Source organism: Ranitomeya imitator, chromosome 8 (assembly GCF_032444005.1).
Source record: "Ranitomeya imitator isolate aRanImi1 chromosome 8, aRanImi1.pri, whole genome shotgun sequence".
NCBI lineage: Eukaryota > Metazoa > Chordata > Amphibia > Anura > Dendrobatidae > Ranitomeya > Ranitomeya imitator.
Window position 1 is genome coordinate 5,043,104 of NC_091289.1, and position 72,089 is coordinate 5,115,192.

General features: G+C 50.6%; 3 protein-coding genes across 11 annotated transcripts in view; all 3 read left to right on the forward strand.

Annotated features, from left to right (window-relative positions):
* The first annotated feature begins 11,154 nt into the window (after positions 1-11,154).
* On the forward strand, positions 11,155-24,525 carry LOC138647233 (protein ABHD14A-like). 2 transcript variants are annotated; one of them, XR_011314926.1, is made up of 5 exons: positions 11,213-11,594; positions 14,596-14,711; positions 16,994-17,229; positions 20,738-21,982; positions 22,038-24,525. XR_011314926.1 is itself a non-coding variant. In XM_069736117.1 (4 exons), exons 1-4 carry the CDS (start codon positions 11,353-11,355, stop codon positions 20,915-20,917), a joined length of 774 nt encoding a protein of 257 aa, XP_069592218.1. In that variant the 5' UTR covers positions 11,155-11,352; the 3' UTR covers positions 20,918-24,525. The 2 variants fall into 2 exon arrangements, 1 of the variants encoding a protein (XP_069592218.1); XM_069736117.1 differs by having other exon boundaries at positions 11,155-11,594; positions 20,738-24,525.
* Positions 24,526-28,661: 4,136 nt separating this feature from the next.
* Positions 28,662-40,159, forward strand: ACY1 (aminoacylase 1). Of its 8 annotated transcripts, none has more exons than XM_069736098.1 (15): positions 28,662-29,036; positions 29,575-29,665; positions 30,933-30,997; positions 31,148-31,252; positions 31,350-31,444; positions 31,530-31,606; positions 31,735-31,824; positions 32,284-32,340; positions 35,984-36,057; positions 36,151-36,200; positions 36,353-36,497; positions 36,590-36,658; positions 36,737-36,816; positions 36,967-37,027; positions 39,298-40,159. In XM_069736098.1, the coding sequence occupies exons 1-15, from the start codon at positions 28,677-28,679 to the stop codon at positions 39,460-39,462; spliced, it is 1,584 nt and encodes a 527-aa protein (XP_069592199.1). In that variant the 5' UTR covers positions 28,662-28,676; the 3' UTR covers positions 39,463-40,159. The 8 variants fall into 8 exon arrangements, with proteins under 8 accessions (XP_069592199.1, XP_069592200.1, XP_069592201.1 ...); XM_069736099.1 differs by having other exon boundaries at positions 29,578-29,665; XM_069736100.1 differs by having other exon boundaries at positions 28,739-29,254; positions 29,581-29,665.
* A 27,644-nt stretch (positions 40,160-67,803) lies between these two features.
* Positions 67,804-72,089, forward strand: part of BAP1 (BRCA1 associated deubiquitinase 1) — a 25,393-nt gene continuing 21,107 nt past the window's right edge. Inside the window, exon 1 of the mRNA XM_069736096.1 lies at positions 67,804-67,888. Coding sequence (XP_069592197.1) covers positions 67,816-67,888 — 73 coding nt within the window. The 5' untranslated portion in view covers positions 67,804-67,815. The remainder of the gene's footprint in view (positions 67,889-72,089) is intronic.

Below are 72,089 nucleotides of genomic sequence, written 5' to 3' on the forward strand. Positions count from 1 at the left end.
ACAGGGGGAATAACACAGCACTGCCCCCAGAGGACACAGGAGGAATAACAGCACTGCCCCCAGAGGACACAGGGGGAATAACACAGCACTGCCCCCAGAGGACACAGGGGGAATAACAGCACTGCCCCCAGAGGACACAGGGGGAATAACACAGCACTGCCCCCAGAGGACACAGGGGGAATAACAGCACTGCCCCCAGAGGACACAGGGGGAATAACACAGCACAGCCCCAGAGGACACAGGAGGAATCACACAGCACTGCCCCCAGAGGACACAGGGGGAATAACACAGCACTGTCCCCAGAGGACACAGGGGGAATAACACAGCACTGCCCCCAGAGGACACAGGGGGAATAACAGCACTGCCCCCAGAGGACACAGGGGGAATAACGCAGCACTGATGCCCAGAGGACACAGGAGGAATAGCACAACTCTGCCCCCAGAGGACACAGGGGGAATAACACAGCACTGCCCCCAGAGGACACAGGAGGAATAACAGCACTGCCCCAGAGGACACAGGGGGAATAACACAGCACTGCCCCCAGAGGACACAGGGGGAATAACAGCACTGCCCCCAGAGGACACAGGGGGAATAACACAGCACTGCCCCCAGAGGACACAGGGGGAATAACCGCACTGCCCCCAGAGGACACAGGGGGAATAACACAGCACTGCCCCCAGAGGACACAGGAGGAATAACAGCACTGCCCCCAGAGGACACAGGAGGAATCACACTGCACTGCCCCCAGAGGACACAGGGGGAATAACAGCACTGCCCCCAGAGGACACAGGGGGAATAACTGTTATGAAAGGTAATTCAGTACCACAATGGACATAGAGGTCAGAACACATACAGTGACCTGACAATAACCCAAAAACATAGAACGAGCTCTGAGACGTGGGAACTCTGCTGACCGCAATCCCTAATCCTCTCCAACACACTAGAGGCAGCCGTGGATTGCGCCTAACGCTCCCTATGCAACTCGGCACAGTCTGAGAAACTAGCTAACCTGCAGATAGAAAATAAGCCTACCTTGCCTCAGAGAAATACCCCAAAGGAAAAGGCAGCCCCCACATATAATGACTGTGAGTTAAGATGAAAAGACAAACGTAGAGATGAAATAGATTTAGCAAAGTGAGGCCCGACTTTCTGAACAGAGCGAGGATAGGAAAGGTAACTTTGCGGTCAACACAAAACCCTACAAAAACCACGCAAAGGGGGCAAAAAGACCCTCCGTACCGAACTAACGGCACGGAGGTACACCCTCTGCGTCCCAGAGCTTCCAGCAAGCAGGAAAAAACAAATATACAAGCTTGACAGAAAAAACAGCAAACAAAATAGCAAAGCGGAACTTAGCTATGCAGAGCAGCAGGCCACAGGAACGATCCAGGAGGAAACAGGTCCAATACTAGAACATTGACTGGAGGCCAGGATCAAAGCACTAGGTGGAGTTAAATAGAGCAGCACCTAACGACTTCACCACATCACCTGAGGAAGGAAACTCAGAAGCCGCAGTACCACTTTCCTCCACCAACGGAAGCTCACAGAGAGAATCAGCCGAAGTACCACTTGTGACCACAGGAGGGAGCTCTGCCACAGAATTCACAACAAATAACACAGCACTGCCCCCAGAGGACACAGGGGGAATAACAGCACTGCCCCCAGAGGACACATGAGGAATAACAGCACTGCCCCCAGAGGACACAGGAGGAATCACACAGCACTGCCCCCAGAGGACACAGGGGGAATAACACAGCACTGCCCCCAGAGGACACAGGGGGAATAACACAGCACTGCCCCCAGAGGACACAAGGGGAATAACACAGCACTGCCCCCAGAGGACACAGGAGGAATAACACAGCACTGCCCCAGAGGACACAGGGGGAATAACACAGCACTGCCCCCAGAGGACACAGGAGGAATAACAGCACTGCCCCCAGAGGACACAGGAGGAATCACACAGCACTGCCCCCAGAGGACACAGGGGGAATAACACAGCACTGCCCCCAGAGGACACAGGGGGAATAACACAGCACTGCCCCCAGAGGACACAGGAGGAATAACACAGCACTGCCCCCAGAGGACACAGGAGGAATAACAGCACTGCCCCCAAAGGACACAGGAGGAATCACACAGCACTGCCCCAGAGGACACAGGGGGAAATAACACAGCACTGCCCCCAGAGGACACAGGAGGAATAACACAGCTCTGCCCCCAGAGGACACAGGAGGAATCACACAGCACTGCCCCAGAGGACACAGGGGGAATAACACAGCACAGCCCCAGAGGACACAGGGGGAATAACACAGCACTGCCCCCAGAGGACACAGGAGGAATAACAGCACTGCCCCCAGAGGACACAGGGGGAATAACACAGCACTGCCCCCAGAGGACACAGGGGGAATAACAGCACTGCCCCCAGAGGACACAGGGGGAATAACACAGCACAGCCACAGAGGACACAGGAGGAATCACACAGCACTGCCCCCAGAGGACACAGGGGGAATAACACAGCACTGCCCCCAGAGGACACAAGGGGAATAACACAGCACTGCCCCCAGAGGACACAGGAGGAATAACACAGCACTGCCCCAGAGGACACAGGGGGAATAACACAGCACTGCCCCCAGAGGACACAGGGGGAATAACAGCACTGCCCCCAGAGGACACATGAGGAATAACAGCACTGCCCCCAGAGGACACAGGAGGAATCACACAGCACTGCCCCCAGAGGACACAGGGGGAATAACACAGCACTGCCCCCAGAGGACACAGGGGGAATAACACAGCACTGCCCCCAGAGGACACAAGGGGAATAACACAGCACTGCCCCCAGAGGACACAGGAGGAATAACACAGCACTGCCCCCAGAGGACACAAGGGGAATAACACAGCACTGCCCCCAGAGGACACAGGAGGAATAACACAGCACTGCCCCAGAGGACACAGGGGGAATAACACAGCACTGCCCCCAGAGGACACAGGAGGAATAACAGCACTGCCCCCAGAGGACACAGGAGGAATAACACAGCACTGCCCCAGAGGACACAGGGGGAATAACACAGCACTGCCCCCAGAGGACACAGGAGGAATAACAGCACTGCCCCCAGAGGACACAGGAGGAATCACACAGCACTGCCCCCAGAGGACACAGGGGGAATAACACAGCACTGCCCCCAGAGGACACAGGGGGAATAACACAGCACTGCCCCCAGAGGACACAGGAGGAATAACACAGCACTGCCCCCAGAGGACACAGGAGGAATAACAGCACTGCCCCCAAAGGACACAGGAGGAATCACACAGCACTGCCCCAGAGGACACAGGGGGAAATAACACAGCACTGCCCCCAGAGGACACAGGAGGAATAACACAGCTCTGCCCCCAGAGGACACAGGAGGAATCACACAGCACTGCCCCAGAGGACACAGGGGGAATAACACAGCACAGCCCCAGAGGACACAGGGGGAATAACACAGCACTGCCCCCAGAGGACACAGGAGGAATAACAGCACTGCCCCCAGAGGACACAGGGGGAATAACACAGCACTGCCCCCAGAGGACACAGGGGGAATAACAGCACTGCCCCCAGAGGACACAGGGGGAATAACACAGCACAGCCACAGAGGACACAGGAGGAATCACACAGCACTGCCCCCAGAGGACACAGGGTGAATAACAGCACTGCCCCCAGAGGACACAGGGGGAATAACACAGCACAGCCCCAGAGGACACAGGAGGAATCACACAGCACTGCCCCCAGAGGACACAGGGGGAATAACACAGCACTGCCCCCAGAGGACACAGGGGGAATAACACAGCACTGCCCCAGAGGACACAGGAGGAATAACAGCACTGCCCCCAGAGGACACAGGGTGAATAACACAGCTCTGCCCCCAGAGGACACAGGAGGAATAACACAGCACTGCCCCCAGAGGACACAGGGGGAATAACACAGCACTGCCCCCAGAGGACACAAGGGGAATAACACAGCACTGCCCCCAGAGGACACAGGAGGAATAACACAGCACTGCCCCAGAGGACACAGGGGGAATAACACAGCACTGCCCCCAGAGGACACAGGAGGAATAACAGCACTGCCCCCAGAGGACACAGGAGGAATCACACAGCACTGCCCCCAGAGGACACAGGGGGAATAACAGAGCACTGCCCCCAGAGGACACAGGGGGAATAACACAGCACTGCCCCCAGAGGACACAGGAGGAATAACACAGCACTGCCCCCAGAGGACACAGGAGGAATAACAGCACTGCCCCCAAAGGACACAGGAGGAATCACACAGCACTGCCCCAGAGGACACAGGGGGAAATAACACAGCACTGCCCCCAGAGGACACAGGAGGAATAACACAGCTCTGGCCCCAGAGGACACAGGAGGAATCACACAGCACTGCCCCAGAGGACACAGGGGGAATAACACAGCACAGCCCCAGAGGACACAGGGGGAATAACACAGCACTGCCCCCAGAGGACACAGGAGGAATAACAGCACTGCCCCCAGAGGACACAGGGGGAATAACACAGCACTGCCCCCAGAGGACACAGGGGGAATAACAGCACTGCCCCCAGAGGACACAGGGGGAATAACACAGCACAGCCCCAGAGGACACAGGAGGAATCACACAGCACTGCCCCCAGAGGACACAGGGGGAATAACACAGCACTGTCCCCAGAGGACACAGGAGGAATAACACAGCACTGCCCCCAGAGGACACAGGAGGAAAAACACAGCTCTGCCCCCAGAGGACACAGGGGAATAACAGCACAACACTGCCCCAGAGGACACAGGAGGAGTAACACAGCACTGCCCCCAGAGGACACAGGGGGAATAACACAGCACTGCCCCCAGAGGACACAGGAGGAATAACACAGCACTGCCCCCAGAGGACACAGGGGGAATAACACAGCACTGCCCCCAGAGGACACAGGGGGAATAACAGCACTGCCCCCAGAGGACACAGGAGGAATAACGCAGCACTGACGCCCAGAGGACACAGGAGGAATAGCACAACCCTGCCCCCAGAGGACACAGGAGGAATAACGCAGCACTGCCCCCAGAGGACACAGGAGGAATAACACAGCACTACCCCAGAGGACACAGGAGGAATAACACAGCACTGCCCCCAGAGGACACAGGAGGAATAATGCAGCACTGCCCCAAGAGGACACAGGAGGAATAACACAGCACTGCCCCCAGAGGACATTGGGGGAATAACAGCACTGCCCCCAGAGGACACAGGAGGAATAACACAGCACTACCCCAGAGGACACAGGAGGAATAACACAGCACTGCCCCCAGAGGACACAGGAGGAATAACACAGCACTACCCCAGAGGACACAGGAGGAATAACACAGCACTGCCCCCAGAGGACACAGGAGGAATAACGCAGCACAGCCCCAAGAGGAAACAGGAGGAATAAGGCAGCACTGCCCCCAGAGGACACAGGAGGAATAATGCAGCACTGCCCCCAGTGGACACAGAGGGAATAACACAGCACTGCCGGCAGAGGACATTGGGGGAATAACAGCACTGCCCCCAGAGGACATTGGGGAAATAACAGCACTGCCCCCAGAGGACATTGGGGGAATAACGGCACTGCCCCAGAGGACACAGGAGGAATAACAGCACTGCCCCCAGAGGACATTGGGGGAATAACAGCACAGCCCCCAGAGGACATTGGGGGAATAACACAGCTCTGCCCCCAGAGGACACAGGAGGAATAACACAGCACTGCCCCCAGAGGACACAGGGGGAATAACACAGCACTGCCCCCAGAGGACACAAGGGGAATAACACAGCACTGCCCCCAGAGGACACAGGAGGAATAACACAGCACTGCCCCAGAGGACACAGGGGGAATAACACAGCACTGCCCCCAGAGGACACAGGAGGAATAACAGCACTGCCCCCAGAGGACACAGGAGGAATCACACAGCACTGCCCCCAGAGGACACAGGGGGAATAACAGAGCACTGCCCCCAGAGGACACAGGGGGAATAACACAGCACTGCCCCCAGAGGACACAGGAGGAATAACACAGCACTTCCCCCAGAGGACACAGGAGGAATAACAGCACTGCCCCCAAAGGACACAGGAGGAATCACACAGCACTGCCCCAGAGGACACAGGGGGAAATAACACAGCACTGCCCCCAGAGGACACAGGAGGAATAACACAGCTCTGGCCCCAGAGGACACAGGAGGAATCACACAGCACTGCCCCAGAGGACACAGGGGGAATAACACAGCACAGCCCCAGAGGACACAGGGGGAATAACACAGCACTGCCCCCAGAGGACACAGGAGGAATAACAGCACTGCCCCCAGAGGACACAGGGGGAATAACACAGCACTGCCCCCAGAGGACACAGGGGGAATAACAGCACTGCCCCCAGAGGACACAGGGGGAATAACACAGCACAGCCCCAGAGGACACAGGAGGAATCACACAGCACTGCCCCCAGAGGACACAGGGGGAATAACACAGCACTGTCCCCAGAGGACACAGGAGGAATAACACAGCACTGCCCCCAGAGGACACAGGAGGAAAAACACAGCTCTGCCCCCAGAGGACACAGGGGGAATAACAGCACAACACTGCCCCAGAGGACACAGGAGGAGTAACACAGCACTGCCCCCAGAGGACACAGGGGGAATAACACAGCACTGCCCCCAGAGGACACAGGGGGAATAACAGCACTGCCCCCAGAGGACACAGGAGGAATAACGCAGCACTGACGCCCAGAGGACACAGGAGGAATAGCACAACCCTGCCCCCAGAGGACACAGGAGGAATAACGCAGCACTGCCCCCAGAGGACACAGGAGGAATAACACAGCACTACCCCAGAGGACACAGGAGGAATAACACAGCACTGCCCCCAGAGGACACAGGAGGAATAATGCAGCACTGCCCCAAGAGGACACAGGAGGAATAACACAGCACTGCCCCCAGAGGACATTGGGGGAATAACAGCACTGCCCCCAGAGGACACAGGAGGAATAACACAGCACTACCCCAGAGGACACAGGAGGAATAACACAGCACTGCCCCCAGAGGACACAGGAGGAATAACACAGCACTACCCCAGAGGACACAGGAGGAATAACACAGCACTGCCCCCAGAGGACACAGGAGGAATAACGCAGCACAGCCCCAAGAGGAAACAGGAGGAATAAGGCAGCACTGCCCCCAGAGGACACAGGAGGAATAATGCAGCACTGCCCCCAGTGGACACAGAGGGAATAACACAGCACTGCCGGCAGAGGACACAGGAGGAATAACACAGCACTGCCCCCAGAGGACACAGGAGGAATAACACAGCACTACCCCAGAGGACACAGGAGGAATAACACAGCACTACCCCAGAGGACACAGGAGGAATAACACAGCACTGCCCCCAGAGGACACAGGAGGAATAACGCAGCACAGCCCCAAGAGGAAACAGGAGGAATAAGGCAGCACTGCCCCCAGTGGACACAGAGGGAATAACACAGCACTGCCGGCAGAGGACATTGGGGGAATAACAGCACTGCCCCCAGAGGACATTGGGGAAATAACAGCACTGCCCCCAGAGGACATTGGGGGAATAACGGCACTGCCCCAGAGGACACAGGAGGAATAACAGCACTGCCCCCAGAGGACATTGGGGGAATAACGGCACAGCCCCCAGAGGACATTGGGGGAATAACAGCACTGCCCCCAGAGGACATTGGGGGAATAACAGCACAAACTGCCCCCCAGAGGTGAAGAATATGTAAGACCATGGGCTTTACAAGATACAAGGAGGAGTAGGGGTCCTGACCAGGCTTGGACTGGGCCACAGGAGAATCCTCTGGGGAACCATAGATGCCAACTGTCTGTAAAAACCCAAAGCTTTTCTCTGCCTTCCATAGCATCCGCCAGAAATAATAATAATAATTTTATTTATATAGCGCCAACATATTCTGCAGCGCTTTACAAATTATTAGAAAAAAATACAGTCTGTGAATCTTCCCCACCACCACTGAAGTGGTTACTGGTGGCCGCTGGTTACTGGTGGTACTCCCTGGAGTTGCTTACTGGTGGCCCCTGGAGTTGGCTATTGGTGGCCCTGGAGTTGCTTACTGGTGGGCCCTGGTTACTGGTGGCCCCTGGAGTTGGTTACTGGTGGGCCCTGGTTACTGGTGGCCCCTGGAGTTGGTTACTGGTGGGCCCTGGTTACTGGTGGCCCCTGGAGTTGGTTACTGGTGGGCCCTGGTTACTGGTGGCCCCTGGAGTTGGTTACTGGTGGGCCCTGGTTACTGGTGGCCCCTGGAGTTGGTTACTGGTGGGCCCTGGTTACTGGTGGCCCTTGGCTCTGCGGTCCGACACTGGTCCTGACTATAGGAGCTTATGTAACACCCCAGGAAACCAGTTGTCACAGTGGTATTGCCTTCCTCACGGGGAGGGTGATGCCATGCTTGGAAGCAATGAGGATCCCTTTAACAGGTGACACGTCCACACCACACTGAGCCAGAAGGGGGGGCTCTGATCCAGTTTGTGGGTGGCTGGAGGAGGACTAAGGCTATGTGCACACATTGCGGATTAGCCTTAGGAATTTCTGGTGCGAATTCTGCCTCTCCTGGCAGAAAACGCACCTGCGGATTTGTCACGTTTTTTGTGCGGTTCTGCAGCATTTTTGTGCGTTTTTGCTGTGATTTTCTTGCGGATTTGCTGCGGTTTTCTATAATGGAATGGGTACAAAAACGCTGCAGATTCACAAAAAGAAGTGACATGCTACTTCTTTTAAATCACAGCGTTTCTGCAGCGTTTCCGCAAAGTGTGCACAACATTTTTTTTTTCTCATTGATTTACATTGTACTGTAAATCAATTGCAGATCTGCAGCGTTTCTGCACCTCAAAAAACGCTGTGGATCTGCAGAGAATCCGTAACGTGTGCACATAGCCTTAGGCAGTCTTCAGAGGGTTAAATAAAACACAAACACATTATTTAAATTTTTTTTTTTTTTTTTAATGAAATAAAAACAATGGTTATTGGAGTATTTTATTGTACGCCCAATCCAGTCACTGAAGACCCTCGTTCTGTAAGTAAAAAAACATAATAAACCAACAATATACTTACCCTCCGCAGATCTGTAACGTCCAACGATGTAAATCCATCTGAAGGGGTTAAAACATTTTGCAGCAAGGAGCTTTGCTAATGCAGGCTGCTCCTTGCTGCAAAACCCCGGGGAATGAGTCTAAATATAGATCAATGATCTATATTTAGCTTCATTTGCGGTGAGGCGCCCTCTGCTGGCTGTTCATAGATCGTGGGAACTTTCCTAGAAAGCCTGGGAGCTTTAACCCTTCATTACCCCATATCCCACCGCTACACGGGAATGGGAAGAGAGTGGCCAAGTGCCAGAATAGGCGCATCTTCCAGATGTGCCTTTTCTGGGGTGGCTGGGGGCAGATGTTTTTAGCCAGGGGGGGGGCCAATAACCGTGGACCCTCTCCAGGCTATTAATATCTGCCCTCAGTCACTGGCTTTACTACTCTGGCGGAGAAAATTGCGCAGGAGCCCACGCCAATTTTTTCCGCCATTTAACCCTTTATTTTAAGAGCTAGAACGGCCAAATTTTGCACATACACACTACTGACATTAGTAGTGTGGAATCTGCAAAAAAAATGGAGAGAAGACATGGTTTACTGTATGTAACCAGGTCTCATATCATGTCGGGTTTTAGGAAGGAGAAGGAAAAAGCCGGTAATTGAATTACAGGCTTTCAAGCTGTATAGCGCTGGAATAAATATTAATATATATACATATATGTGTCTCACTGACTATATATATATATACCTATTCTATGTGTACACATTTATTCTACCTATTCTACTGTAAGCTGTCAGTGTGATTTTACTGTACACCGCACTGAATTGCCGGCTTTTCTCTCTAACACCGCTGCGTATTTCTCGCAAGTCACACTGCTGGTCCGTGTGTAATCCGTATTTTTCACGCTTCCATAGACTTTCATTGGCGTATTTCTTGCGCAGTACGGTGACAAACGCAGCATGCTGCGATTTTGTACGGCCGTAGAAAGCCGTATAATACTGATCAGTAAAATACGGCAGATAGGAGCAGAGGCATAGAGAATAATTGTGCCGTATTTTTTGCGAGTTTTACGGACGTAGTTTCTGCGCTCTTACGTCCGTAAAACTCGCAAGTGTGAAGCCGGCCTTAGGGTGAGTTCACACAGGGTGTTTTTCCTGCTTTTTTTTCCTGATCTTCTTGGCAGGAAAGAAGCTGCGTCAAAAACGCAGGTTGCTATGTGCACACGTTGTGGATTCTCTGTGGATCCGCAGCGTTTTTTGAGGTGCAGAAACGCTGCAGATCCGCAACTGATTTACAGTACAATGTAAATCAATGAGAAAAAAAAATACTGTGCATACTTTGCGGAAAATCCGCTGCGGTTTAAAAGAAGTAGCATGTCACCTCTTTTTTGTGAATCTGCAACGTTTTTGTACCCATTCTATTATAGAAAACCGCAAGGGTAAAAACCGCAGCAAATCTGCAAGAAAACTGCAGCAAAAACGCACAAAAAACGCAACAAATCCACAGGTGCGTTTTCTGCCAGGAGAGGCAGAATCCGCACCAGAAATTCCGAAGGCTAATCCACAACATGTGCACAGAGCCTAGGTGCGTTTTTTGTTGCGTTTTTGCTGTGTTTGTTTCTCTTTGTCCATGCTAATGTCCTTGAATTTTCAGCAGCAAATACTGATACCTGCATTTTTTCAACACTCATTCAATTCATTGGGTGAAAAACGCTGAAAGAAGTGACATGCCCTATGTCCAAAAAAACGCAGCAAAGCGCAAAATACTGATCACACAAAAAAAACAATGTGTGCAGGAGATTTCTGAAATCTCCCCTGTGGGAAGCCATACCATCCCTGCTGCCATAACATCACCCAGTGGACCCCTTTAAGAAGCGTCGGTCACCCTGACCGAATACCACAGGTGGCGTCACAAACATTCTTTATTAATTAAATTCCTTTAAAGACTTTTCCTTTAACTTGGACGCTCACGGCCACAGACCTGGTCACTGCCACCGTGACCACCCCTTTAATGACCACCGGCCTGAGTACCCCAAGGTCCTAGCGGGCTCCACTCCCAGAGTGACGGGAGGGTGAGACGTGGCCAGAAGCCTCCAGCACGGGCTGATCCTGGTCACATGACTCCGGGGATGAGGGGGGTTGTGCTCCTGTGCACATCCTGGTGGAGGAGGAGTGGGGACACCGCCTGCAGCTGCTGGAAGCACAACTCCCATCCTCCGCTGTCTGTAATGGTTCCTCTGCACATCTGTGGCCATCATGGGTCTGGGCCGCCATAAACTCGTCGTCTTAGTCCTGATCTTGTCCCTGTCCATCCTGATCTACCTGCTTCTCCCCCCCACAAGGCCTGAACCAGAGGAGCCCAGAGCTGAGGTCGCCCGCGCTGAGCCCCAGGACAACATGAACTTCACGGTGCGGACGGCGACCCTCACCGGGGACTGGCCCACCTTCTACCGGGAGGCCGTACCGAGGAGCAGCCTGGAGGGGGCCGCACCGGAGAGGTATCAGCATGGGGGTCGCTTATATCCATGGGACCGGTCAGGGGGCTACACTGTGGCTCTGGCAGATTCACCAGTCATCACCAGTTTTCCCTCTAAGGCGCCGTTCACACGTGTCTGTCCTGTGCGCGATCTGTGGTTGTGCGATCTGTGGTTGTGCGATTTCTGGTTGTGCGATTTCTGGTGTCACCGCTGTGCGATCTCTGGTGTGCGAGCTCTGGTTGTGCGATCTCTGGTTGTGCGATCTCTGGTTGTGCGATCTCTGGTTGTGCGATGTCTGGTGTGCGAGCTCTGGTTGTGCGATGTCTGGTGTGCGAGCTCTGGTTGTGCGATGTCTGGTGTGCGAGCTCTGGTTGTGCGATGTCTGGTTGTGCGAGCTCTGGTGTCACCGCTGTGCGATGTCTGGTTGTGCGATCTCTGGTTGTGCGATCTCTGGTTGTGCGATCTCTGGTTGTGCGATGTCTGGTGTGCGAGCTCTGGTTGTGCGATGTCTGGTGTCACCGCTGTGCGATGTCTGGTTGTGCGATGTCTGGTTGTGCGATGTCTGGTGTGCAAGCTCCGCTGTGTTATCTCTGGTTGTGCGATCTCTGGTGTCACCGCTGTGCGATGTCTGGTTGTGCGATGTCTGGTGTGCAAGCTCCGCTGTGTGATCTCTGGTGTCACCGCTGTGCGATCTCTGGTTGTGCGATCTCTGGTGTGTGAGCTCTGGTTGTGCGATCTCTGGTTGTGCGATCTCTGGTGTCACCGCTGTGCGATCTCTGGTGTGCAAGATCCGTTGTGCGATGTCTGGTTGTGCGATGTCTGGTTGTGCGATGTCTGGTGTCACCGCTGTGCGATCTCTGGTGTTCGATCTCTGGTGTCACCGCTGTGCGATGTCTGGTTGTGCGATGTCTGGTTGTGCGATGTCTGGTTGTGCGATGTCTGGTTGTGCGATGTCTGGTTGTGCGATGTCTGGCTGTGCGATCTCTGGTGTCACCGCTGTGCGATCTCTGGTGTTCGATCTCTGGTGTCACCGCTGTGCGATCTCTGGTGTTCGATCTCTGGTGTCACCGCTGTGCGATGTCTGGTTGTGCGATGTCTGGTGTGCGAGCTCTGGTTGTGCGATCTCTGGTTGTGCGATGTCTGGTGTGCGAGCTCTGGTTGTGCGATGTCTGGTGTCACCGCTGTGCGATGTCTGGTTGTGCGATGTCTGGTTGTGCGATGTCTGGTGTGCAAGCTCCGCTGTGTTATCTCTGGTTGTGCGATCTCTGGTGTCACCGCTGTGCGATGTCTGGTTGTGCGATGTCTGGTGTGCAAGCTCCGCTGTGTGATCTCTGGTGTCACCGCTGTGCGATCTCTGGTTGTGCGATCTCTGGTGTGTGAGCTCTGGTTGTGCGATCTCTGGTTGTGCGATCTCTGGTGTCACCGCTGTGCGATCTCTGGTGTGCAAGATCCGTTGTGCGATGTCTGGTTGTGCGATGTCTGGTTGTGCGATCTCTGGTGTCACCGCTGTGCGATCTCTGGTGTTCGATCTCTGGTGTCACCGCTGTGCGATGTCTGGTTGTGCGATGTCTGGTGTGCAAGCTCCGCTGTGTGATCTCTGGTGTCACCGCTGTGCGATCTCTGGTTGTGCGATCTCTGGTTGTGCGAGCTCTGGTTGTGCGATGTCTGGTTGTGCGATCTCTGGTGTCACCGCTGTGCGATCTCTGGTTGTGCGATCTCTGGTGTGCAAGCTCCGCTGTGTGATCTCTGGTGTCACCGCTGTGCGATCTCTGGTTGTGCGATCTCTGGTGTGTGAGCTCTGGTTGTGCGATCTCTGGTTGTGCGATCTCTGGTGTCACCGCTGTGCGATCTCTGGTGTGCAAGATCCGTTGTGCGATGTCTGGTTGTGCGATCTCTGGTGTCACCGCTGTGCGATCTCTGGTGTCACCGCTGTGCGATGTCTGGTTGTGCGATGTCTGGTTGTGCGATGTCTGGTTGTGCGATGTCTGGTTGTGCGATCTCTGGTGTCACCGTTGTGCGATCTCTGGTGTTCGATCTCTGGTGTCACCGCTGTGTGATCTCTGGTTGTGCGATGTTTGGTTGTGCGATGTCTGGTGTGTGAGCTCTGGTTGTGCGATCTCTGGTTGTGCGATGTCTGGTTGTGCGATGTCTGGTGTCACCGCTGTGCGATGTCTGGTTGTCCGATGTCTGGTTGTGCGATGGCTGGTGTGTGAGCTCTGGTTGTGCGATCTCTGGTTGTGCGATGTCTGGTGTGTGAGCTCTGGTTGTGCGATCTCTGGTTGTGCGATGTCTGGTTGTGCGATGTCTGGTTGTGCGATGTCTGGTTGTGCGATCTCTGGTGTCACCGCTGTGCGATGTCTGGTTGTGCGATGTCTGGTGTGCAAGCTCCGCTGTGTGATGTCTGGTTGTGCGATGTCTGGTTGTGCGATGTCTGGTGTGTGAGCTCTGGTTGTGCGATGTCTGGTGTGTGAGCTCTGGTGTTCGATCTCTGGTGTCACCGCTGTGTGATCTCTGGTTGTGCGATGTCTGGTTGTGCGATGTTTGGTTGTGCGATGTCTGGTGTGTGAGCTCTGGTTGTGCGATCTCTGGTTGTGCGATCTCTGGTTGTGCGATCTCTGGTTGTGCGATCTCTGGTTGTGCGATCTCTGGTGTCACCGCTGTGCGATCTCTGGTGTGCAAGCTCCGTTGTGCGATCTCTGGTTGTGCGATCTCTGGTTGTGCGATCTCTGGTTGTGCGATCTCTGGTTGTGCGATGTCTGGTTGTGCGATGTCTGGTGTGCGATCTCTGGTTGTGCGATCTCTGGTTGTGCGATCTCTGGTTGTGCGATCTCTGGTTGTGCAATTTCCGGTTGTGCAATTTCCATTGTGCAATTTCCGTTGTGCAATTTCCGTTGTGCAATTTCCGTTGTGCGATCTCCGGTGTGTGATCTCTGGTGTGCGCTCTCTGATGTGCGCTCTCTGGTGTGATCTCCGGTGTGCTGCTCGTACATGTCGTGTGTTCTGATCTGTCGCTGATTTCTAGGTTCCCGGTGCTGTTATTGCACGGACGCTCCTTCACATCCAAGACCTGGGAAGAGCTGGGGACGCTGCAGATCCTGTCAGAGCACGGATACCGGGCCGCAGCCATCGACTTACCAGGTAGAATGGAGTCCAGCCGAGTCCCTGCAGGTCCAGGTCCTACATCAGAGTGTCCGCTGTACCGTGTGCAACTACAGAATGTACCGTGTGCGCACTCCGTGAACTGCCTGGTATACAATGTGCGCGCTCCGCGTACTGCAGGATGTACTGTGTGCACCTTCCACGTACTGCAGGATATACCGTGTGCGCTCTGCGTACTGCAGGATATACCGTGTGCGCTCTGCGTACTGCAGGATATACTGTGTGCGCTCGGTGTTCTGCAGGATGTAGGGATGCACGCTCCTTGTGTTGCTGGATGTAGGGATGCACGCTTCTCGTTGCTGGATGTAGGGATGCACGCTTCTCGTTGCTGGATGTAGGGATGCACGCTTCTCGTTGCTGGATGTAGGGATGCACGCTTCTCGTTGCTGGATGTAGGGATGCACGCTCCTCGTGTTGCCGTATGTAAGGATGCATGCTCCTCTTGTTGTAGGGATGCACGCTCCTCATTGCTGGCTGTAGGGATGCACGCTCCTCGTGTTGCCGTATGTAAGGATGCATGCTCCTCTTGTTGTAGGGATGCACGCTCCTCATTGCTGGCTATAGGGATGCATGCTCCTTGTTGCTGGATGTAGGGATGCACGCTCCTTGTGTTGCTGGATGTAGGGATGCATGCTCCTCTTGTTGTAGGGATGCACGCTCCTCATTGCTGGATGTAGGGATGCACTCTCCTTGTGTTGCAGGATGTAGGGATGCACACTCCTTGTGTTGCAGGATGTAGGGATGCACACTCCTTGTGTTGCAGGATGTAGGGATGCACGCTCCTTGTGTTGCTGGATGTAGGGATGCACGCTCCTTGTGTTGCTGGATGTAGGGATGCACGCTCCTTGTGTTGCTGGATGTAGGGATGCACGCTCCTCTTGTTGCAGGATGTAGGGATGCACACTCTTTGTGTTGTAGGGATGCACGCTCCTTGTGTTGCTGGATGTAGGGATGCACGCTCCTGTTGTTAAAGGGATGCACGCTCCTTGTGTTGCAGGATGTAGGGATGCACGCTCCTTGTGTTGCTGGATGTAGGGATGCACGCTCCTCTTGTTAAAGGGATGCACGCTCCTCGTTGCTGGATGTAGGGATGCCCGCTCCTTGTGTTGCAGGATGTAGGGATGCACACTCCTTGTGTTGTAGGGATGCACGCTCCTCGTTGCTGGATGTAGGGATGCCTGCTCCTTGTGTTGCAGGATGTAGGGTTGCACGCTCCTTGTGTTGTAGGGATGCACGCTCCTCGTTGCTGGATGTAGGGATGCCCGCTCCTTGTGTTGCAGGATGTAGGGTTGCACGCTCCTTGTGTTGCTGGATGTAGGGATGCACGCTCCTCATGTTGTAGGGATGCACGCTCCTCATGTTGTAGGGATGCACGCTCCTTGTGTTGCAGGATGTAGGGATGCATGCTCCTCATGTTGTAGGGATGCACGCTCCTTGTGTTGCTGGATGTAGGGATGCACGCTCCTTGTGTTGCAGGATGTAGGGATGCACGCTCCTCATGTTGTAGGGATGCACGCTCCTTGTGTTGCTGGATGTAGGGATGCACACTCCTTGTGTTGCAGGATGTAGGGATGCACGCTCCTTGTGTTGCAGGATGTAGGGATGCACGCTCCTTGTGTTGCTGGATCTAGGGATGCACGCTCCTTGTGTTGCTGGATCTAGGGATGCACGCTCCTTGTGTTGCTGGATCTAGGGATGCACGCTCCTTGTGTTGCTGGATCTAGGGATGCACGCTCCTTGTGTTGCTGGATCTAGGGATGCACGCTCCTTGTGTTGCTGGATCTAGGGATGCACGCTCCTTGTGTTGCTGGATCTAGGGATGCACGCTCCTTGTGTTGCTGGATCTAGGGATGCACGCTCCTTGTGTTGCTGGATCTAGGGATGCACGCTCCTTGTGTTGCTGGATCTAGGGATGCACGCTCCTTGTGTTGCTGGATCTAGGGATGCACGCTCCTTGTGTTGCTGGATCTAGGGATGCACGCTCCTTGTGTTGCTGGATCTAGGGATGCACGCTCCTTGTGTTGCTGGATCTAGGGATGCACGCTCCTTGTGTTGCTGGATCTAGGGATGCACGCTCCTTGTGTTGCTGGATCTAGGGATGCACGCTCCTTGTGTTGCTGGATCTAGGGATGCACGCTCCTTGTGTTGCAGGATGTAGGGATGCACGCTCCTTGTGTTGCTGGATGTAGGGATGCACGCTCGTCGTGTTGTAGGGATGCACGCTATGCACGCTGTTTGAATATCTGTGTCCTGATTTTTAGGATATGGCGAGTCCCTCCAAGCTCAGCCTATGTCTTCGGAGAGGGGCCGCACTGAGTATCTCCTCCGTGTCATGGATGCCCTGGGCACTCGTCAGCCGGTCATCATTAGTCCTTCCATGAGTGGCCTCTTCTCATTACCGCTCCTCCTGCAGCACCCCGACCGGATTAGGGGGTTTGTTCCGGTGGCTCCTGTGGGAACCAAGAGCTTCAAACCGCAGCAGTACCAGCAGATCCAGGTGAATGGCGGCAGCCTCTCGGGCAGCGGTGCAGGTGGAGGACTCCTTTAATTGTACTTTAAGGATTTGTGCAGATGATCAGTACTCTCTGCAGGTCGGACGCTCCGTGTTTGTGCAGCGTCCAGATCTTACAGCACAGTGGATGGATTTCATGTGTCCCATGCCCACTATGCATCCAGAGACGCCCGCAGCTCACTCGTGGAGACGGACTTGTGGTTCTTCTTTACAGACTGCAGCATGTCTATTTCTCTTGTGGAGGCACGAGTCTCCAAAAGATAAATTTCCCCCATACAATGTATCGTATGGGGTGAATCCGCACGGTTCAGTGATCACGGAGGAGTCACCTGCGTCCAATAGACAGCTGCGGACATGTGCTGCGTCCAAAGCACTGCCAGATTGTGTGCATTGGCCTCAGCGACAACCCCCATGATAAAGAGGCGGCTGGTGGTTGTATCCTCAAAATCAAAATGATTCCTTACTGATTCTGTACAGGAAAGATATAGATCTTTGTACCGTGTTAGCCAGTAGATAGAAACATATTTAGATCTGAGAGTCCTCAGTGGTTGGCGTTGGCACTTTTAACGGCGAACTGAAAAGATGGTGACAAGTCGCAGCTTTCGAGGCTCTTCCTGTCTCTTCATCAGGCTGAGAATAACACAAAATCTGGAGAATCACATATTTATACACAACAGGGCACAGGAATAATGCAATGGATAAGACAAGTGATGGAAGCAGAACTATCATTATGGGAGAGTGATAAACAGTTGTTGCCGTAAATATTGGAACAGTTCATGAGGATGGAAGTTTTATTGTCCTCTGATTGGGGTCTGGTCCATGGCTGTGATGCCCCCACACTGTCTGAGGAGCAAATTATTTTGTTGATACAGAAAGACATAAATCCATGCGACACATTCATTCCTGCACTGAGAGTGTCGCAGGTCGTCATCAGTTTATACTCCCAGACTCTTCTGTCTCTCTGAGATTTTAGGTTACCTTTTAATACCAGTAATCTCATTTCCAAGGTGCTGTGATCAGGGAGACAATAGTGTTTGGCCACCGGTAGATCCATGACTTTTTCTTTTATTGTGTGACAATGAGAATTCATCCTTGTTCTAAGTTTTGGTTTCGTCTCCCCCACATATAGATCCCCAGATGGCCATTTGGTACATATAATTAAGTACACGCCATTAGATTATCTTTCTAAATCAACTAAGGACTGTGCTCCTCAGACCGTTTGGGGGCATCAGGACCATGAACCAGACCCCAATCCCAGGACAGTATAACTTTCACAACCCTTATCTTTGTCCTGGCCCCAGTGTTGTTCAACATTTTTATAAATGATCTAGATAAGGGAACTGAAGGAAAACTGATCAAATTTGCAAACGATGCATGTCAGGGATCCCTTCTCCGTGGTGTCACTTATTCGTCACGTGCCTGCTCTCACACGTGACTTGGGGTTGTGCCTGCAAGGGTTAATCTATCTCCCCACTCTCAGTCCCAGCATTCAACCTCTGTCCTATGCTGTAATGGGAGCATAAATCACACACCGACCCAGGCCACACACCAGCTCATACACGCTGCCACCACTCACCGAATACACGGGCGATGAGTCCCGGACTAATAATAATACTAATAAAAATATGTCTATCACTCATAAGGCTCACACACCTCTAGGCTATGGATTCTTTAGAACATTCAAGGTTCAACTTGTTAAAGTTTTATACCTTAATAGCAAAAAGTTCAATGCTTACAATAAGAAAAAGGTATAAAAATCTGATAATAAAAAGACATACAACTTATGCAAAACAGTGTCAAAATAAACAGGAGAAAAACTTACAGAAATCATCTAACTGGTAGTTTGCTTTCCGCTCCCTGAGGGGGGGGGGGAATGGAGTTGGTAAATCACATCAGCTTTTCAGGCTGCCCTCACATGTGAACACAATTCTCTGCCGCCTAAATTTATAACTTTGGTCTGAGGTCAGGTTTCTAGACTGGCCTCCCAGGTTAATATCATAATTGCTGCCTGTTTGATTGAGCCACGGCCGCGCCCCCAATGAATATATTTTCTCTTGTGGAAAGGTTCGCAGGGATAGATTACCTCAGGCCGCAATTTAGCATCTCCCCTCCAAGACCTCAGAGGTGTCAAGTGTTCCTTTGTTCTTGGCCTTAGCCAGACCTCCTGGTGGGATATGGAGACAGAATTTCTACTAGTCCCAAGGAAGTACCTATTAACACCTAGGTGCGACTTGCCTTCAGGACAGATGTTACATTATCACTAGTCACACATATAACCCTAGACATATGTCCCTACACACACACACACACACACACACACACACATATATATATACTAGATTGTGGCCCGATTCTAACGCATCGGGTATTCTAGAATATGCATGTCCCCGTAGTATATGGACAATGATGATTCCAGAATTCGCGGCAGACTGTGCCCGTCGCTGCTTGGTCGAGGCAACCTTTATGACATCATCGTCGCCATGGCAACCATTATGACATTTACGTCGATACTGTGCCCATCGCTGATTGGTCGAAGCGAATTCGCGGCAGACTGTGCCCGTCGCTGATTGGTCAAGGCAACCTTTATGACATCATCGTCGCCATGCTGTGCCCGTAGTATATGGACAATGATGATTCCAGAATTCGCGGCAGACTGTGCCCGTCGTTGATTGGTCGAGGCAACCTTTATGACATCATCATCGCCATGGCAACCATTATGACATCTACGTCGATACTGTGCCCATCGCTGAATCAGAAACGGGAGAATTCCACGTCCTTTATGACATCATCGTCGCTGTGCCTGTCGCTGATTGGTCGAGGCCTGGCGGCCTCGACCAATCAGAGGCGCGGGATTTCTACGTCGATACTGTGCTCGTCACTGATTGGTCGAGGCCTGGCGGCCTCGACCAATCAGAGACGTGGGATTTCCAGGACAGACAGACAGAAAGACAGACTAAAAGACAGACAGACAGAGAGACAGACAGACAGACGGAAAAACCCTTAGGCAATTATATATATAGATATATCACCACAATGCAAAACTAGGAGGGATAGCTAATACTAGAAAAAACAGAGAAACGATTCAGAAAGATCTAGATCAGCTTGAACAGAAAGAAATGAAAGATTCTACATCTGGGCAAGAAAAACAAAAATTACATCTATAAAATGGGAGGAATAGAACTAAGCAACAGCAGGTGTGTAAAAGACTTGTGTATACTAATACATCACAGACTGCACAGGAGTCAACAGTGTGATGCAGCAGCAAAAAAGGCAAACACAGTTCTAGAATGTATAAGAGAAGCACAGAGTCTAGATCACATGAAGTCATTTTCCCCCTCTACTCCTCCTGCATTTAGCCATAATAGTATCAACCACTGAGAACTCTGAGATCGTAATGTTTTTCTAATTGGTTCTGTGTAATCAGTTGACATTTCAGGATGACAGCCCACCCCGATAACCTGCAAAACTAAAACCCTCTCTCAATTTCCCGCAGGTGCCCACCCTCATCGTGTACGGCACCGAGGACACCAATCTGGGCAGCCAGTCCCTGGAGAGCCTGCAGCGCCTGCCCAACCACACGCTCAGCCCCATCAAGGGAGCGGGACACGCGTGTTACATGGACAGACCAGAGGAATTCCACACGGCGCTGCTCATGTTCCTCAGCAAACTATAACCCCAATCAGATGAGAGAAAGCTGAGACTGAAAGATTTCATAAGCCGAGAGGCAGAAGGAGGAGACTGCGCACCGTCCGGGTGTAGACGTGGTAAAGGGCTGGTGGGTGACAGCGACCATGAATATCTCGTTATTGTAGGAGGAGGAGACGTCACCACATGTAGAGGAGAATACGAGGGTGAGACTACGAGGGCGAGAATGTGTCACCCGGAACCGATCACACATCAGCAGCCTCCAGCGATCACCGGCGGCCCCCGAGGGCCATGAATAATCAGACTATCCTGTGTCTCCACACTGCGTCTTCTAGAATAAGGACCTTCTGTGTGATCACCTCATTGTACCATTCCTGCCTACTGATCCGTCCGGCACCCGGGAGGCCAGCATGTTTACTGGTCAACTGTGTCTTCAGTAAAATGGCGCCGGAGATCGCAGTATGCGCACGCACTGACTCCAGCGCCACTTTATTTAAGTAATGTACTACAACATAGCAGTGCGCATGTGCGACCATCGCCTTATCCATATGGGCCGGCGCATGCACATACCACGATATGTGACCTCATTTTGTAGAAGACACTCTAGCTGTGAAATCACATGCACAGAGTCTTCAATACATTGGCGCTGTACTATGGTTAGCGCACGCGCCGATGGAGGCGCCGCTTGTCCCGGCTTCAGCCAGAGGGACCCATCCACCATTATATATAAGATATCATTCACAGCCCCAGACAGAATCTTATCATGTATCTCTGTATACAGGGAGCTCCCCCTAGTGGTGGCTGCAGACAGGATCTTATGTATCTCTGTATACAGGGAGCTCCCCCTAGTGTTGGCTGCAGACAGGATCTTATCATGTATCTCTGTATACAGGGAGCTCCCCCTAGTGGTGACTGCAGACAGGATCTTATCATGTATCTCTGTATACAGGGAGCTCCCCCTAGTGGTGACTGCAGACAGGATCTTATCATGTATCTCTATATACAGGGAGCTCCCCCTAGTGGTGACTGCAGACAGGATCTTATCATGTATCTCTGTATACAGAGAGCTCCCCCTAGTGGTGACCGCAGACAGGTTCTTATCATGTATCTGTATACAGGGAGCTCCCCCTAGTGGTGACCGCAGACAGGATCTAATCATGTATCTCTATATACAGGGAGCTCCCCCTAGTGGTAGCTGCAGACAGGATCTTATCATGTATCTCTATATACAGGGAGCTCCCCCTAGTGGTGGCTGCAGACAGGATCTTATCATGTATCTCTGTATACAGGGAGCTCCCCCTAGTGGTGACCGCAGACAGGTTCTTATCATGTATCTGTATACAGGGAGCTCCCCCTAGTGGTGACTGCAGGCAGGATCTTATCATGTATCTCTGTATAGAGGGAGCTCCCCCTAGTGGTGACTGCAGACAGGATCTTATCATGTATCTCTGTATACAGGGAGCTCCCCCTAGTGGTGGCTGCAGACAGGATCTTATCATGTATCTCTGTATACAGGGAGCTCCCCTGTTGTGAATTCTGTGGCAGAGCTCCCTCCTGTGGTCACAAGTGGTACTTCGGCTGGTTCTCTCTGTGAGCTTCCGTTGGTGGAGGAAAGTGGTACTGCGGCTTCTGAGTTTCCTTCCTCAGGTGATGTGGTGAAGTCGTTAGGTGCTGCTCTATTTAACTCCACCTAGTGCTTTGATCCTGGCCTCCAGTCAATGTTCTAGTATTGGACCTGTTTCCTCCTGGATCGTTCCTGTGGCCTGCTGCTCTGCATAGCTAAGTTCCTCTTTGCTATTTGTTTGCTGTTTTTTTCTGTCCAGCTTGTCTATTTGTTTTTTACTGCTTGCTGGAAGCTCTGGGACGCAGAGGGTGTACCTCCGTGCCGTTAGTTCGGTACGGAGGGTCTTTTTGCCCCCTTTGCGTGGTTTTTGTAGGGTTTTGTGTTGACCGCAAAGTTACCTTTCCTATCCTCGCTCTGTTCAGAAAGTTGGGCCTCACTTTGCTAAATCTATTTCATCTCTACGTTTGTCTTTTCATCTTAACTCACAGTCATTATATGTGGGGGCTGCCTTTTCCTTTGGGGTATTTCTCTGAGGCAAGGTAGGCTTATTTTCTATCTTCAGGCTAGCTAGTTTCTCAGGCCGTGCCGAGTTGCATAGGGAGCGTTAGGCGCAATCCACGGCTGCCTTTAGTGTGTTTGGAGAGGATTAGGGATTGCGGTCAACAGAGTTCCCACGTCTCAGAGCTCGTTCTTGTTTTTTGGGTTATTGCCAGGTCACTGTATGTGCGCTGACCTCTATGTCCATTGTGGTACTGAATTACCTTTCATAACACTCCCCCTAGTGGTGTCTGCAGACAGGATCTTATCATGTATCTCTGTATACAGGGAGCTCCCCCTAGTGGTGACTGCAGACAGGATCTTATCATGTATCTCTGTATACAGGGAGCTCCCCCTAGTGGTGACTGCAGACAGGATCTTATCATGTATCTCTGTATACAGGGAGCTCCCCCTAGTGGTGACTGCAGACAGGATCTTATCATGTATCTCTGTATACAGGGAGCTCCCCCTAGTGGTGGCTGCAGACAGGATCTTATCATGTATCTCTGTATACAGGGAGCTCCCCCTAGTGGTGACTGCAGACAGGATCTTATCATGTATCTCTGTATACAGGGAGCTCCCCCTAGTGGTGGCTGCAGACAGGTTCTTATCATGTATCTCTGTATACAGGGAGCTCCCCCCTAGTGGTGACTGCAGACAGGATCTTATCATGTATCTCTGTATACAGGGAGCTCCCCCTAGTGTTGGCTGCAGACAGGATCTTATCATGTATCTCTGTATACAGGGAGCTCCCCCTAGTGGTGGCTGCAGACAGGATCTTATCATGTATCTCTGTATACAGGGAGCTCCCCCTAGTGGTGACCGCAGACAGGTTCTTATCATGTATCTGTATACAGGGAGCTCCCCCTAGTGGTGACTGCAGGCAGGATCTTATCATGTATCTCTGTATAGAGGGAGCTCCCCCTAGTGGTGACTGCAGACAGGATCTTATCATGTATCTCTGTATACAGGGAGCTCCCCCTAGTGGTGGCTGCAGACAGGATCTTATCATGTATCTCTGTTTACAGGGAGCTCCCCCTAGTGGTGACTGCAGACAGGATCTTTTGTAGCCACAGGCAATTTGAATTTCTATATTGGTAAAATGTTGCTTTTTACCCCTATAAAGTTATATTTTAAAATTATTTATCACAGAATATTCTGCTTATTTAAATAAAATGTAGCAGTTTGTCTTGTCTGGTCGCTGTTGGTAATGATCACTTCTTCCTCCAATGTCACCTTCCACTCTGGATATTTTGCTGGGTTTCCTGTGTTTCTAGTCGGTGGCTGATGATCGGTCCGTGTGGTCACTATTTGTATATAAAAGATAAGGATTCTGGGAATATTGGTCGCAGGATCACACTGAGGTGTCAGTTCTGACTGTCGATCACCTGGATCTATACATGGAGGACGGGGTCCATGTGGTTGAGGCCGTGGGGATTTGACGCACTGGTGACCCGGATGTAGGGCACGCACCATCTAAATTTTCTATGTTGGATATTAAAATCTCTTAATAAAGTTCGGCTGTTTAATGTTAATCCACCATCGTATAAAGATGTTATCGGAGGTTTTACTTTTCTTCATTTTTATCTAGAATCTGAGACGACATCTTTCTGCTCTCACAGCTGAGGGTTTGTTACAGTGTGTCAGCAGAGTAAACTGTGCTAAGCACAGCAGCATCATAAGCCCAGACAGGAGATATGAGGGTCCCTGCCGGGGGGATAACCTGTATTAGGAAGTGACATATTATCCCATTTCCAGCTGCCTGGTCCTGTAATCACCACAGATTTCACATTGATACAAAATAACTTATTTGTAAATAATCACAGATAAACAACAGCTCAGACTTTTTATTATTATTATACATTTTTATAGCGCCATTTATTCCATGGCGTTTTACATGTGAATACGGGGCAAATATAGACAAATACATTAAACATGAGCAGATAACAAGGCACACGAGTACATAAGGAGGGAGGACCCTGCCCGCGAGGGCTCACAGTCTGCAGGGGGTGGGTGAGGATACACTAGGAGAGGGAAGAGCTGGCTGTGCGGCTGTTCAGTAGGTTGAGGATCACTGCAGGCTGTAGGCTTGAGGATCACTGCAGACTTCACTCTTATTCTGGATGGGTTCATCTATACTGACACATTGTAGCACACCCTCAGCTGTGGCTGTTCTCTCACTACTTTGGAAAGAGAACTGAGTGATTTACCGACCCAGAAATTGTCTTAGGCATCTTGGGCCCCTGTGTGCGTTTATAGCAGCCTCGCTCCCTCGTGTGCGTTGTAGGCGCCTCGTGTCCCCCGTATGCGTTGTAGGCGCCTCGCGTTCCCCGTATGCGTTGTAGGCGCTTCGCGTCCCTCGTATGCGTTGTGGGCGCCTCGCGTTCCCCGTATGCGTTGTGGGCGCCTCGCGTCCTCCGTATGCGTTGTAGGCGCCTCACTTCCCTCGTATACATTGTGGGCGCCTCGCATCCTCCGTATGCGTTGTAGGCGCCTCGCGTCCCTCGTATGCGTTGTAGGCGCCTCGCGTTCCCCGTATGCGTTGTAGGAGCCTCGTGTCCCCCGTATGCGTTGCAGTCGCCTCGCGTCCCCTGTATGCGTTGTAGGCCACTCGCGTCCCCGTATGCGTTGTAGGCGTCTCGCGTCCCCCTTATGCGTTGTAGGCGCCTCGCGTTCCCCGTATGCGTTTTAGGAGCCTCGCTTCCCTCGTATGCATTGTAGGCGTCCCTCGTATGCGTTGTAGGAGCCTCGCGTCCCTCGTATGCGTTGTAGGAGCCTCGCTTCCTTCGTATGCGTTGTAGGAGCCTCGCTTCCTTCGTATGCGTTGTAGGAGCCTCGCTTCCCTCGTATGCGTTGTGGGCGCCTCGCGTCCCTCGTTTGTTTTGCAGGTGCCTCGTATTCCCCGTGTGCGTTGTAGGAGCCTCGCTTCCCTTGTATGCGTTCTAGGAGCCTCGCGTCCCTCGTATGCGTTGTGGGCGCATCGCGTCCCTTGTTTGTTTTGCAGGCGCCTCGTATTCCCCGTATGCGTTGTAGGAGCCTCGCTTCCCTCGTATACGTTGTGGGCGCCTCGCGTCCCCCGTATGCGTTGTAGGCGCCTTGCGTCCCTGTATGCGTTGTAGGCGCCTCGCATCCATGTATGCGTTGTTGGAGCCTCGCGTCCCCCGCATGTGTTGTAGGTGCCTCGCGTCCCCCGCATGCGTTGTAGGCGCCTCGCGTCCCTCGTATGTGTTGTAGGCGCCTCACACATGCGTTCTAGGTGCTCTTTGCAGCTTATAATGCCAGGCAAGAATTGTGACCACATTTTGGTATAAGTTTTTGGCACAGGAGGCTGAAATCTCATCTGTTTTAAAAGATTTTCAGGACAATGGTCACGTAGTAAATGATCTAACGGTTAACAGCCCCCGGACTATGGACCTTGTCCAGAGAGAAGTTATTCCAGGTCACGTGGCGGCGGAGGGTGAAGATCAGAACTGGAGATGGATCCAATGTAACAAAGAGGAATCCTGTAATATTACATGATCTAATGATTTCACACCGCTCCTGCTGACATCTCCTCTCCTGCTGACATCTCATCTCCTGCTGACATCACCGCTCCTGCTGACATCACCTCTCCTGCTGACATCTCCTCTCCTGCTCACATCTCCTCTCCTGCTGACATCACCGCTCCTGATGACATCTCTTCTCCTGCTGACATCTCTCCTGCTGACATCTCCTCTCCTGCTGACATCTCTCCTGCTGACATCTCCTCTCCTGCTGACATCTCTCCTGCTGACATCACCGCTCCTGCTGAGATCTCCTCTCCTGCTGACATCACCGCTCCTGCTCACATCTCTCCTCCTGCTGACATCTCTCCTGCTCACATCTCCTCTCCTGCTGACATCACTGCTCCTGCTGACATCACCACTCCTGCTGACATCACCGCTCCTGCTGACATCTCTCCTGCTCACATCTCCCCTCCTGCTCACATCTCCTCTCCTGCTGATATCTCCCCTCCTGCTGACATCTCCTCTCCTGCTGACATCTCCCCTCCTGCTGACATCTCCTCTCCTGCTGACATCTCCCCTCCTGCTGACATCTCCTCTCTTGCTGACATCTCTCTTGCTGACATCTCCGCTCCTGCTGACATCTCTCCTTCTGACATCTCCGCTCCTGCTGACATCTCTCCTTCTGACATCTCCGCTCCTGCTGACATCTCTCCTGCTGACATCTCCGCTCCTGCTGACATCTCTCCTGCTGACATCTCTCCTTCTGACATCTCCGCTCCTGCTGACATCTCCTCTCCTGCTGACATCTCCTCTCTTGCTGACATCTCTCTTGCTGACATCTCCGCTCCTGCTGACATCTCTCCTTCTGACATCTCCGCTCCTGCTGACATCTCTCCTTCTGACATCTCAGCTCCTGCTGACATCTCTCCTGCTGACATCTCCGCTCCTGCTGACATCTCTCCTGCTGACATCTCTCCTTCTGACATCTCCGCTCCTGCTGACATCTCTCCTTCTGACATCTCCGCTCCTGCTAACCATAGCCTTTGTCTGGCCCCTGCATGTATTCCATGGGGTTCCCCTTTCCCAGCATGCACCTCTCCTAACACCCTGATATCCATTTTGTCAGCGGCTTGTAGTAACTAAATGGAAAATCAGCTCACTCCCGAGGCGTAATTCCAGTCCAGGATGGAGCACGGGGATCCTGCACTCGGCAACTGGGAACAGCGTGAAAATGGATCCAGCTCACACACCATGTGACCAGCGTTCAAGAAGTTTATTGTTCGAAACGCGTCTGGTTCTTATACATCGGCCCTATTTTATATTTGCAATGTTGCCTGAGACGTCCTCATTGATGTTGTACCATTGTAAAAAGAATTCTTCCAAATAAAGCCGAATGAAAGATTTTTTATTTGTTATCGACACCCTGGTGTGTGAGCGGGATCCATTCTCACACTGATCAGGTTTGTAGCAGCACATGATCCCGGGTCGCAGAGAATACGCAATATCTGCTGAATATCCCACCTGCTGCTACACGAGGCGCGTACATCGCCGACATTGCCCAAGGTATCAGGCACAATCCAGCGAATGTTGGGAAACTGGATCCGGCGCAGATTGTGAAAAACTGCTGCGATGGATCTGGCTAGCATATCTAGATTATTGGTTACAAAAAAATTTGGAGCATGCTCAGTTTAAAAAAACGGAATCCAGCGCCGGAATCCGTCATTTTCCGTCATTCTAGCAAATATACAAGTCTATGGGGAAAAAAACAGAAACATTCGCCGGATCCGTTTTTTTTTTAAATTTAGCCGGATTGAGCCTGAAAGCGAAAACCTGATGTGTGAAAGTCGCCTAAGGCTGCTTTCACACATCAGTTTTTTGCCGTCAGGCAGGGTCTGGCGAATTTTAGAAAAAACGGATCTGTTGCAAATTGTGAAAAACTGATGCAACGGATCCGTTTTTTTGCTGGATGTTTTTTTTTAATGGATACAGTTTGGACTTCCGTTTTTTTTTAAAACTCGCCGGATTTGCCTGATGGCAAAAACCTGATGTGTGAAAGTAGCCTAACACATTTACTGCACTGCTGCAAAAATAAATGCTGTAAATCTGCAGGAAGTCATTATCTGGTAATAGAGACCCCCATCTCCAGGTCTGGATGGTGGTCTGGTTGGATTGCTCTGTGCTCTGCATTGTTCTGCTCTTGGATGCATTGCTCCTGGCTGGCCTGCAGGCTGTTATATAGGCCTCCCCGGGTCAGCTGCTCTGCAGAGTCTACAGGAGGGCGAAGGGCTCTGCACAGTCTACAGGAGGGCGAAAAGCTCTGCACAGTCTACAGGAGGGCGAAAAGCTCTGCAGAGTCTACAGGAGGGCGAAAAGCTCTGCAGAGTCTACTGGAGGGCAAAGATCTCTGCACAGTCTACTGGAGGGCGAAAAGCTCTGCAGAGTCTACAGGAGGGCGAAGGGCTCTGCAGAGTCTACAGGGGGGCGAAAAGCTCTGCACAGTCTACTGGAGGGCGAAAAGCTCTGCAGAGTCTACAGGAGGGCGAAGGGCTCTGCACAGTCTACAGGGGGGTGAAGAGCTCTGCAGAGTCTACAGGGGGGCGAAAAGCTCTGCAGAGTCTACAGGAGGGTGAAGAGCTCTGCAGAGTCTACAGGAGGGTGAAGGGCTCTGCCCAGTTTGCAGGAGGGCAAAGTGCTCTGCACAGTCTACAGGAGGGCGAAAAGCTCTGCACAGTCTACAGGAGGGCGAAGAGCTGTGCAGAGCAGCACAAAGAGGAGTCAGGTACGGAGCCGGAGGCCATTATGGGATTATTCGCCCCCATTTCTGGTTGTTCTGAATCTGCCGCTGACTCCGCTCAGATGAGACACTGCAAACACTGGATGTTGTCAGTTCAGTGATGGCAGGAAGTGACAGGATACATTGTTGCAAAGCAAAAAATAATCGTTGCAGTGAAGTTAATTACGAGCTGAGGCCTCTGCTGTAGGACTACCACCCTCAGTGGAGCCGCCTGTGGCTACAGAAGTATTTGTCTTTTCCTGGAAGGGGTTAATGCTGAGCTCGGGGCGCTGGAATTGGCGCGGGTTCTACATGTTGTTTTTCTTCAGCAGATGGATTCCGCGGCGGAGAACGCGTCCACCACAAGGTTCCGGGATTATCTGAGGATTCGGAGCGTGCAGCCACAGCCGGACTACGGTAACGGCACAATCCTCTGAGCCCCCGTTACCCCGACTGACCTCGAACAGCCCATTAGACGCTGTTCAGACTGCAGCGGCCCTTTACCTTGCATTGCCCTTTACCTTGCGTTGCCCTTCACCTTGCGTTGCCCTTTACCTTGCGTTGCCCTTTACCTTGCGTTGCCCTTTACCTTGCGTTGCCCTTTACCTTGCGTTGCCCTTTACCTTGCGTTGCCCTTTACCTTGCGTTGCCCTTTACCTTGCGTTGCCCTTTACCTTGCGTTGCCCTTTACCTTGCGTTGCCCTTCACCTTGCGTTGCCCTGTACAATGTCCGCCGCAGGTCACTTATCTGTCGCTGCAGGTCCAGTCCTGTACGATATACTCACTGGTCCGGCTTTACTCCATTGCTGCAGAGGTGCCAGTGCCGTCCGTAAGGTAACACTGAGGGCCAGTCCATCAGGTCACAGGTATTGTCTTCCACCTGTTGCTGTTACCTGTCGGCCATGTTGATGTGACTCGTTGGTGGGTGTCCGTGGACGCTCCGTCCCCTCGTATCACCAGTTCTGTCTCCTCATCTGAGCACATCCCGAAGCTGCTAAGGCTGGGTTTACATGGCCAATCTCAGGATGTATAGACTGCGGCAATTCTAGGGAAATAAATCTCTGCTGTTCCCTAAAATGGGGGGTAGTGGTGTAAGTAAAGCTTCTGCACCCCAATATCTATGTCCCTTGTCTGTAATGAGGCTGTTTGGGACAAGTTGCAGCTCCAGCACGGATGAGCCACTCGCCTACGTAATCAGTGAAGAGGGTGCGACACTCACATTGTAACGATCAATGGGGTCCCACAGGTCAAATAATGGACTGCTCCAAAACCCCTTTAAATGTCTGGTAGTAGCTGAGGGGCTCCCTGTACAGGTTTTTGTTCTGCGCCTCTGGGGGCGCCTTATGATTATTTGCACTAGTAGCAATGTCGGCAACATCTCTATGATCGATTGATCAAGGATCTCGGATATAACCCAGCCTTAGAAAGCGGATCCCATGTCACGATCCTTTCACTGTGTGAATGAATCCGTTTAGAACTGTCACATATAGACATAATGAGAGGATACAAAGTAACGCCTTCATAACACCCACGTAAACTTTTTCCATTGTAAAACTTAAGACTGATCTGTAACGTTGATGTTTCTGTCACCAACTTATCTAATGTGTGTTTCCATCATTTACAGACAAATGCATGATGTCTAAAAATTCACATGCCACTTTCATGTCCTTCATGTGTATTGCAGATGAAATTGTGCGCTTTCTTTTCAAGATGGCGGATGAGATTGGGCTGGAGAAGAAGACATTGGAGGTAATCTGTTCAAAAGAGCAAGGAGTAATGCCTTCTAGTAAAAAGGGTACCGTGATGGGGTCAGACAAAATGCCTGAATTTTCTTCTTGTTTATGATCTTACCATATCAGGTTAACATTGCCCACACACTACTTTGTCCTCCATTCCTAGTTTTCTCCTGGTCGACCAATAGTCATTCTGACATGGAGAGGGACGCAGCCAGAGCTGAAATCCATCATACTGAACTCCCATACTGATGTGGTTCCTGTGTTTGAGGTGCGGAATATCACGGCAGCTGCAGTACATCAGGAAGGAGAGAAGGGTTTCTCTCCGTAATGGGGTATTTAACTAGATAAGTCTTGTTCCTTTCTAGGAATTCTGGACTTATCCACCATTTGCAGCCCATAAAGACAAGAATGGAAATATCTATGCAAGAGGAACGCAGGACATGAAATCAGTCACCATCCAGTAAGTCGGTGTGAGATCTGCTGTGACGTTTTATGAGTAGCCTGAGCCGTGGGGTTGATACTATGGCTTTTGTGATGGTTTGCAGGTATCTGGAAGCCATACGACAGCTGAAATCAGAGGGGCGACAATTCCTACGCACCATACACCTCACCATGGTACCAGGTAAGACGTGACTCGGATGCAAGGTTGTTTTGCATCTTGAGAGCCAACAGTAAAGCAGCAGAGCTGTAAGTATAGATGAAGATGTGTCAGCAATCTGTCATCAGTTTATTGGTTTACTTTTGTGACAGATGAAGAAATTGGGGGTCACATAGGGATGGAGATCTTCGTGGACCAGCCTGAATTCCGTGCACTAAATCCGGGAATTACACTTGATGAAGGTCAGTGTGGATGTCTGCCTTCCCTCTTCTTCCCCCCAGCCGTCCCTCTTCTCTGCCCCCAGCCGTCCCTCTTCTCTGCCCCCTGCCGTCCCTCTTCTCTGCCCCCTGCCGTCCCTCTTCTTTCCCCCCAGCCGTCCCTCTTCTCTGCCCCCAGCCGTCCCTCTTCTCTGCCCCCTGCTGTCCCTCTTCTCTGCCCCCTGCCGTCCCTCTTCTCTGCCCCCAGCCGTCCCTCTTCTCTGCCCCCAGCCGTCCCTCTTCTCTGCCCCCTGCTGTCCCTCTTCTCTGCCCCCTGCCGTCCCTCTTCTCTGCCCCCTGCCGTCCCTCTTCTTTCCCCCCTGCCGTCCCTCTTCTTTCCCCCCAGCCGTCCCTCTTGTCTGCCCCCAGCCGTCCCTCTTCTTTCCCCCCAGCCGTCCCTCTTCTTTCCCCTGCCGTCTCTGACCCGGTCACTCTAATTTTCAGGTCTTGCGAATCCCACAGATGATTTCAGTGTTTTCTATGGAGAGAAATGCGTTTGGTGTAAGTTTTTGCGCAGCTGATCCTTAAATGGATGTTTTAAAGGGGTTGTCCAACATCAGGGCCAGTGAGTGGCTGCAGCGGTCACCTCTCTATACAACTAGTATAAGATCTGGTTCTGTGAATTGCTGAAGCCAATTATTGGCTGCAACAATGAAGTGCTGTTGATTTTACCAACTAATTAGCTGCAGCGTCGCATGTTTTACCCGCACAATTTCTTGGAAAGCCGAGTGACAACCAGCATGGCTATCGCCACAGCTTCCACAGAGGTTGTCGGCAGTTTGTAGACCCACAACACATTCTGAATTATTAGGGGGGATCATTCTAATAGATAAGATGGTGGATATACACAGGGCATAAAAGTCTTCAGATCTCATAACATGTTCCACATTTTTCACATTACGGCCACAAACGTAAATGTATTTTATTGGGCTTTTCTGTGACACAAACAGACTGTAGCAAGAATTTGTGACGTGTAAAGGAAACGATACGAGGTTTGATTATTGTGACCTGTTTGTATTCAGCCCCTGAGTCAGTACCTTATAGGACCACCTTTCTCTGCAGTCTTTTGGGGTCTGTCTCTCCACCTTTCGCTGCAGTCTTTTGGGGTCTGTCTCTCCCTCCTTTCTCTGCAGTCTTTTGGGGTCTGTCCTCCTTTCTCTGCAGTCTTTTGGGGTATGTCTCTCCTCCTTTCTCTGCAGTCTTTTGGGGTCTCTCTCCCTCCTTTCTCTGCAGTCTTTTGGGGTCTGTCTCTCCACCTTTCTCTGCAGTCTTTTGGGGTCTGTCTCTCCACCTTTCTCTGCAGTCTTTTGGGGTCTGTGTCTCCCACCTTTCTCTGCAGTCTTTTGGGGTCTGTCTCCCTCCTTTCTCTGCAGTCTTTTGGGGTCTGTCTCTCCAGCTTTCTCTGCAGTCTTTTGGGGTCTGTCTCTGCTCCTTTCTCTGCAGTCTTTTGGGGTCTGTCTCTCCACCTTTCTCTGCAGTCTTTTGGGGTCTGTCTCTCCAGCTTCTCTGCAGTCTTTTGGGGTCTGTCTCTCCCACCTTTCTCTGCAGTCTTTTGGGGTCTGTCTCTCCCTCCTTTCGCTGCAGTATTTCAGGTTCTCTCTCCACCTTTCTCTGCAGTCTTTTGGGGTCTATCTCTCCCACCTTTCTCTGCAGTCTTTCGGGGTCTGTCTCTCCCTCCTTTCTCTGCAGTCTTTTGGGGTCTGTCTCTCCTCCTTTCTCTGCAGTCTTTTGGGGTCTGTCTCTCCCACCTTTATCTGCAGTCTTTTAAGGTCTGTCTCTCCAGCTTCTCTGCAGTCTTTTGGGGTCTGTCTCTCCAGCTTCTCTGCAGTCTTTTGGGGTCTGTCTCTCCCACCTTTCTCTGCAGTCTTTTGGGGTCTGTCTCTCCTCCTTTCTCTGCAGTCTTTTAGGGTCTGTCTCTCCACCTTTCTCTGCAGTCTTTTGGGGTCTGTCTCTCCCTCCTTTCTCTGCAGTCTTTTGGGGTCTGTCTCTCCCACCTTTCTCTGCAGTCTTTTAAGGTCTGTCTCTCCAGCTTCTCTGCAGTCTTTTGGGGTCTGTCTCTCCCACCTTTCTCTGCAGTCTTTTAAGGTCTGTCTCTCCAGCTTCTCTGCAGTCTTTTGGGGTCTGTCTCTCCAGCTTCTCTGCAGTCTTTTGGGGTCTGTCTCTCCCACCTTTCTCTGCAGTCTTTTGGGGTCTGTCTCTGCTCCTTTCTCTGCAGTCTTTTGGGGTCTGTCTCTCCTCCTTTCTCTGCAGTCTTTTAGGGTCTGTCTCTCCACCTTTCTCTGCAGTCTTTTGGGGTCTGTCTCTCCCACCTTTCTCTGCAGTCTTTTAAGGTCTGTCTCTCCAGCTTCTCTGCAGTCTTTTGGGGTCTGTCTCTCCTTTCTCTGCAGTCTTTTGGGGTCTGTCTCTCCCACCTTTCTCTGCAGTCTTTCGGGGTCTGTCTCTCCCTCCTTTCGCTGCAGTCTTTTGGGGTCTGTCTCTCCCACCTTTTTCTGCAGTCTTTTGGGGTCTGTCTCTCCACCTTTCTCTGCAGTCTTTTGGGGTCTGTCTCTCCTCCTTTCTCTGCAGTCTTTTGGGGTCTATCTCTCCCACCTTTCTCTGCAGTCTTTTAAGGTCTGTCTCTCCAGCTTCTCTGCAGTCTTTTGGGGTCTGTCTCTCCAGCTTCTCTGCAGTCTTTTGGGGTCTGTCTCTCCCACCTTTCTCTGCAGTCTTTTGGGGTCTGTCTCTCCCCCTTTCTCTGCAGTCTTTTGGGGTCTGTCTCTCCACCTTTCTCTGCAGTCTTTGGGTCTGTCTCTTCAGCTTCTCTGCAGTCTTTTGGGGTCTGTCTTTCCAGCTTTGAACATCTACAGGTGACATTTTGCCCCTTCTTCTTTTCCTCTCGATCAGCGACGTTGGATGGAGACGTCTGTGATCAGTAATTTTCACGTCGCAGATTCTCTGGGATTCGGGTCTGGACGGTGACACTGCCGTTCACACACAGGAATATGATCTGATCTAAACCCTCCATTGTAGTTCTGGCAGGATGTTGAGGGTCGTTGTCCTGCTGGAAGATGAACCTATGCCCCAGTCTCAAGTCTTCTGCAGCCTCTAACCGGGTTTCCTCCAGGATTGTCCGGTATTTAGCTCCATCCATCTTCCCATCACCTCTAACTAGCTTCCCTGCCCCTGCTGAAGAAAAGTATCTCCACAGCAGGAAGCTACCACCATGTCTGAGTGTGGGGAGAATAATTTAAAGGTGATATGCAGTGTTAGTTTTCCACCTTACAGTGTTTTGCATTTAGCTCAAAAAGTTCTAGTTTGGCGTCATCTGACCAGAGCCCCTTCTTCCACATGCTCGCGGTGTCCCCTATATTAGACTTATTATAGCATTCAAAAATGTCTTTCTTGTTGCCAATTTTCCACAGAGGCCAGATTTGTGGATTATGCAACTAATAGTTATCCTGTGGCCAGATCCTCCCATCTGAGCTGTGGATCTCTGCCGCTCCTCCAGTTATCTCCGCAGTGACCATGGGCCTCTCGGCTGCTTCTCTACTCGGTGCTCTGCTTGCTTGGGATGTCAGCTTAGGTGGACGGCCATGTCTTGGTGGGTTTGCACTTGTGCCAGCCTCCTTCAGTTTTTTTGGATGATAGATTGCACAGTGCTCCATGCGATATTCACAGCTTGGGATAATATATATATTTTTTTTAGAACCTAACCCTGATTTACTCTTCTCAACAACTTTATCCTTGACCTGTCTGGTGGGCTCCTTAGTTTTCATGATGCTGCCACTGGGTTGATTTTTTTTTTTTTTTTTTCACTCAGGATTTTATTTAGGGGCATCGGTCTGCTGGGGCTGAATACAAATGCACCTCACAATTATCAGATTTATATTTTTTAAATAATTTTAAAACCTTGTATCATTTCCTTTACACTTCATAAACCGTTGTTACTTTGTGTTTGGTGTCACAGAAAATCCCAACAAGATACATTTTACGTTTGAGGGTGTAATGTGAAAAGATGTGGAAAAGTTCAGAGGATATGGAGACTTTTTCAAGTCACTGTGTACATCTATATTGTGTAGGGCTGTGGGAGCGCTGGGGCTGGGCCCCCGGGGTCTGATATTGGTTGGGGTGGTGCATACATGACCTCTGACCTTGTGTCCTGCAGGGATCACCGTTTACTGTCGGGGGGACCCTGGACACGGCTCCCGCTTCATAGAGAATACAGCGGCTGCTAAGTTGGTGAGTGTCCCCTCCCCCCATCCTCGTACGACTTATCGGTAAAAGTTCTCCAACATTTTACCCAAATTGTTGATGTGAATTTATTATCCACAGAACTCAGTGATCTCGAGTTTCCTGGGCTTTAGAGAAAAGGAGAAGAAAAGGTAAAGACACTTTTCTGCATCTAAAGATGGCTGTCAGTGTATTTCCTTGACCTTCCTCGTCGCTGACCTCAGAGCTGCTCATCCTCCGGTTGTGAGGGAGCTTTGTGCAGCAGGAGCCATCTCTTCCATCATTCTTCTCTGCCTTGTTTCAGACTTGAGGACAACCCCGGCCTGACGCTTGGAGATGTCACCACGATAAACCTAACCAAGGTGAGCGGGGGCGTTTCCTGCAATGTCATCCCAACAGAGATGTCTGCAACCTTTGACCTCCGGATACCCCCCACCGTGGACCTGAAGGTAAAGCCACATCCAATCTCAGAGGGTCTACTCAGTGTTTTGCCTCGTTGCCACCTCGTTCCCACCAACCTTGGGTTCCTCTGTCTCTGCAGGAGTTTGAGTCGCGGATAGAAGGCTGGTGCCGGGCGGCCGGAGACCAGATTAGCTTTGAGTATCATCAGGTAAGAAGCCCCCGATGACAGATGTGACCTCACAATGAGGAGCAAGTCGGCGGCTTCATATCTCTCCATATCTTCTAGAAATGTATGAACCAAAGAATGACGACCCCCGAAGACTCCAACCCCTGGTGGAAAGCGTTCAGTGACCCCTGCAAAAAGCTGTGAGTGGGGGAGGGCAGACAGTCCCTCGAATGATCCGGATACTAAATGTACTGGCCGTAGTCCTGTAGATTGTGACCACAAGTGTCAGTAAGATCTGTGACCGGAGCAAAAGCCCAGGAAAACATGGAGGTTTCTACTTTTTCTTTCAGGGGTTTAAAGTTGAAGCCTGAAATCTTCCCTGCTGCCACTGACAGCCGCTACATCCGAACCGTGAGTTATGTCAACACCTCCGGGTGATGTCACCGCTGATCTCTGGTGATGGATAGGAGGCATTCTCAGTGATGTCACCACTGATCTCCGGTGATGGATAGGAGGCATTCTCAGTGATGTCACCGCTGATCTCTGGTGATGGATAGGAGGCATTCTCAGTGAGGTCACCGCTGATCTCTGGTGATGGATAGGAGACATTCTCAGTGATGTCACCGCTGATCTCTGGTGATGGATAGGAGACATTCTCAGTGATGTCACCTCTGATCTCTGGTGATGGACAGGAGACATTCTCAGTGATGTCACCGCTGATCTCTGGTGATGGATAGGAGGCATTCTCAGTGATGTCACCTCTGATCTTTGGTGATGGATAGGAGGCATTCTCAGTGATGTCACCGCTGATCTCTGGTGATGGATAGGAGACATTCTCAGTGATGTCACCGCTGATCTCTGGTGATGGATAGGAGACATTCTCAGTGATGTCACCTCTGATCTTTGGTGATGGATAGGAGACATTCTCAGTGATGTCACCGCTGATCTCTGGTGATGGATAGGAGACATTCTCAGTGATGTCACCTCTGATCTTTGGTGATGGATAGGAGACATTCTCAGTGATGTCACCGCTGATCTCTGGTGATGGATAGGAGACATTCTCAGTGATGTCACCGATGATCTCTAGTGATGGATAGGAGACATTCTCAGTGAGGTCACCTCTGATCTCTGGTGATGGATAGGAGACATTCTCAGTGATGTCACCGCTGATCTCTAGTGATGGATAGGAGACATTCTCAGTGAGGTCACCTCTGATCTCTGGTGATGGATAGGAGGCATTCTCAGTGATGTCACCGCTGATCTCTGGTGATGGATAGGAGGCATTCTCAGTGATGTCACCGCTGATCTCTGGTGATGGATAGGAGACATTCTCAGTGATGTCACCGCTGATCTCTAGTGATGGATAGGAGACATTCTCAGTGAGGTCACCTCTGATCTCTGGTGATGGATAGGAGGCATTCTCAGTGATGTCACCGCTGATCTCTGGTGATGGATAGGAGACATTCTCAGTGATGTCACCTCTGATCTCTGGTGATGGATAGGAGGCATTCTCAGTGTTGTCACCGCTGATCTCTGGTGATGGATAGGAGGCATTCTCAGTGATGTCACCGCTGATCTCTGGTGATGGATAGGAGGCATTCTCAGTGAGGTCACCTCTGATCTCTAGTGATGGATAGGAGACATTCTCAGTGATGTCACCGCTGATCTCTGGTGATGGATAGGAGGCATTCTCAGTGATGTAACCTCTGATCTCTGGTGATGGATAGGAGACATTCTCAGTGAGGTCACCGCTGATCTCTAGTGATGGATAGGAGACATTCTCAGTGAGGTCACCTCTGATCTCTGGTGATGGATAGGAGGCATTCTCAGTGATGTCACCGCTGATCTCTGGTGATGGATAGGAGGCATTCTCAGTGATGTCACCTCTGATCTCTGGTGATGGATAGGAGACATTCTCAGTGATGTCACCGCTGATCTCTGGTGATGGATAGGAGGCATTCTCAGTGATGTCACCGCTGATCTCTGGTGATGGATAGGAGGCATTCTCAGTGAGGTCACCTCTGATCTCTAGTGATGGATAGGAGACATTCTCAGTGATGTCACCGCTGATCTCTGGTGATGGATAGGAGACATTCTCAGTGATGTCACCGCTGATCTCTGGTGATGGATAGGAGGCATTCTCAGTGATGTCACCTCTGATCTCTGGTGATGGATAGGAGGCCTTCTCAGTGAGGTCACCGCTGATCTCTGGTGATGGATAGGAGACATTCTCAGTGATGTCACCTCTGATCTCTGGTGATGGATAGGAGACATTCTCAGTGATGTCACCGCTGATCTCTGGTGATGGATAGGAGGCATTCTCAGTGAGGTCACCGCTGATCTCTGGTGATGGGTAGGAGGCATTCTCAATGATGTCACCGCTGATCTCCGGTGATGGATAGGAGACATTCTCAGTGATGTCACCTCTGATCTCTGGTGATGGATAGGAGACATTCTCAGTGAGATCACCTCTGATCTCTGGTGATGGATAGGAGACATTCTCAGTGATGTCACCTCTGATCTCTGGTGATGGGTAGGAGGCATTCTCAGTGAGGTCACCGCTGATCTCTGGTGATGGATAGGAGGCATTCTCAGTGAGGTCACCGCTGATCTCTGGTGATGGGTATGCTGCGTTCTTGTAGTAACAGATGTAAACTCATGGATGTTTCTTCCCTCCACAGGCCGGGTTTGATGCTTTGGGCTTCTCCCCCATGAACAACACCCCAATTTTGCTCCATGATCACAACGAGTACTTAAATGAAGGCATTTTCCTCCACGGGATCCAGATTTACACTCTGATCATCGAATCTCTGGCCAGCGTCCCCCCGATCCCTGGAGAACAATGATGCTAGAGCTGCTCCTGTGTGTCCAGCAGAATGACTTCTGTGCTCAAGGACTGACCTCTAAGACTAAGCTTTAAAGGGAACCTGTCACCTGAATTTGGCGGGACTGGTTTTGGGTCATATGGGCGGAGTTTTCGGGTGTTTGATTCACCCTTTCCTTACCTGATGGCTGCATGCTGGCTGAAATATTGGATTGAAGTTCATTCTCTGTCCTCCGTAGTACACGCCTGCACAAGGCAAGATTGCCTTGCGCAGGCGTGTACTACGGAGGACAGAGAATGAACTTCAATCCAATATTGCGGCCATCATGCAGCCAGCGGATAAGGAAAGGGTGAATCAAACACCCAAAAACTCCGCCCATATGACCCAAAACCAGTCCCGCCAAATTCAGGTGACAGGTTCCCTTCAACCTCTAGGCCAGGGCCTGCTTCCTTCAGTACTGCAGCTGTAGTGAAACTACAACTCCCAGCAGGTGGCTGTTAGCGCAAAGTGGGAGCATCTGCATTGCTGAAGACAGCGGGTCTCTGCTCTAAGGAATCCTCAGGGAGTTACAAAATCTGAAGAGATCTGACAACCTCCTCACACCGATCATATCACTGACCATTCTCCATGTATTCACTGCCATCCCCAGTGTCAAAATAAAGAAGAAAGTGGAACCAAGATGCCAAATGCACATCTAATAAACGCTGCACAATAATTACATTGTTTAATCTCGTAATTCATGTAAATGGGCAGAAAAGTGGCAGATTGTACATATTTAGTCTATCAGCAGAATAGTGAGTGCAGCTCTGGGGTATAATTACAGTAATGTAATGTATGTACACAGTGACTGCACCAGCAGAATAGTGAGTGCAGCTCTGGGGTATAATACAGGAGGTAACTCCGAATCAGTAATGTAATGTATGTACACAGTGACTGCACCAGCAGAATAGTGAGTGCAGCTCTGCAGGATAATACAGGATGTAACTCCGAATCAGTAATGTAATGTATGTACACAGTGACTGTACCAGCAGAATAGTGAGTGCAGCTCTGGAGTATAATGCAGGATGTAACTCAGGATCAGTAATGTATGTACACAGTGACTGCACCAGCAGAATAGTGAGTGCAGCTCTGGGGTATAATACAGGATGTAACTCAGGATCAGTATTGTAATGTATGTACACAGTGACTGCACCAGCAGAATAGTGAGTGCAGCTCTGGGGTATAATACAGGATGTAACTCAGGATCAGTAATGTATGTACACAGTGATTGCACCAGCAGAATAGTGAGTGCAGCTCTGGAGTATAATACAGGATGTAACTCAGGATCAGTAATGTAATGTATGTACACAGTGACTGCACCAGCAGAATAGTGAGTGCAGCTCTGGGGTATAATACAGGAGGTAACTCAGGATCAGTAATGTATGTACACAGTGACTGCACCAGCAGAATAGTGAGTGCAGCTGTGGAGTATAATACAGGATGTAACTCAGGATCAGTAATGTAATGTATGTACACAGTGACTGCACCAGCAGAATAGTGAGTGCAGCTGTGGAGTATAATGCAGGATGTAACTCAGGATCAGTAATGTAATGTTTGTACACAGTGACTGCACCAGCAGAATAGTGAGTGCAGCTCTGGAGAATAATACAGGATGTAAGTCAGGATCAGTAATGTAATGTATGTACACAGTGACTGCACCAGCAGGATAGTGAGTGCAGCTCTGGAGTATAATGCAGGATGTAACTCAGGATCAGTAATGTATGTACACAGTGACTGCACCAGCAGAATAGTGAGTGCAGCTCTGGGGTATAATACAGGAGGTAACTCAGGATCAGTAATGTAATGTATGTACACAGTGACTGACTACACCAGCAGAATAGTGAGTGCAGCTCTGGGGTATAATACAGGAGGTAACTCAGGATCAGTAATGTAATGTATGTACACAGTGACTGACTACACCAGCAGAATAGTGAGTGCAGCTCTGGGGTATAATACAAAAATTTCACATGTAACATTCATTAATCAGAGATGAACTTTCCTTCTGAAAAATTATTTTCTCTTAGTAACTCATCCTCTTACCTGGTGGCGTTCTGCTGAGCGAGCTCAGTTAATGGTTGACTGTCGGAGATGATGAATGACCCTGTAACCGGTATCAGTAATTTGCTAACTTGTGTTCATTAGACAGCCCCATGATCGTCTGTGCCCAGAACAGCTGCTGACTTGTTGTAGTGATGCGGTTTTTAGTTTATATATATTCAGGGTTGTATTGTGGTCCCGTGTTAGCCAGAATAATCGATGTGAATACTTTTCTGCTCAATGATGACAGAAGTATTCTAGGAGTGATACCTTTATTGGCGAAGCAGAAAACATTATGTTTGCAGCTTTCAGAGCTCATAAACACCTATAAACAAAGGCACCACACATTGGTACTATAAAAGATCACTTTATTAATAGAAAAAAGACCACAGCCTGATCTATATTAAAAAAGCCATAACAGGCATACTGGTAAGACATAACAAACACAGAACGGGTAGACACAACCTGGTAGATAACAACAAATCATTATATATATGCACTAAGTGTGACAATAAAGACTCTCATTACATAACATACATGCTATAAATAGCAATAGGGCAATTATGGAGTCACTTTATTAACTCCAGGACAGTGCTATAGTCACTGTCCACCAAGTACAGGTGTACATATCTAATGGTGCTGGAGTAAACAAAGTGAGTCCACATATATTACATCTGACTCATTGGAACAAATCAACATACGTTGTAACGTGAGATTAGCTAGGCCAAAGACACCTAATATGCACAATATCAGAAAAATACCAGAACATATGCCCTACTACAAAGTATATACATAGAACATGTGTTACCCGTGTACAGGAGAGAGAGGAACCAGGAGTCTACCACACCCGACGCGCGTTTCGCAGTGAAATGCTTCGTCCAGGGACACCTGGACGAAGCATTTCACTGCGAAACGCGCGTCGGGTGTGGTAGACTCCTGGTTCCTCTCTCTCCTGTACACGGGTAACACATGTTCTATGTATATACTTTGTAGCAGGGCATATGTTCTGGTATTTTTCTGATATTGTGCATATTAGGTGTCTTTGGCCTAGCTAATCTCACGTTACAACGTATGTTGATTTGTTCCAATGAGTCAGATGTAATATATGTGGACTCACTTTGTTTACTCCAGCACCATTAGATATGTACACCTGTACTTGGTGGACAGTGACTATAGCACTGTCCTGGAGTTAATAAAGTGACTCCATAATTGCCCTATTGCTATTTATAGCATGTATGTTATGTAATGAGAGTCTTTATTGTCACACTTAGTGCATATATATAATGATTTGTTGTTATCTACCAGGTTGTGTCTACCCGTTCTGTGTTTGTTATGTCTTACCAGTATGCCTGTTATGGCTTTTTTAATATAGATCAGGCTGTGGTCTTTTTTCTATTAATAAAGTGATCTTTTATAGTACCAATGTGTGGTGCCTTTGTTTATAGGTGTTTATTTGTAGTTTGGTAATCCACATAAGGATATATTATAGGTGTTATATAGCTTTCAGAGCTCAGCGGCTTCTTCGGGCAGATTACAAATAGATTAACCCCTTCCCGACCTTTGACGCCACGTAGGCATCATGAAAGTCGGTGCCATTCCGACCCATGACGCCTATGCGGCGTCATGGAAAGATCGCGTCCCTGCAGATCGGGTGAAAGGGTTAACTCCCATTTCACCCGATCTGCAGGGACAGGGGGAGTGGTAGTTTAGCCCAGGGGGGGTGGCTTCACCCCCTCGTGGCTACGATCGCTCTGATTGGCTGTTGAAAGTGAAACTGCCAATCAGAGCGATTTGTAATATTTCACCCATTATAACGGGTGAAATATTACAGTCCAGCCATGGCCGATGCTGAAATATCATCGGCCATGGCTGGAAATACTAGTGTGCCCCCACCCCTCCGATCGCCCCCCCAGCCCTCCGATCTGGCCGGTACACTGCTCCGGCTCCCCTCCGTCCAGTGCTCCGCTCCCCCCCGTGCTCTTGTCCGCTCCCCCCGTGCTCCAATCACCCCCCCTGCACTCCGATCCACCCCCCCCCCGGTGCTCCGTTCCACCCCCCCGTGCTCCATTCCAGCCCCCCCGTGCTCCTTTCCACGCCCCCCGTGCTCCGTTCCACCCCTCCCGCACTCCGATTCCCGCCCCCGTGCTCCGATCCCCCCCCCCCCGTGGTCCCCCACCACCCCATCATACTTACCGATCCAGCCGGGGTCCCATCCGTCTTCTCCCTGGGCGCCGCCATCTTCCAAAATGGCGGGCGCATGCACAGTGCGCCCGCCGAATCTGCCGGCCGGCAGATTCGTTCCAAAGTGCATTTTGATCACTGAGATAGATTATATCTCAGTGATCAAAATAAAAAAAATAATAAATGACCCCCCCCCTTTGTCACCCCCATAGGTAGGGACAATAAAAAAATAAAGAAATTTTTTTTTTTCCACTAATGTTAGAATAGGGTTAGGGGTAGGGTTAGGGGTAGGGTTAGGGCTAGGGTTAGGGCTAGGGGTAGGGTTAGGGCTAGGGGTAGGGTTAGGGCTAGGGTTAGGGCTAGGGTTAGGGTTTCGGTATGTGCACACGTATTCTGGTCCTCTGCGGATTTTTCCGCTGCGGATTTGATAAATCCGCAGTGCTAAACCGCTGCGGATTTATGGCAGATTTACCGCGGTTTTTCTGCGCATTTCACTGCGGTTTTACAACTGCGATTTTCTATTTGAGCAGTTGTAAAACCGCTGCGGAATCCGCACAAAGAAGTGACATGCTGCGGAATGTAAACCGCTGCGTTTCCGTGCAGTTTTCCCGCAGCATGGGCACAGCGATTTTTGTTTCCGTAGGTTTACATTGAACTGTAAACTCATGGGAAACTGCTGCGGATCCGCAGCGTTTTCCGCAGCGTGTGCACATACCTTTAGAATTAGGCTATGTGCACACGGTGCGGATTTGGCTGCGGATTCGCAGCAGTGTTCCATCAGGTGTACAGTACCATGTAAACATATGGAAACCAAATCCGCTGTGCCCATGGTGCAGAAAATACCACGCGGAAACGCTGCGTTGTATTTTCCGCAGCATGTCAATTCTTTGTGCGGATTCCGCAGCGTTTTACACCTGTTCCTCAATAGGAATCCGCAGGTGAAATCCGCACAAAAAACACTGGAAATCCGCGGAAAATCCGCAGGTAAAACGCAGTGCCTTTTACCCGCGGATTTTTCAAAAATGGTGCGAAAATATCTCACACGAATCCGCAACGTGGGCACATAGCCTTAGGGTTAGGGTTGGAATTAGGGTTGTGGTTATGGTTAGGGGTGTGTTGGGGTTAGGGTTGTGGTTAGGGGTGTGTTGCGGTTAGGGTTGTGTTTAGGGTTATGGCTACAGTTGGGATTAGGGTTAGGGGTGTGTTGGGGTTAGTGTTGGAGGTAGAATTGAGGGGTTACCACTGTTTAGGCACATCAGGGGTCTCCAAACGCAACATGGCGCCACCATTGATTCCAGCCAATCTCGTATTCAAAAAGTCAAATGGTGCTCCCTCACTTCCGAGCCCTGACGTGTGCCCAAACAGTGGTTTACCCCCACATATGGGGTACCAGCATACTCAGGACAAACTGCGCAACAATTACTGGGGTCCAATTTCTCCTGTTACCCTTGTGAATCTAAAAAAATGCTTGCTAAAACATAATTTTTGAGGAAAGAAAAATGATTTTTTATTTTCACGGCTCTGCGTTGTAAACGTCTGTGAAGCACTTGGGGGTTCAAAGTGCTCACCACATATCTAGATAAGTTCCTTGGGGGTCTAATTTCTAAAATGGGGTCACTTGTGGGGGTTTCTACTGTTTAGGCACACCAGGGGCTCTGCAAACGCAACGTGACACCCGCAGACCATTCCATCAAAGTCTGCATTTCAAAAGTCACTACTTCCCTTCTGAGCCCCGACGTGTGCCCAAACAGTGGTTTACCCCCACTCATGGGGTATCAGCGTACTCAGGAGAAACTGGACAACAACTTTTGGGGTCCAATTTCTCCTGTAACCCTTGGGAAAATAAAAAATTCTGGGCTAAATAATTATTTTTGAGGAAAGAAAACGTATTTATTATTTTCACGGCTCTGCATTATAAACTTCTATGAAGCACTTGGGGGTTCAAAGTGCTCACCACACATCTAGATAAGTTCCTTTCGGGGTCTAGTTTCCAAAATGGGGTCACTTGTGGGGGGTTTCTACTGTTTAGGCACATCAGGGGCTCTGCAAACGCAACGTGACGCCCGCAGAGCATTCCATCAAAGTCTGCATTTTAAAACGTCACTACTTCAATTCCAAGCCCCGGCATGTGCCCAAACAGTAGTTTACCCCCACATATGGGGTATCACCATACTCGGGAGAAACTGGACAACAAATATTGGGGTCAAATTTCTCCTGTTACCCTTGGCAAAATTAAAAAATTCTGGGCTAAATAATTATTTTTGAGGAAAGAAAACGTATTTATTATTTTCACGGCTCTGCATTATAAACTTCTATGAAGCGCTTGGGGGTTCAAAGTGCTCACCACACATCTAGATAAGTTCCTTTCGGGGTCTAGTTTCCAAAATGGGGTCACTTGTGGGGGGTTTCTACTGGTAAGCCACATCAGGGGCTCTGCAAACGCAACGTGACGCCCACAGAGCATTCCATCAAAGTCTGCATTTCAAAACGTCACTACTTCACTTCCGAGCCTCGGCATGTGCCCAAACAGTGGTTTACCCCCACTCATGGGGTATCAGCGTACTCAGGAGAAACTGGACAACAACTTTTGGGGTCCAATTTCTCCTGTAACCCTTGGGAAAATAAAAAATTCTGGGCTAAATAATCATTTTTGAGGAAAGAAAACGTATTTATTATTTTCACGGCTCTGCATTATAAACTTCTATGAAGCACTTGGGGGTTCAAAGTGCTCACCACACATCTAGATAAGTTCCTTTGGGGGTCTAGTTTCCAAAATGGGGTCACTTGTGGGGGGTTTCTACTGTTAAGCCACATCAGGGGCTCTGCAAACGCAACGTGACGCCCACAGAGCATTCCATCAAAGTCTGCATTTCAAAACGTCACTACTTCACTTCCGAGCCCCGGCATGTGCCCAAACAGTGATTTACCCCCACATATGGGGTATCAGCGTACTCAGGAGAAACTGGACAACAACTTTTGGGGTCAAATTTCTCCTGTTACCCTTGGGAAAATAAAAAATTGCAGGCTAAAAGATCATTTTTGAGAAAATAATTTTTTTTTTTTTCATGGCTCTGCGTTATAAACTTCTGTGAAGCACTTGGGGGTTCAAAGTCCTCACCACACATCTAGATTAGTTCCTTTGGGGGTCTAGTTTCCAAAATGGTGTCATTTCTGGGGGATCTCCAATGTTTAGGCACACAGGGGCTCTCCAAACGTGACATGGTGTCCGCTAATGATTGGAGCTAATTTTCCATTTAAAAAGCCAAATGGCGTGCCATCCCTTCCGAGCCCTGCCGTGCGCCCAAACAGTGGTTTACCCCCACATATGGGTATCTGCGTACTCAGGACAAACAGGACAACAATATTTGGGGTCCAATTTCTCCTTTTATCCTTGGCAAAATAGGAAATTCCAGGCTAAAAAATCATTTTTGAGGAAAGAAAAATTATTTTTTATTTTCATGGCTCTGCGTTATAAACTTCTGTGAAGCACCTGGGGGTTTAAAGTGCTCAATATGCATCTAGATAAGTTCCTTGGGGGGTCTAGTTTCCAAAATGGGGTCACTTGTGGGGGAGCTCCAATGTTTAGGCACACAGGGGCTCTCCAAACGCGACATGGTGTCCGCTAACAATTGGAGCTAATTTTCCATTCAAAAAGTCAAATGGCGCGCCTTCCCTTCCGAGCCCTGCCGAGTGCCCAAACAGTGGTTTACCCCCACATATGAGGTATCGACGTTCTCGGGAGAAATTGCCCAACAAATATTATGATCCATTTTACCCTACTGCCCATGTGAAAATGAAAAAATTGAGGCGAAAAGAATTTTTTTGTGAAAAAAAAGTACTTTTTCATTTTTACAGATCAATTTGTGAAGCACCTGAGGGTTTAAAATGCTCACTAGGCATCTAAATAAGTTCCTTGGGGGGTCTAGTTTCCAAAATGGGGTCACTTGTGGGGGAGCGCCAATGTTTAGGCACACAGGAGCTCTCCAAACGCGACATGGTGTCCGCTAACGATGGAAATAATTTTTCATTCAAAAAGTCAAATGGCGCTCCTTCCCTTCCGAGCCTTACCATGTGCCCAAACAGTGGTTTACCCCCACATGTGAGGTATTGGTGTACTCAGGAGAAATTGCCCAACACATTTTAGGATCCATTTTATCCTGTTGCCCATGTGAAAATGAAAAAATTGAGGCTAAAAGAATTTTTTTGTGAAAAAAAAGTACTTTTTCATTTTTACGGATTAATTTGTGAAGCACCTGGGGGTTCAAAGTGCTCACTATGCATCTAGATAAGTTCCTTGGGGCGTCTAGTTTCCAAAATGGGGTCACTTGTGGGGGAGCTCCAATCTATAAGGCACACGGGGGCTCTCCAAACGTGACATGGTGTCCGCTAAAGAGTGGAGCCAATTTTTGATTCAAAAAGTCAAATGGCGCTCCTTCCCTTCCAAGCCCTGCCGTGCGCCCAAACAGTGGTTTACCCCCACATATGAGGTATCAGCGTACTCAGGACAAATTGGACAACAACTTTCGTGGTTCAGTTTCTCCTTTTACCATTGGGAAAATAAAAAAATTGTTGCTAAAAGATAATTTTTGTGACTAAAAAGTTAAATGTTCATTTTTTCCTTCCATATTGCTTCTGCTGCTGTGAAGCACCTGAAGGGTTAATAAACTTCTTGAATGTGGTTTTGAGTACCTTGAGGGGTGCAGTTTTTAGAATGGTGTCACTTTTGGGTATTTTCAGCCATATAGACCCCTCAAACTGACTTCAAATGTGAGGTGGTCCCTAAAAAAAATGGTTTTGTAAATTTCGTTGTAAAAATGACAAATCGCTGGTCAAATTTTAACCCTTATAACTTCCTAACAAAAAAAAATTTTGTTTCCAAAATTGTGCTGATGTAAAGTAAACATGTGGGAAATGTTATTTATTAACTATTTTGTGTCACATATCTCTCTGGTTTAACAGAATAAAAATTCAAAATGTGAAAATTGCGAAATTTTCAAAATTTTCGCCAAATTTCCGTTTTTATCACAAATAAACGCAGAATTTATTGACCTAAATTTACCACTAACATGAAGCCCAATATGTCACGAAAAAACAATCTCAGAACCGCTAGGATCCGTTGAAGCGTTCCTGAGTTATTACCTCATAAAGGGACACTGGTCAGAATTGCAAAAAACGGCAAGGTCTTTAAGGTCAAAATAGGCTGGGTCATGAAGGGGTTAATAAGAAACAAGCACAACATTTAGAGAATACTACAGAATACTACAGGAGGACATTTGTTCATGGTGGTGGGAAAGTGTGGTGCCTTCTAAAGATAAGCCAAGGTAATCAAATTAGGCATTTTCTTACAAATGGAGAGGAGGTGGGAACAATGTTCTTAGTTATCTGGAGCCCGTCTCATAAATCCAGGTGTTGAGTCCTAGTGTCAACGAATTAAACATCTTCATTAGTTTGTATTCCCAAATGTTTCTTTCCCTGTGGTCCTGAAAATGACCTTTTAGTACTAAGACTTTTCAACCTGTCATACTGTGTCCAGGTCCAGAGAAATGTTTTCCCACCGGTGCGTCCACTACATTCCTGATTGTGTCTGTGTAGATTCATCCTAGTTTGTAGTCTCTGCATGGTTTCCCCAATATAAATACTTCCAGGGCACCTCGTACATTGTATCATGTCACTGTGACGCCCAAGAGACCGGGGTACCCAGCACCGGACCAATGGGGTCTGTCTCTTGAGGGGGGTGTCACGGGTGGCTTGACCCGGTGCTGTGGCCTCAGGCAATGCACAGTGTAAAGGGTATCGTGAGGGAACAGGCACTTACTTGATCAGCAGCAGGTTCTCCCAGCGGTGACGATCTCGATCCTGGATAGATGGCTATTGTCCAAATGAAAGACTGAGGCACTGAAACGTTTAACCAGTTTACTTTAACAAAAAAGGATTTACAACCAGTCCTGTCACCGGAGTCTGTATGGGAACTCTGAGTTACTTTGACCCTGCCGGGGTCTTCGCCTCTTATTGTACGCAATATCTGTGTGGCCCTGCTGCTGTATGTGAACTGGCTGCCGGCCCAATCTGTCCCCTCCGGGTCCTGGTTCGACGGGCAACCCGAGTCCTTTTATCGGCTTACCCCCTCCAGGAGTACCGCTGAACTCTGTGTCTGTTGCTGCGTCCGACCCTAGTGAAGCTGATATCACCTCACGTTTTTCCGGTTGCTGTATTATATGTAATGAATACAGCCACAGATCCGGTATCCGTCTTTGCGCCTGTTCTGGGTAGTGATTAATGCTACCCGGTTCTCACAATGTCCTTTTTCTCTATCCCTCTTCTCCTCAGGCCGGTGATTTAGGCCTGGTAACAGTCACAGGGCTGTTAGAGATTCAACTGTATGACCTCTCACTTTCAGCTCCTTAGCCCAACTGCCAGTTCTTCTCTCAGACCAGAATGGATCAAGGGGAGTCTCTGGAGCTCCCCCTTCTGGCCGGAGGTGGTAGTGCAGTCTTGCTATTTTAGTATTTGCATTTACTGTTAGTAACTATTTTTGTGGCAAATACCCCTAGGGGTGCCACATTCCCCCTTAGTTAAGAACAGTACTCCGGGACTGTGGGACAATAACATTTTGAAATAACAATTAATATGTACAGAGTCTTAAAAATGAAAAGTTACAAAAACCACTCGAGGAAACAAAAATATAGTTCTGTACAAAGTCACTTCAAATAGCGTCCATTAATACAGTTCTATCCTTGAAGGTATTAGGAAAGGCACTGTACTTAGTGTCCAGGAATTTAGTTCCATTTTTCCAACGGAGTTATCAATATAAAGTCTAAAGAAAGTTCAAAAAGAGCAAAAAGCAAAGTTCAAAAAGCAGTCTTTCCGGAGCTTTGATTTAGTGCCTCCGGGCTGATAAAAAGTTCAAGAATATGCAATAAGTTCATACAGACAAGTCTCTGTAGGCACTGGGCTTAAACGTTGCAGACTGATAACAATGACTATACTACATTTTCTGTTTAACTATATACGGCATAACATATATACAATTCACATTATGAGCTTTATAGTTGGTAATCTGCATACCTGGCCGGTAATTGACCCTGGGTACTACGCTGTGATCTACGTAACAGCGGTGTCTCTTCATGTGGTGTACTACTGTCTACTGCGGATGTAGTATCTGCCCGCTCTGCTAAAGATAATTCCATGACTATGGAGTTGGCAAGTCCACCGTGAATGGGATTACTCTGACCAGGAATCTGTTCTTCCTGGCCTGGAACCTCCTGTAGTACGGGATCAGCCTCTTCCTGTCTTGGGACTTCTGGTATTGGGTTTGGTGTTGGGTAAAAGGCCACCATGGGAACCACTACTGCACCATGGTATGTTAGTAGGGTTTTGGGAAAGTCTCCTATACAGGTGTGATACACTTCCTCTTCTTTTTCCTTTACTGGTTGAACCTGTATGGGTTGAATAACTTCTGGTTCTGGCTGGACAACGTCTGGCTCTTTCAATGCTTCCGGACATAATTTAAGATTGTCTCTTGACACTAGTACAGATGTTAAGCCTCCGTTTTTGCTAATGAGACACATTTTAGGATTATCCACTCTTGTTGGTAAAACTGTGTAGGGTACGGCTTCCCACTGATTGTCCAGTTTATTGGTTCGACGATTTCTCTTGAGCACTTGGTCACCTGGTCTTAATGGGGTCGCTAGAGCATTCTGGTTGAAAGTTCGCTCTTGTCTTTCTCTAGTTTGCTGAAGGCTTCTTTCCACACTCTCTTGCACTTGGCGATACTGCTTTTGCCGTATGATATCCCAATTGGAGTCTTGGACTTCTGCGTCTGGTTTCAGAATTCCCATTTCTAGATCGATTGGTAATTGGCCGGGTCTTGCACGCATAAGGTAAGCTGGGGTGCAATTGGTGGAACTCACCGGGACATGATTATACAGATCCACCAAGTCAGGCAATTTCTCTGGCCATTGATTCCTTTCTGCCTCAGGTAAAGTCTTTAGTAGTTCTATTACAATATGGTTCATCTTCTCGCATAAGCCGTTTGTTTGTGGATGATAGGCCGTCGTCCGGATCTTTTTGCAACCATACATATTACAGAATTCTCTGAAGATCTCTGATTCAAAGGCTGTACCTTGGTCGGTGAGAACCTGTTCCGGATATCCATGGGGTCTACAAAAGTACGTTTGGAACGCTTTGGCTGCTGTTTTTGCTGTCAGATCTTTTACGGGTACTACTACCAAGAAGCGTGAATAATGGTCCACGATGGTCAAGGCATAGACATAGCCAGACCGGCTTGGTGTCAACTTCACGTGGTCCATGGCTACAAGTTCAAGTGGTTGTTTGGTGATTATGGGCTGCAGTGGTGCTCTTTGGTTCTTTTGATCGTTTCTTCTGAGGTTGCACGGGCCACAATTTCTGCACCACTGTTCGATTGATTTTCTCATCCCGACCCAATAAAATCTTTCTCTTAGAAGTACTTCTAACTTTTTCCAACCGAAGTGACCAGCACCATTATGGTAAGCTTCGAGGACCATCTTGACATCTTGTTTAGGCACGATAATCTGCCAAACCAATTCATGTGTTTTCGGATTGGTGTACCTTCTACAGAGCTTCCCTTGATACAGGAACATTTTGCCTCTCTCTTTCCAGAGTTGATGCGTCTCTTCTGGGGCATCCTCATCGGGATATGCACTTTGCTCAGTCAACAGTTCCTTCACCAACTTCACAGCCGGATTGCTGTCTTGGGTGTCAGCCCATCTATGGTGTGCTAACGGATTTAAATTCACCTCTTGTTGTTTCTGATAGGTACTTGACTGATGATGTTTTGCCTTGGGATGATGGAAGGCTGGTAGTTCAATTTCTTCAAGCTCCCCCATTTCTTCTTCTACATCTCTCAAGTGTGGCATCCGGGATAGGGCATCGGCATTTCCATTCTTGCGACCTGCTCGATACTTGATTATGAAGTTGTAATTAGATAACCGGGCTATCCATCGCTGTTCTAACGCACCTAATTTGGCTGTGTCCAGGTGGGTCAACGGATTGTTGTCAGTATAGACAATAAATTCTGCAGCGGCCAGATAGTGTTTGAAACGTTCAGTCACAGCCCAAACTACTGCCAGTAGTTCCAATTTGAAGGAGCTGTAATTTTCTGAATTTCTTTCAGTAGGCCGGAGCTTTCTACTTGCAAAGGCGATGACTTTCTCCCGACCTTCTTGCTTTTGTGACAGCACCGCTCCTAGTCCCACATTACTGGCATCGGTGTAGAGGATGAAAGGTTGATGGTAATCTGGGTATGCCAGAACCTCTTCTCCGGTTAGTGCCTTCTTTAGTTGTTCAAAGGAGTCTTCCCTTTCGTCGTTCCACTGAAAAGGAGGGTTTCGGTTTGAAGGTTTCTTCGTCTGCCCTACCAAGGTGTCTTGCAAGGGTGCTGCCAACTTGGTAAATCCTTTTATAAATCTGCGATAGTAACCCACCAATCCCAGGAATTGTCTCACTTCTTTTGCGCTGGTAGGTCTTGGCCAATCCCTTATGGCGCTTATTTTCTCGGGATCTGGTGCTACTCCCTCCGAACTCACGATGTGTCCCAGGTACTGTACCTTTGGCTTGAGAAGGTGACATTTGGATGGCTTGACTTTCATGCCATACCTGGATAAGGCTTCGAACACTTCTGCCAGGTCTATTAAGTGTTGTTCGTAAGTCTTTGAGTAGACGATCACATCATCTAGGTACAGGAGGACGGTCTCGAAGTTCTTGTGTCCGAGGCAGCATTCCATCAGCCGCTGGAAGGTACCGGATGCGTTGCAGAGTCCGAACGGCATGCGATTAAATTCACATAGACCCATTGGTGTGGTGAATGCCGTCTTTTCCTTATCTCGCTCAGCCACAGGGACTTGCCAATACCCGCTTGTTAAGTCTAAGGTGGAAAAATAATTAGCAGATTTCAAAGCAGTTAAGGACTCTTCTATCCTAGGCAAGGGGTAGGCGTCTTTATGGGTGATGTTATTAATCTTCCGGTAGTCTACACACATTCTCATGGTTCCGTCCTTTTTTTTGACAATCACTAGAGGGGCCGCCCAGGGGCTACAGCTGTCTCTTATTACCCCGGCCTGTTTCATCTCCCTCAGCATATCTTTTGCACATTGATAGTGAGCGGGCGGTATGGGTCTATATCTTTCTTTTATTGGGGGATGGTCACTGGTGGGGATTGTGTGTTCTACCCCTTCTATCCGTCCGAAGTCCAATGGGTGTTTACTGAAGACTTGTTCATATTCCGTCACTAGCCTATACACCCCTTGTTTTTGATGGGTAGGTGTTGAATTTATGCCCACGTGTAGCTGTTGGCACCAATCCTCCATTTCTCCATCTGAGCCATTGCCTTCCACCTGACAGGTTGGTTCTAAGGGCTCAATGGTTGTGATGGCATTGTTGTCAACAGTATATAGCTTTGCCATTGTAGCATACCTTGGCAAAGTGACCTCTTCCTCTCCACAGTTCAAAAGTCGTACCGGCACTCGTCCCCGGTGTACCTCGACTATCCCTCGTGCTGTGAGTATAGTGGGCCTGCTGTCGGTGTACACTGGTTCTATTAAGGCTTGATAATCTCGTCCCTTAGTACCAATGGCTGCTCTACACCATACCAGCATTTCTGTTTTTGGTGGGATTACAATAGATGTCGGATCACTTACCCTCACACTGCCGATTTCTCCACCTGCAACTTCTACCTGTTGCCTTAACATCAATACTTTTATTTCCCTCCGGAGAACTCTCTGCTGGCAGGATTGGGCAGTTTCAGCAATTTGCTGTAAGACAGAAATGACTTCGGAAAAGCAGTTCTCTAACACATTCATTCCTATCAATACAGTTGGTTCACAGTTCCGCCGGTCAACATCAACAACAATTATACCCTGTTTCTTCAATTCTACTTTACCAATCTTTATGGTCATCTCCCTGAATCCTAGTTTCGGTACCAACTTACCATTACTGGCCCATATATCTAGTTCAACATCAGAGGGCCCTTTATCAATATCTGCATCAGCCCAGTACCTCTTATAAAGGATATACGGTATAGATGAAATCTGGGAACCTGTGTCCAGCAAAGCGTTGAGGGGCATTCCGTCCAGCACGATAGGGATAATGGGTCGTCCTCCGATGTACCTGTCGTGCCAGGGTGTTGGGCCTTGAAAGTTCATTCCTGCGAAGCGGCCCGCATTCCCAGGGGATTCCCGTTTAAATCACAATCTCGTGCAAAGTGACCTGGCTGCTGGCAACGGCGGCAAATGGGCTGTCCATCCGGTTGGTAGCGGTCGCGGGGTCGTCCTCTCCATGTCGGGTATCTCCGGGGTCTCATCCATGGAACATCCTCTCTACAGTTTGCCAACTCCATCTTGTGTCCTCTCATCTCCTGCATGGTTTTAGCCATTGAAGCAACAACATCAGCTAAAGAGTCAAGCTTTTGTTGAAGAGCCTCATTAGTACTGGGCCCCAGGGGCTTAGCAATGGCCCCAGACATAGCTGATGTCACTGGCACTCCCTGTTGTTGAGGTGCCTCTGCCATGAGTTGCGCAGGCTCCTGATCCCGAGGTGCCTCTGCCAGCTGGAGACGTATAGCGCTCTCCTTTAATTGGGCAAATGTCAATTCAGGGTTCTTAAAAACAAGCATGCTCACCTGCCCCCGGTGAGAAGGGGTGTAGAGTCCCTCAATAAATTGATCTCTTAGCAGTTTATCCGCTCCGGTGTTAAAAATAGGTTCAGCCAGTGTAAGTGATTTAAGGGCTTCCTGCAGGTTTAAGGCAAAGTCTCTCACGCCCTCATTAACTTTTTGTTTGCAATTAAAGAATCGTACTTTAGCTTTGCTGCTGGCCGTGGTTTCAAATGTAGCTTTTAATCCAGCAAATATGCGTTCAACAGTGCCTTTTAGATCAGCTGCCCATGCTGTGACTTCTCGCTTAGCATGGCCACTTAACTGCATCATCAGGAGACTAACACGCTGAACTTCACCCACGGGGAACATGTCAAAATGGGCCAGCATCTTTTCTCTGAAATCGTCAAGGGTATTAGGCTCACCTTCATACATTGGAAGCCATGGGCCACCCGGGGTATATGGCATCAGCACCGGCATGATGGGCGCCACTCCTTGCACCGCTGCGCTACCGGACTCTCTATCGACACTCTGTCTTTCAGCTGCATTAGCGTCGCCGGGTGCTGCGGCGTCTCCGTGCTGCGACATACTGTGCCCCCTTAGTTAATCCGGACCCTTCCGGTCCTCCGCTTCCGTCGGGATAGTGTAGATTCGTTCCGCTGTGCAGCAGGATCGATTTTCCCCTTGCTCTGATGTCAGGGCGCTCAGCTTGGTGCCGCCCACAATGACACGCCCCCTGCTGCTCCCACCCACCGCGCTCTGTAATGGCGGATTCTGAAGTTTTTCAGTTAGACTGGGGCTCAGGTGATGGCGTAGCTCAATTAACAGTCTCGTGCCTAACGGTTATGAGGTGATTACCTCAGGGGATGGCGGCCATCTTTACTCCATTATAACCAATGGGGAAAAGTCACTTTCAATAGTTTTCAATGGAGAATGGATTTTTCTTTAATAAAGTCAATTTTCAAGATTTTTCATCCAAGTTTTCACAGTTTTGGGCTCCAATCACGGCACACAATACCCGGTATACGGGCTGGCTAGATCCTGTTCGTGACGCCAATTGTGACGCCCAAGAGACCGGGATACCCAGCACCGGACCAATGGAGTCTGTCTCTTGAGGGGGGTGTCACGGGTGGCTTGACCCGGTGCTGTGGCCTCAGGCAATGCACAGTGTAAAGGGTATCGTGAGGGAACAGGCACTTACTTGATCAGCAGCAGGTTCTCCCAGCGGTGATGATCCCAATCCTGGATAGATGGCTATTGTCCAAATGAAAGACTGAGGCACTGAAACGTTTAACCAGTTTACTTTAACAAAAAAGGATTTACAACTAGTCCTGTCACCGGAGTCTGTATGGGAACTCTGAGTTACTTTGACCCTGCCGGGGTCTTCGCCTCTTATTGTACGCAATTTCTGTGTGGCCCTGCTGCTGTATGTGAACTGGCTGCCGGCCCAATCTGTCCCCTCCGGGTCCTGGTTCGACGGGCAACCCGAGTCCTTTTATCGGCTTACCCCCTCCAGGAGTACCGCTGAACTCTGTGTCTGTTGCTGCGTCCGACCCTAGTGAAGCTGATATCACCTCACGTTTTTCCGGTTGCTGTATTATATGTAATGAATACAGCCACGGATCCGGTATCCGTCTTTGCGCCTGTTCTGGGTAGTGATTAATGCTACCCGGTTCTCACAATGTCCTTTTTCTCTATCCCTCTTCTCCTCAGGCCGGTGATTTAGGCCTGGTAACAGTCACAGGGCTGTTAGAGATTCAACTGTATGACCTCTCACTTTCAGCTCCTTAGCCCAACTGCCATTTCTTCTCTCAGACCAGAATGGATCAAGGGGAGTCTCTGGAGCTCCCCCTTCTGGCCGGAGGTGGTAGTGCAGTCTTGCTATTTTAGTATTTGCATTTACTGTCAGTAACTATTTTTGTGGCAAATACCCCTAGGGGTGCCACATCACCATGTTGGAGGATGTATATGAGTAGGAGCCCGTGACCTTATAGTCCTGATTTGTGTTTGGTACACGGACTATATCTGTCGGTAATATGTGGGGACACGTTTTGCGTTTTTTTTATTGTTACAGGGGAATGTGCCGGTCACTGATGGTGATGAGGACACTTCTGACAAGCAGATTCCTTACGTTAGGGGGCTGTTTATAGGAGAGAAGTGGTGGTTCTGGGATCTCTATGGAATATGGGTTGGAGATCAGCACCGATTTTCCTAAGGATGCTGATGTGGGGGTTGTATGTGGGGGTTCCCTATTGTTATCCTCTCTCGGTCTGTAATCCAGGAGGCTGTTTCTTGGGATCCTTGTAGCCCTGTGGATCTGCTCATCTATTACCAGTGGATGGGATCCTTGTTGTAGGAATCTATTCCTCAGTGATCGCAGCTGTAGATCTGTCTTTGCTGTCTGAACAGATCCGAATATATCTCAGAGCCTGACTGTAGATGATGGATTTTTTTGTGTGTCTTGGATGAAAGCTGTTCCATCTGAGATAAGCCGGACGTCCGGTGGGCTTGTGGTAAATGGATGTCTGTATGGCGTTGTCCTTGATGTATATGGTCATGTCCAGAAAATGTATTTGGGTCTTTGAAAAGTTGAGGGAGAGTTTGATGGTTGGGTGGAACTTGTTGAAGTTATCGTGGAAGGTGAGTGGATCATCTTTTGAGCCTGTCCAGATTATTAGCAGATCATCAATATAGCGGAAGTAAGAGGTTTAACAGAACAAGATGACAAAAATTCTTCCTCCAGTTTCGCCATAAATAAGTTAGCATATTGTGGGGACATTTTGCTTCCCATGGCGCTGCCCATACACTGTTGGCATAAATTGTTCCCAAAAGAAAAATAGTTGGGATGGAGCACACACCTGATAAATTGCAGTGTTGGTTCTGTGGCTAGATTGTTCTTTTTAAGGAAATATTTACATGCTGCAATTCCATCATCATGAGGAATGTTGGAATAGAGAGACTCTACATCCATGGTGGATGGTAGCGTGTCCTCTGGAAGTGGGCCCAGCGCTGACAATCTGCAAAGAATATCCGTGGTGTCCTGGATATAGCTGGGTGTGCGGCTCACCAAGGGTTTCAGAATGTTCTCCACCCAGCCTGAGATATTCTCACTTAGAGCCCCAATACCAGAGATGATCGGCCTCCCTTTCTGGTTAGCCAATAAAGGTATCAATCCTACAATACTTTTGTCATCATAGGGCAGAAAAGTATTCACATCAACGTTATCAGTTGATTTAGAAGGTTTGTCCACCCTGCTGAGAGCGGCCGAGGCTTTTATTATATAGAAGAGGAAGTCTGACATCACGACCAAAAGAAGACGTAGCAAAATAAAAAGAAGGTCATCACTCCGCAATCATTCCCGCCCATGTGACTGCTCACTCCCCAATCATTCCCGCCCATGTGACGGCTCACTCCGCAATCATTCCCGCCCATGTGACGGCTCACTCCACAATCATTCCTGCTCATGTGACAGCTCACTCCCCAATCATTCCCGCCCATGTGACAGCTCACTCCACAATCATTCCCGCCCATGTGACGGCTCCCTCCCCAATCATTCCCGCCCATGTGACGGCTCACTCCGCAATCATTCCTGCCCATATGACGGCTCACTCCCCAATCATTCCCGCCCATGTGACAGCTCACTCCACAATCATTCCCGCCCATGTGACGGCTCCCTCCCCAATCATTCCCGCCCATGTGATGGCTCACTCCGCAATCATTCCCGCCCATGTGACAGCTCACTCCACAATCATTCCCGCCCATGTGACGGCTCACTCCGCAATCATTCCCGCCCATATGACGGCTCACTCCGCAATCATTCCCGCCCATGTGACTGCTCACTCCGCAATCATTCCCACCCATGTGACAGCTCACTCCACAATCATTCCTGCTCATGTGACGGCTCACTCCGCAATCATTCCCGACCATGTGACTGCTCACTCCCCAATCATTCCCACCATGTGACAGCTCACTCCCCAATCATTCCCGCCCATGTGACAGCTCACTCCCCAATCATTCCCGCCCATGTGACGGCTCACTCCGCAATCATTCCCGCCCATGTGATGGCTCACTCCCCAATCATTCCCGCCCATGTGACGGCTCACTCCCCAATCATTCCCACCCATGTGACGGCTCACTCCGCAATCATTCCCACCATGTGATGGCTCACTCCGCAATCATTCCCACCATGTGACGGCTCACTCCGCAATCATTCCCGCCCATGTGACTGCTCACTCCGCAATCATTCCCACCATGTGACGGCTCACTCCGCAATCATTCCTGCCCATGTGACGGCTCACTCCGCAATCATTCCCGCCCATGTGATGGCTCACTCCGCAATCATTCCCACCATGTGACGGCTCACTCCGCAATCATTCCCGCCCATGTGACTGCTCACTCCGCAATCATTCCCGCCCATATGACGGCTCACTCCACAATCATTCCTGCTCATGTGACGGCTCACTCCCCAATCATTCCCACCATGTGACAGCTCACTCCCCAATCATTCCCGCCCATGTGACAGCTCACTCCCCAATCATTCCCACCCATGTGACGGCTCACTCCGCAATCATTCCCGCCCATATGACGGCTCACTCCACAATCATTCCCGCCCATATGACGGCTCACTCCGCAATCATTCCCGCCCATATGACGGCTCACTCCGCAATCATTCCCGCCCATGTGACGGCTCACTCCACAATCATTCCCGCCCATGTGACGGCTCACTCCACAATCATTCCCGCCCATGTGACGGCTCACTCCGCAATCATTCCCGCCCATGTGTCGGCTCACTCCCCAATCATTCCCGCCCATGTGACGGCTCACTCCGCAATCATTCCCGCCCATGTGACGGCTCACTCCGCAATCATTCCTGCTCATGTGACGGCTCACTCCCCAATCATTCCCGCCCATGTGACAGCTCACTCCCCAATCATTCCCGCCCATATGACAGCTCACTCCACAATCATTCCCGCCCATATGACGGCTCACTCCCCAATCATTCCCACCATGTGACAGCTCACTCCACAATCATTCCCGCCCATATGACGGCTCACTCCACAATCATTCCCGCCCATATGACGGCTCACTCCACAATCATTCCTGCTCATGTGACGGCTCACTCCCCAATCATTCCCACCATGTGACAGCTCACTCCACAATCATTCCCGCCCATATGACGGCTCACTCCGCAATCATTCCCGCCCATGTGACGGCTCACTCCCCAATCATTCCCGCCCATGTGACGGCTCACTCCGCAATCATTCCCGACCATGTGACGGCTCACTCCACAATCATTCCCGCCCATGCGACGGCTCACTCCACAATCATTCCCGACCATGTGACGGCTCACTCCACAATCATTCCCGCCCATATGACGGCTCACTCCGCAATCATTCTCGCCCATGTGACGGCTCACTCCCCAATCATTCCCGCCCATGTGACGGCTCACTCCACAATCATTCCCGCCCATATGACGGCTCACTCCGCAATCATTCCTGCCCATGTGACGGCTCACTCCACAATCATTCCTGCCCATGTGACGGCTCACTCCGCAATCATTCCTGCCCATGTGACGGCTCACTCCGCAATCATTCCTGCCCATGTGACGGCTCACTCCACAATCATTCCTGCCCATGTGACGGCTCACTCCGCAATCATTCCCGCCCATGTGACTGCTCACTCCACATTCATTCCCGCCCATGTGACGGCTCACTCCACAATCATTCCCGCCCATATGACGGCTCACTCCGCAATCATTCTCGCCCATGTGACGGCTCACTCCCCAATCATTCCCGCCCATGTGACGGCTCACTCCCCAATCATTCCCGCCCATGTGACGGCTCACTCCACAATCATTCCCGCCCATATGACGGCTCACTCCGCAATCATTCCCGCCCATGTGACGGCTCACTCCACAATCATTCCTGCCCATGTGACGGCTCACTCCGCAATCATTCCTGCCCATGTGACGGCTCACTCCACATTCATTCCCGCCCATGTGACGGCTCACTCCACAATCATTCCCGCCCATATGACGGCTCACTCCGCAATCATTCTCGCCCATGTGACGGCTCACTCCCCAATCATTCCCGCCCATGTGACGGCTCACTCCCCAATCATTCCCGCCCATGTGACGGCTCACTCCACATTCATTCCCGCCCATATGACAGCTCACTCCGCAATCATTCCCGCCCATGTGACGGCTCACTCCCCAATCATTCCCGCCCATGTGACGGCTCACTCCCCAATCATTCCCGCCCATGTGACGGCTCACTCCACAATCATTCCCGCCCATATGACGGCTCACTCCGCAATCATTCCTGCCCATGTGACGGCTCACTCCGCAATCATTCCCGCCCATGTGACGGCTCACTCCACAATCATTCCCGCCCATATGACGGCTCACTCCACAATCATTCCCGCCCATGTGACGGCTCACTCCGCAATCATTCCCGCCCATGTGACGGCTCACTCCGCAATCATTCCCGCCCATATGACGGCTCACTCCGCAATCATTCCCGCCCATATGACGGCTCACTCCACAATCATTCCCGCCCATGTGACTGCTCACTCCACAATCATTCCCGCCCATGTGACTGGTCACTCCGCAATCATTCCCGCCCATGTGACGGCTCACTCCGCAATCATTCCTGCCCATATGACGGCACACTCCGCAATCATTCCCGCCCATGTGACGGCTCACTCCGCAATCATTCCCGCCCATGTGACGGCTCACTCCGCAATCATTCCCGCCCATGTGACGGCTCACTCCGCAATCATTCCCGCCCATGTGACGGCTCACTCCACAATCATTCCTGCTCATGTGACGGCTCACTCCACAATCATTCCTGCTCATGTGACGGCTCACTCCGCAATCATTCCTGCCCATGCGACGGCTCACTCCGCAATCATTCCCACCCATGTGACGGCTCACTCCACATTCATTCACGCCCATGTGACGGCTCACTCCACATTCATTCCCGCCCATGTGACTGCTCACTCCGCAATCATTCCCACCCATGTGACGGCTCACTCCCCAATCATTCACGCTCATGTGACGGCTCACTCCACATTCATTCCCGCCCATATGACGGCTCACTCCGAAATCATTCCCACCCATGTGACTGCTCACTCCGCAATCATTCCCGCCCATGTGACGGCTCACTCCCCAATCATTCCCGCCCATGTGACGGCTCACTCCCCAATCATTCCCACCCATGTGACGGCTCACTCCACATTCATTCCCGCCCATATGACAGCTCACTCCGCAATCATTCCCACCCATGTGACGGCTCACTCCCCAATCATTCCCGCCCATGTGACGGCTCACTCCACAATCATTCCCGCCCATGTGACTGCTCACTCCACAATCATTCCCACCCATATGACGGCTCACTCCGCAATCATTCCCGCCCATATGACGGCTCACTCCGCAATCATTCCTGCCCATGCGACGGCTCACTCCCCAATCATTCCCGCCCATGTGACGGCTCACTCCGCAATCATTCCCGCCCATGCGACGGCTCACTCCCCAATCATTCCCGCCCATGTGACGGCTCACTCCGCAATCATTCCCGCCCATGTGACAGCTCACTCCACAATCATTCCCGCCCATGTGACGGCTCACTCCCCAATCATTCCCGCCCATGTGACGGCTCACTCCGCAATCATTCCCACCATGTGATGGCTCACTCCACAATCATTCCTGCTCATGTGACGGCTCACTCCACAATCATTCCCGCCCATGTGACGGCTCACTCCGCAATCATTCCTGCCCATGCGACGGCTCACTCCGCAATCATTCCCACCCATGTGACAGCTCACTCCACAATCATTCCCGCCCATATGACGGCTCACTCCGCAATCATTCCCGCCCATGTGACGGCTCACTCCACAATCATTCCTGCTCATGTGACGGCTCACTCCGCAAACATTCCCGCCCATGTGACATCTCACTCCACAATCATTCCCGCCCATATGACGGCTCACTCCCCAATCATTCCCACCCATGTGACGGCTCACTCCACAATCATTCCCACCCATGTGACGGCTCACTCCACAATCATTCCTGCTCATGTGACGGCTCACTCCACAATCATTCCCGCCCATGTGACGGCTCACTCCACATTCATTCCCGCCCATATGACGGCTCACTCCACATTCATTCCCGCCCATATGACGGCTCACTCCGCAATCATTCCCGCCCATGTGACGGCTCACTCCCCAATCATTCCCGCCCATGTGACGGCTCACTCCGCAATCATTCCCGCCCATGTGACGGCTCACTCCCCAATCATTCCCGCCCATGTGACGGCTCACTCCGCAATCATTCCCGCCCATGTGACGGCTCACTCCCCAATCATTCCCGCCCATGTGACGGCTCACTCCCCAATCATTCCCGCCCATGTGACGGCTCACTCTGCAATCATTCCCGCCCATGTGACGGCTCACTCCACATTCATTCCCGCCCATATGACGGCTCACTCCGCAATCATTCCCGCTCATGTGATGGCTCACTCCGCAATCATTCCCACCTTGTGACTGCTCACTCCACAATCATTTCCGCCCATTTGACGGCTCACTCCGCAATCATTCCCGCCCATGTGAAGGCTCACTCCGCAATCATTCCCGCCCATGTGACAGCTCACTCCACAATCATTCCCGCCCATGTGACGGCTCACTCCACAATCATTCCCGCCCATGTGACGGCTCACTCCACAATCATTCCCGCCCATGTGACGGCTCACTCCCCAATCATTCCCGCCCATGTGACGGCTCACTCCGCAATCATTCCCGCCCATGTGACTGCTCACTCCGCAATCATTCCCGCCCATGTGACGGCTCACTCCCCAATCATTCCCGCCCATGTGACGGCTCACTCCCCAATCATTCCCGCCCATGTGACGGCTCACTCCACAATCATTCCCGCCCATGTGACTGCTCACTCCGCAATCATTCCCGCCTATGTGACGGCTCACTCCGCAATCATTCCTGCCCATGTGACGGCTCACTCCCCAATCATTCCCGCCCATGTGACGGCTCACTCCGCAATCATTCCCGCCCATGTGACAGCTCACTCCACAATCATTCCCGCCCATGTGACTGCTCACTCCGCAATCATTCCCGCCTATGTGACAGCTCACTCCACAATCATTCCCGCCCATATGACGGCTCACTCCGCAATCATTCCTGCCCATGTGACGGCTCACTCCCCAATCATTCCCGCCCATGTGACGGCTCACTCCGCAATCATTCCCGCCCATGTGACGGCTCACTCCGCAATCATTCCCGCCCATATGACGGCTCACTCCGCAATCATTCCTGCCCATGTGACGGCTCACTCCGCAATCATTCCCACCCATGTGACGGCTCACTCCGCAATCATTCCCGCCCATATGACGGCTCACTCCGCAATCATTCCCGCCCATATGACGGCTCACTCCGCAATCATTCCCACCATGTGACGGCTCACTCCGCAATCATTCCCACCCATGTGACGGCTCACTCCGCAATCATTCCCGCCCATGTGACGGCTCACTCCGCAATCATTCCCACCCATGTGACGGCTCACTCCGCAATCATTCCCGCCCATGTGACGGCTCACTCCGCAATCATTCCCGCTCATGTGATGGCTCACTCTGCAATCATTCCCACCTTGTGACTGCTCACTCCACAATCATTCCCGCCCATTTGACGGCTCACTCCGCAATCATTCCCGCCCATATGACTGCTCACTCCACAATCATTCCCACCCATGTGAAGGCTCACTCCGCAATCATTCCCGCCCATGTGACGGCTCACTCCCCAATCATTCCCGCCCATATGACGGCTCACTCCCCAATCATTCCCGCCCATATGACGGCTCACTCCGCAATCATTCCCGCCCATGTGACGGCTCACTCCCCAATCATTCCCGCCCATATGACGGCTCACTCCGCAATCATTCCTGCCCATGTGACGGCTCACTCCACAATCATTCCCGCCCATATGACGGCTCACTCCCCAATCATTCCTGCCCATGTGACGGCTCACTCCCCAATCATTCCCGCCCATGTGACGGCTCACTCCGCAATCATTCCCGCCCATGTGACGGCTCACTCCACAATCATTCCCGCCCATATGACGGCTCACTCCGCAATCATTCCCGCCTATGTGACGGCTCACTCCGCAATCATTCCCGCCCATATGACGGCTCACTCCGCAATCATTCCCGCCTATGTGACGGCTCACTCCCCAATCATTCCCGCCCATATGACGGCTCACTCCGCAATCATTCCTGCCCATGTGACGGCTCACTCCCCAATCATTCCCGCCCATGTGACGGCTCACTCCGCAATCATTCCCGCCCATATGACGGCTCACTCCGCAATCATTCCCACCATGTGACAGCTCACTCCACAATCATTCCCGCCCATATGACGGCTCACTCCGCAATCATTCCCGCCCATGTGACGGCTCACTCCCCAATCATTCCCACCCATATGACGGCTCACTCCCCAATCATTCCCACCCATATGACGGCTCACTCCGCAATCATTCCCGCCCATGTGACGGCTCACTCCACAATCATTCCTGGTCATGTGACGGCTCACTCCGCAATCATTCCCGCCCATGTGACGGCTCACTCCGCAATCATTCCCGCTCATGTGATGGCTCACTCCGCAATCATTCCCACCTTGTGACTGCTCACTCCACAATCATTCCCGCCCATTTGACAGCTCACTCCGCAATCATTCCCGCCCATGTGACGGCTCACTCCGCAATCATTCCCGCCCATGTGACAGCTCACTCCACAATCATTCCCGCCCATATGACGGCTCACTCCCCAATCATTCCCGCCCATGTGACTGCTCACTCCGCAATCATTCCCGCCCATGTGACTGCTCACTCCGCAATCATTCCCGCCCATGTGACTGCTCACTCCGCAATCATTCCCGCCCATGTGACAGCTCACTCCACAATCATTCCCGCCCATATGACGGCTCACTCCCCAATCATTCCCGCCCATGTGACTGCTCACTCCGCAATCATTCCCGCCCATGTGACTGCTCACTCCCCAATCATTCCCGCCCATGTGACTGCTCACTCCCCAATCATTTCCGCCTATGTGACGGCTCAGGTTATTAGCAGCCAATATTCTTTCTGACTACTTGGATTTCACAGACTTCTGAAATCTAATGAAAAGGTTTCTATCTGATGAACGTCTTGTCATATGACGCGGCGATTCTTATTGTTAAAAGCAGAACTGATGACAGAAACCGCGATATTACCCCAGATACATAGATAAAAAGGGTTCATACGATGATCAAAGAAAGTGAGGGGCGGTGGGGGTGCAGGGCTCCCTGCGAGGAGTGGAGGGTCCCGTGTGAGGGGCGGTGGGGGTGCAGGGCTCCCTGTGAGGAGTGGAGGGCCCCCTGTGAGGGGCGGTGGGGTGCAGGGCTCCCTGCGAGGAGTGGAGGGTCCCGTGTGAGGGGCGGTGGGGGTGCAGGGCTCCCTGCGAGGAGTGGAGGGTCCCGTGTGAGGGGCGGTGGGGGTGCAGGGCTCCCTGTGAGGAGTGGAGGGCCCCCTGTGAGGGGTGGTGGGGGTGCAGGGCTCCCTGTGAGGAGTGGAGGGTCCCCTGTGAGGGGCGGTGGGGGTGCAGGGCTCCCTGTGAGGAGTGGAGGGTCCCGTGTGAGGGGTGGTGGGGGTGCAGGGTTTCCTGTGAGGAGTGGAGGGTCCCCTGTGAGGGGCGGTGGGGGTGCAGGGCTCCCTGTGAGGAGTGGAGGGCCCCCTGTGAGGGGTGGTGGGGGTGCAGGGCTCCCTGTGAGGAGTGGAGGGTCCCCTGTGAGGGGCGGTGGGGGTGCAGGGCTCCCTGTGAGGAGTGGAGGGTCCCGTGTGAGGGGTGGTGGGGGTGCAGGGTTTCCTGTGAGGAGTGGAGGGTCCCCTGTGAGGGGCGGTGGGGGTGCAGGGCACCCTGCGAGGAGTGGAGGGTCCCGTGTGAGGAGCAGTCGGGGTGCAGGGTTTCCTGTCAGGAGTGGAGAGCTCCTTGTGAGGGGCAGTGGGGGTGAGGGTCCCCTCTATGGAATGGAGATCCCCGACCCGGGTGAGGGGCGGTGGGGATGCAGGGCCCCTGTGAGGCATGGAGGAAAATGTATCATCAATTACAAAGAAAAAACCTCAAAATCTCAGTGAAAAACTTCTCTGCCCTTAACAAACATGGTCGCAGCTGGACTTTCGGTGGTCACATGACCTACAGAGCAGCCGCTAGAGCGATGGTCTTTCGTTTGACGTTAATTTTACAAAGTGTCCGCAGAGCGACCCCGGGCGGCCATGTTGTTGAAGTCCTGAGTACCTTCCGCATAAATAGAACTGACCGCGCGGACACGGAAGCCGCAGAGGATGATGGGAGGCAGCCGCTGTAGGAGCTGCAGCGGGGCGGGGCGGGGCGGGGCGGGTGCGACGTGACGTCACTACTATGCGTTTACTTCTCTGCACTTCCGGCGCACGGCATGACGTCACAGCCTCCGAGGCATGGAGGAGACAACATGAATAAAGGCTGGTTAGAGCTGGAGAGCGACCCAGGTACCGGGGCCCCCGTGTGAGAGGACGGACACTGCATGACGTAGATCACCTATTACCGACGCCTCAGCACCTTAGGAATCCTGTAGTGATGCATGGGACCGGGTGTGACACTTTACTGACACTAGGGGACCCATATAACCCTTTACTGACTCCTCGGACCGAGTGTGACACTTTACTGACACTAGGGGACCCATATAACCCTTTACTGACACTAGGGGACCCATATAACCCTTTACTGACACTAGGGGACCCATATAACCCTTTACTGACGCCTCGGACTGAGTGTGACACTTTACTGACACTAGGGGACCCATATAAACCTTTACTGACACCTCGGACCGGGTGTGACACTTTACTGACACTAGATGGACCCATATAACCCTTTACTGACGCCTCTGACTGAGTGTGACACTTTACTGACACTAGGGGACCCATATAACCCTTTACTGACACCTCGGACCGAGTGTGACACTTTACTGACACTAGGGGACCCATATAACCCTTTACTGACACTAGGGGACCCATATAACCCTTTACTGACACTAGGGGACCCATATAACCCTTTACTGACACTAGGGGACCCATATAACCCTTTACTGATGCCTCGGACTGAGTGTGACACTTTACTGACACTAGGGGACCCATATAACCCTTTACTGACGCCCCGGACTGAGTGTGACACTTTACTGACACTAGGGGACCCATATAAACCTTTACTGACACCTCGGACCGGGTGTGACACTTTACTGACACTAGGGGACCCATATAAACCTTTACTGACACCTCAGACCGGGTGTGACACTTTACTGACACTAGGGGACCCATATAACCCTTTACTGACACTAGGGGGACCCATATAACCCTTTACTGACGCCTCGGACTGAGTGTGACACTTTACTGACACTAGGGGACCCATATAACCCTTTACTGACGCCTCGGACTGAGTGTGACACTTTACTGACACTAGGGGACCCATATAAACCTTTACTGACAACTCAGACCGGGTGTGACACTTTACTGACACTAGGGGACCCATATAACCCTCTACTGACGCCTCGGACTGAGTGTGACACTTTACTGACACTAGGGGACCCATATAACCCTTTACTGACACCTCGGACCGATTGTGACACTTTACTGACACTAGGGGACCCATATTACCCTTTACTGACGCCTCGGACCGATTGTGACACTGTACTGACACTAGGGGACCCATATAAACCTGTACTGACAACTCAGACTGGGTGTGACACTTTACTGATACTAGGGGACCCATATAAACCTTTACTGAGACCTCGGACCGGGTGTGACACTTTACTGACACTAGGGGACCCATATAACCCTTTACTGACACCTCGGACTGAGTGTGACACTTTACTGACACTAGGGGACCCATATAAACCTTTACTGACACCTCGGACCGAGTGTGACACTTTACTGACACTAGGGGACCCATATAACCCTTTACTGACACTAGGGGACCCATATAAACCTTTACTGACACCTCGGACCGGGTGTGACACTTTACTGACACTAGGGGACCCATATAACACTTTACTGACACCTCGGACCGAGTGTGACACTTTACTGACACTAGGGGACCCATCTAACCCTTTACTGACACTAGGGGACCCATATAACCCTTTACTGACACTAGGGGACCCATATAACCCTTTACTGACACTAGGGGACCCATATAACCCTTTACTGAGGCCTCGGACTGAGTGTGACACTTTACTGACACTAAGGGACCCATATAAACCTTTACTGACACCTCGGACCGAGTGTGACACTTTACTGACACTAGGGGACCCATATAACCCTTTACTGACACTAGGGGACCCATATAACCCTTTACTGAGGCCTCGGACTGAGTGTGACACTTTACTGACACTAGGGGACCCATATAAACCTTTACTGACACCTCGGACCGAGTGTGACACTTTACTGACACTAGGGGACCCATATAACCCTTTACTGACACTAGGGGACCCATATAACCCTTTACTGACGCCTCGGACTGAGTGTGACACTTTACTGACACTAGGGGACCCATATAAACCTTTACTGACACCTCGGACCGGGTGTGACACTTTACTGACACTAGGGGACCCATATAACCCTTTACTGACACCTCGGACCGGGTGTGACACTTTACTGACACTAGGGGACCCATATAACCCTTTACTGACGCCTCGGACTGAGTGTGACACTTTACTGACACTAGGGGACCCATCTAACCCTTTACTGACACCTCGGACTGAGTGTGACACTTTACTGACACTAGGGGGCCCATATAACCCTTTACTGACACCTCGGACTGAGTGTGACACTTTACTGACACTAGGGGACCCATATAACCCTTTACTGACACCTCGGACCGATTGTGACACTTTACTGACACTAGGGGACCCATATAAACCTTTACTGATGCCTCGGACCGGGTGTGACACTTTACTGACACTAGGGGACCCATATAAACCTTTACTGATACCTCGGACCGAGTGTGACACTTTACTGACACTAGGGGACGCATATAACCCTTTACTGATGCCTCGGACCGAGTGTGACAGTTTACTGACACTAGGGGACGCATATAACCCTTTACTGACGCCTCTGACTGAGTGTGACACTTTACTGACACTAGGGGACCCATATAACCCTTTACTGACGCCTCGGACCGAGTGTGACACTTTACTGACACTAGGGGACCCATATAACCCTTTACTGACACTAGGGGACCCATATAACCCTTTACTGATGCCTCGGACTGAGTGTGACACTTTACTGACACTAGGGGACCCATATAAACCTTTACTGACACCTCGGACCGGGTGTGACACTTTACTGACACTAGGGGACCCATATAACCCTTTACTGACACCTCGGACCGGGTGTGACACTTTACTGACACTAGGGGACCCATATAACCCTTTACTGACGCCTCGGACTGAGTGTGACACTTTACTGACACTAGGGGACCCATCTAACCCTTTACTGACACCTCGGACTGAGTGTGACACTTTACTGACACTAGGGGGCCCATATAACCCTTTACTGACACCTCGGACTGAGTGTGACACTTTACTGACACTAGGGGAACCCATATAACCCTTTACTGACACCTCGGACCGATTGTGACACTTTACTGACACTAGGGGACCCATATAAACCTTTACTGATGCCTCGGACCGGGTGTGACACTTTACTGACACTAGGGGACCCATATAAACCTTTACTGATACCTCGGACCGAGTGTGACACTTTACTGACACTAGGGGACGCATATAACCCTTTACTGATGCCTCGGACCGAGTGTGACAGTTTACTGACACTAGGGGACGCATATAACCCTTTACTGACGCCTCTGACTGAGTGTGACACTTTACTGACACTAGGGGACCCATATAACCCTTTACTGACACTAGGGGACCCATATAACCCTTTACTGATGCCTCGGACTGAGTGTGACACTTTACTGACACTAGGGGACCCATGTAAACCTTTACTGACACCTCGGACCGGGTGTGACACTTTACTGACATTAGGGGACCCATATAACCCTTTACTGACACCTCGGACTGATTGTGACACTTTACTGACACTAGGGGACCCATATAACCCTTTACTGATGCCTCGGACCGGGTGTGACACTTTACTGACACTAGGGGACCCATATAACCCTTTACTGACACCTCGGACCGATTGTGACACTTTACTGACACTAGGGGACCCATATAAACCTTTACTGATGCCTCGGACCGGGTGTGACACTTTACTGACACTAGGGGACCCATATAAACCTTTACTGATACCTCGGACCGAGTGTGACACTTTACTGACACTAGGGGACGCATATAACCCTTTACTGATGCCTCGGACCGAGTGTGACAGTTTACTGACACTAGGGGACGCATATAACCCTTTACTGACGCCTCTGACTGAGTGTGACACTTTACTGACACTAGGGGACCCATATAACCCTTTACTGACGCCTCGGACCGAGTGTGACACTTTACTGACACTAGGGGACCCATATAACCCTTTACTGACACTAGCGGACCCATATAATAATAATAATAATAATAATAATAATTTTTATTTATATAGCGCCAACATATTCCGCAGCGCTTTACAACTTATAGAGGGGACTTGTACATACAATAGACATTACAGCATAACAGAAATACAGTTCAAAACA

Bases quoted from the DNA above. Each gene is read 5' to 3' on its own strand.
- ACY1 (XM_069736098.1), top strand. From the start codon at position 28,677: ATGCATTGCTCCTGGCTGGCCTGCAGGCTGTTATATAGGCCTCCCCGG. The intron at 29,666-30,932 runs GTAACGGCACAA...TGTGTATTGCAG, and splicing joins GCAGCCACAGCCGGACTACG to ATGAAATTGTGCGCTTTCTT. The intron at 36,498-36,589 runs GTAAAGCCACAT...CTGTCTCTGCAG, and splicing joins CCCCCACCGTGGACCTGAAG to GAGTTTGAGTCGCGGATAGA.
- LOC138647233 (XM_069736117.1), top strand. From the start codon at position 11,353: ATGGGTCTGGGCCGCCATAAACTCGTCGTCTTAGTCCTGATCTTGTCC. The intron at 11,595-14,595 runs GTATCAGCATGG...GCTGATTTCTAG, and splicing joins GAGGGGGCCGCACCGGAGAG to GTTCCCGGTGCTGTTATTGC. The intron at 14,712-16,993 runs GTAGAATGGAGT...CCTGATTTTTAG, and splicing joins CGCAGCCATCGACTTACCAG to GATATGGCGAGTCCCTCCAA.